Source organism: Sphaerodactylus townsendi, linkage group LG13 (genome assembly GCF_021028975.2).
Source record: "Sphaerodactylus townsendi isolate TG3544 linkage group LG13, MPM_Stown_v2.3, whole genome shotgun sequence".
Classification (NCBI taxonomy): domain Eukaryota; kingdom Metazoa; phylum Chordata; class Lepidosauria; order Squamata; family Sphaerodactylidae; genus Sphaerodactylus; species Sphaerodactylus townsendi.
In genome coordinates, this window is record NC_059437.1 from 9,677,945 (window position 1) to 9,747,361 (window position 69,417).

The window sequence follows — 69,417 nt, forward strand, 5'->3', positions numbered from 1 at the left end:
CTTTTAAAACATGAAACTAAAAACCAGGGGGAGAAAGCATATCAAGAAACCCCAATGTATGAATGTTATTTCAGTTCTGCAGAGATTCATGGAAGTTTGGCCTGGGAAGATTTAAAGTAATCCAGATCCTTCGCACAATAGAGAAACTGTAAACATTTTATAGCTGCCTTTAGGATCGGCGTATTGTGCAAAAGTTATTACGGTGGGTCAGGAATTCGTGATGGCAGACAATGTTTTTTCGAAACTCCACAAGAAGGTGCTGTTTCTATAATGCACACACACAAAAAATATCCCCCCAAAACAAAACAAAAAAAAGCAACCGGGAGACTTCATGATCATGATTCAATGCCGTGGTCCTGTGACAAAACGGGCATGGAGCATGGGGAAGAAGGGATGGATAAGGCTTCTTCCAGCCAAGAAGACGTGGCAATCAGAAGTCTTCAAACACACCCAAAGAAACCCCCACGATGAGAAAAATGGAAAAGCACCACAGAAAAACCGTGAGCAGAGCCCCCTTCCCCACAATTTGCTTAGAAGATCCCCACCCCCCACCCCCGGCAAACTCCCTGCAGTAGAAGGCCACTGGAGTTCGAATGCCTTCGTTCGCTTCCACGGTTCCCCCGCTTCTCAATAATTCCATCCCATCAGATGGCTGACCCTGGCCTTTTCTGTCATCTTCCGTACCCTGCCTGACCTGGAAGTACCAAGGTTCAGGGGATCCTCGGTGTGCACAAAAGTGTCATTGTCCGAATCGTCGTTGTACAAAACGGTCCGCCTGCCCTCGTTCCGGGTTTTGATTCGGGGCGGCCTGCCGAACCGCCCGCCCAGAGTGTTCTCGCTGAAGCGTCCGCTGAAAAGGTTCTCGAACTCGTCGTCAGCGAGGCGCGGCCTCTTGGCTCTGGAGGCTCCTCTGGAGGCTCCTCTCCCTCGTCCTCTTCTTCCGCCCCTGCCCCCTCGCCTTCCTCGGCCGCAGCCTCGCCCGCCCCTTCCGCCTCGGCCCCCTCTGCTCCACCGACCCCACCGGCCCCACCTCCCTCTCCTCCCTGTCCCTCTGCCTCGCCAGTTCCTTTGACCATTGGAGATGCTCCGCCGAAGTTTCCTCCTCAGTTTCACTTGTACGGATTTGCTGTAGTCGTGGTCTCCATCTACGTAGTCCTGATCTGTCCTACAGCTTGATTCGGAGTCCGAGTCGGAGCCGCCCCTGCTTTCAGAAGACGAGCTCGATCCTGAATCCCCGCTTTCCAAGGAGGAGGAACCTGGTTTCTCCTTTTGTTCCCCCTTCTCTTCCTCCCCAGTGTGCTCGTCCTCTTCTGATGCACTTGACAACTTCCTTTTGACAGCTGCCCGTGGTTCTCTCCTGTCACCATTGGTGAGGGGCTTATCAGGAGGCTGATCTACGGAGATTAAATATACATATATAGGTATGGATTTGACACCAGTACTGCAGAACAAGCCTCAGTTTTTAGAGGGGAAACAATACTTGCATGGTGTTGAGTGGTTTCTGGGCATGTTTGTGCTCTGAAGAAGATTTCGATAAGCATTACCTGTGGCTGGCATCTTCAGAGGATCATCAGAGGATGCCAGCCACAGATGCAGGCGAAACGTCAGGAGAGAATGCTGCTAGAACATGGCCGTACAGCCCGGAAACCACACAGCACCCCAGTGATTCCGGCCGTGAAAGCCTTCGACAATACAATGTTTCTTGCTATTTGGAAGAAAGCTGTTATTAGAACTAATATTTCTCTCATACATAAGCTGCTGCTGTCTGCACATCCTCTAAGGCGACCATTCGACAAACCCTCAATGCAAGCAGCAGTGAACTCAAACGAAGAATTAACAGCAGTTTAAGAACAAATATTTACATGCTTTGCTGACTTTCCATGGAGTACTGGATTCTGCATTTGGTTTACAACATTTAGCTCATCTCTTACACTTAAGCTAAGCTTCGGTTATAAGCAATTGAAAATAATAATTGAAATAGTCAAGCAACAAGACAAACCCTGCTAAAAGCGCCAATACATCTAGCAGCAATAAAGCCACTCATAAAGAACGCCTAGTGTAAAAAGAATAGAAACGAAGCACGAGAAAAACCAATAAAACATAAACGAGGATGCTGCGTAACTGGACTGAACCAAAGACTAGAAAAAACAGCATGTGTCCCCTCCCCCCAAATATCCAGAAAGCCCAGCCTTCATAAACAAACAAAACTCCCCCCTAATATTTCTACCTGCTGCTTAAAATTCACCAGGCCCGGTGCCCGATTAATTTTGGGTTGGGGAAGGAGCAGTGGTGGGATCCAAAAATTTTAGTAACAGGTTCCCATGGTGGTGGGATTCAAACCGTGGCTTAGCACCAATGGGCCTGGGCAGGGCAATGCACGGGGTTGGCTGGGCATTCCGGGCGTGGGTATCTCCTGGGTGGGGCTGTGGCAAGGATGCAGCCACTGTGCAGGTCCATGGCTGGAACAAATGCAGGAAGGTGCAAGCTGCCACACGCCGGGTGCACCTCCTGCTAGACTGCTTCAAGTTCTATAGCTACTGCTGAGAGGAGGGGGTGTAATCTAAGGCAAAAAATCACGCGGGTAAAAACACCCATTAGTAACCCCCTCTCGCCACACACAAATAATTAGTAACCTACTCTCGGGAACCTGTGAGAACCTGCTGGATCCCACCTCTGGGAAAGAGGTTTATTGTGTCATCACAAAAGGAAAAAAAGAAGGATTTCTTTTCACGGCTTCGTACCTTGTTTGACTGGAGTGGATTTATTTCGGACTGGCCTGTTTTTCCCCGGCTCAACATTATTCCCACTCCGATTCTGATTGTTTGACCCGGACGAAGACGGCTGGCTTTCCATCCGTTCAGCAGCTGCTGAGCCTGGCGGTTCCTCAGTAGTATCTGAAACTTGACACAGATTAAAAGCTAGATTTGTTAGCTTGGCCGCAGAAACAAAAAAGGAGCAGGCTGAGGAACAGGCTAGCAACTGGTGCAAGCAAGAGAATGGAGGGGTCGATTCTCTGATGGGAGGATGTTTCTAAGGAAACCCCTCGAACAAAATGGACGCTGTTCTTTGTTATCATTTGTGTGTGTTCTAACTTCTGAGGCTTCAGGATAAATATGGGACTCACCGAAATTCCCATCAGCCCCTGCTGGCATGATGGGAATTGTAGTCCATGAACATCTGAAGTGCCAGAGATGGACACTTCTGCAACTTCCTCTAGGGGTCAAGACAAGCTTTTGGTCAGCTGGTGATACTTACAGAATTTGGACAGCTTGAACAAAAAAACTTTGCCATGGAAAGCGACAACTTTTAGGATGCCACTTACCATGAGACGAAACTGAAGAATTAGTCCTGGTTAAAGGTAGTGAGGTATTCGGGTTGGTTTTAGGTTGAATCTTCAGTTGTTTCTTTCTTTTGGGGCTAAAGGAATGAAAAATGATTCTCAATGAAGAGTTATCCAACTTCCCTTAATCACCAGTTTAATCTACAAAGGTGACGTTCAAGGATCCAAATTAACAAACAATTTTGTTTTACAATACTGAAGAGCAAAGGACTAGTTCAGACACCAGGTTTATTTATTTACATATCACATTTGATTCATCACTACCACCTCTATAGCGGGTCTTTCTGGTTTCCTCTCATAAATTCCTTGCCAGTGTTATCCCTGAAGGGTCTGATATATCAAAATTGTATATTAACCTCAAGAATATATCTACTCTATTCCTTCTGTGTCTTCCACAACGGAAGACTATGATTGTTTGTACTGAAGTAAATAAAGCAACCGGTGTTTTCCCTTCCCCTGCTTTCTTTTCTTAAGACCCCTTTTCATTTATTTTCACCAGAGTACAGAAAGTGCTCTAGAAACACATCAGTTGGTGAGGTAGGTGGGATGTGGCTAAATAAACTGATTAATATATAGTCGGAGAGAATTGCAGGAAGGAGGAAATTTACCCACCCCCCAACACACACACTACGAAATTCCCCCCTTCATAATTTCTCAGGGGCATCAGCAGATTGACTTCCCCTTCCTCCACTCTTTTACTGACTCTCAACCACTCTCAGGAACTTATCTGCAAGAGTGACATGGGAGGAGGTCATTGACCCTGTGGCTCACTCCATTAGGGTCACGTGGGAGCGCTTAAAAGCACCCTTACGCTTCCACATGATTTGAAGGAGCAGCCCTGCCAGGAGCTCTGCTGCAGTCTTGCTGGGCTTCCATCAGCTAGAGGGGGACAGCAGGCTTCCAGCCCGGCTGCTCCTCCTCCAGGGAGGTAGGCCAGGGTGGAAGGCTCCCTGCTCAGCTGTTTCTGAAAGAGCAGCCCAGCCAGGAGCCTGCCACGAACGAGCCCACCGGGTGCCCCTCAGGCTCCCGGACTGGCTATTCCTCCTCGGGGCAACAGGCCGGGAGCTTGCCACGGGCCCACTGGGTGCGCTCCTCCAGCCCAAGCCCTGCTGGGTTGCCCAGGGACCATAAGCCATCAGCCCTCTTCTTCTGCTGGCTGGGAGGGTGTGAGTGGGTGCTGGGGGAGGGCAGGGAGTGAGTCAGAGGAACAGTGGTGGCGTGGTGGCGAACCTGAGGTACTCTGATTGTTTACTCCTGACAGCAATTCCCATCAGCCCCTGCCAGCATGGCCAATTGGTCATGCTGGCAGGGGCTGATGGGAATTGTAGTCCATAACATCTGGAGTGCCAAAGGTCCGCCACCACGGGGGTAGGTGCTGCCCAGGGAGCCATTTTCTCTGGGTACGCCTCTGGCCACTCTCAACAATCCATGCTTCCTATAGCATGGGTTCTATATTCTCATCAGGCCATTCATGGATTTTCTCTTAGGTTGTAGAAATGCCCTCCTTTCTAAGGGTGGTCCAATTATGAGCAGGAAACTTGACAGTGGCAGCATGGGAAGAAAATTCCGTATGCTTTCTATCAATATGCTCTCTATACACCAGCTCTATACACTCTGCGTGGTGCAGGGCCAAAGTGAGGGGGAACTGCACCCAGGGTGGCGCGTATGCCGGCCATGCCCCTCAAAGACGCTTCAGCCCAGTGCTACTTCCCACCCCCCCCACCCGCACTCTTGGTGCTATGCCACTGGTGTAGTGTACTGGTTAAGAGCAGATGCACTCTAATCTGGAGAACTGGGTTTGATTCCCCGCTCTGCCCCATGAGCTGTAGAGGCTTATCCAGTGAACCAGATTAGCTTGTGCGCTCCAACGCCCGCCAGCTGGGTGACCTTGGGCTAGTCACAGTTCTCTGGAGCTTTCTCAGCCCCACTCACCTCACAGGGTGTTTGTGGTTGGGGAGGAGGGAGGAGATTGTAAGCCCCTTTGAGTCTCCTCACAGGAGGGAAAGGGGGATATAAATCCAAACTCTTCTTCTTCTGCTCCTTGGCACCATCTCCAGCTTACTCACCATTATCACTACCTCTTCTACCCAGTTTTCATGCATCCAAACCCTAGCAAATTGCATTTTGTGACATGTGCACAAATACTGGTATTAATTTGGAGGGCGGGAGGTTCACCTCCTATTTTTTAACCTGGAGTTTGTATAATCCTCCATTACAATTATAGGTGATCGTATTGGGAAAACTGAATATGTGCACAAGGGCCACATTCTTTACTATTACATTTCGCGGAACTGGCATCCAGGGCTGGTTGTGTTACCTGGGGGCCCTGCTGCTAGACGAAGAGCTGCTGCTGCTTCTGAGTCGTTTTTGGTACCGTAGCCGTGGCCTTCTCCTCTTCTGATGCTGCACTGCTGACTTGTACTCGGAGATGATGGTTTTAATATGGTTTTCAAATAAGGCCGACAAGCGGAGTGTCATGCTGTAGATCTGGGAAGGAGGGGTGAGAAGCAAAGGCTCCCAATCCAAACATCACTCTATATCAGGGCTTGTTCATCCTCTGGTGTTTCAGGATTTTTCATGGACCATACTCCTATCAGCCCCTGCTTCTGCATGGTGGCCATGGCCAGGCAGGGGTTGCATGTGGTGGCCAGAATGATAGCAGGGGAACTGGCATGGTGACGCCAAGACAGCAGGGCTGGAATGGGAACATTTAGTCCATGAACATCTGAAGCACCAGAGTTGGACACCTCTGCTTTATATCCATAGTATTCCATTTAGCAACCTAAAATAAATCTCTGTAAATTTAATGGGCAACTAAAGATCCTGGAGGAGGGAGGCACACCATTCAGCATGCAGTTTGAGACGGAGAAGAGGGCTTGGAGGTAGACTAAGCCAGTAGCTTAGTTGAGGAAGAGGGACAAGAGGTGTATGTTACAAGTCTGAATATACAAATGTATTTTTCCACATTTTATTAGAATAAAGGAATTTACTGAGAAACATAAAAGGCTTTAATATGGCCTAATTTTTACTGAAAGGAAAATTTAATACTGTCATATCCACCTATAATTTCTTTATCTGCCCATGTCAGCTCAGGGGTTCCTAGTCACCATCAAATACTGCATCTTACCCGTGACTTCTTATTAGGAGTGTACGCTTTGGAATTGCAGAATATCAAACGAACATCCTTGTAGAATTCGAGGGGGTTCCTGTAATTTCCTGCTTCCAAAGTTTCTTTCACAGTGCTGAAGTCCATTGGAGTATCTACAATATCTCGGTAATCCTAAAAACATCAATGAATGTACGTTCAGTGAGTAATCCCACAAATGGCATTGGTTAAACAAACATTGCGTGTACCCTAAGTAATAGTTTTCCAAAGTTCATTGCTTACAAAACCATATTCCACTACCAGTGGATAAACTTAATGTTCTACAAACACACAAAGAGAAAGCAACGCAAAAAGGAGGCTGTGGAGAAGGTCACTGATGGAGACACATTGGACATGTTTCTCCACATGTTTGCACGTTGCAAGAAACTACCATTTGACTGTACGTTGACCTTATACTTTGGTGTCTGTGGGAGCTACTGTGGCTAGAGTAATGGAGTAAGGTCAGGAAGACCCAATTTCAAATTCCCACTCTTTCAAAGATCTCCTGTGGATGACTTGATGTTTGGCATAAGCTTTCAGCAGGACAAGATTTCTGGTGAGGAAGTGAACTTCTTGAAGGAAGAGTAAGTCTGCTAGAAATACACTGCATTCAGGGTGCAGGCTAGCACACATTGTGGAAATCACCATGCATCTGGTCCTGTTTTCCACACAATATCGCATGCAAGGACTGAATCATATGCAAAACGAGCCACTTTTTGATGGTGTGGACCAGGGGTCCCCAAACTTTTTAAACAGGGGGCCAGTTCACTCAGACACTTGGAGGGCCGGACTAAAAAAAAATATGAACAAATTCCTATGCACAAATGATTGTAAAATGTTTGATTTCACCTTTCAGCCTTTCTGTCATGGTCTATTTTTAGAACAGTGACCAAAGTATGTCAAGTACAGGGTGGGCTCCAAATATCGTTGGGGAGGCTGTGGAATACCTTACCCTGTAAAAAAAAAAAAGCAGAACTTTCCCAATGAAGCATTCCATCTAACCCAGAATCAGGTATCTTCCTGGGTTCTTTTCCTCCTAGCAGCCAGCGAAGCGATTCGCCAGCCTGGCTGATGCCAATGGGAGTGCAGGGCGGAACAGAAAAGCCTGAGAGAGCAACACATGGAGTAGCTTGCAGAGGGAAGGGGGGCTGAGCAGGCATTGCTGGCTACATGTAATGGTTTCCAAACTCTGGGTCAGAAAGGAAATTCATGTGGAGATTTGGGGGGGATGCCATCATACGCTAATTGCAATCAATAGCCGCTAGGGCCGGGTTCCTCCCTACTCCCTCAAGCCCCCACTGCATATGAATGGAGGTCATTCTCCGGCTTCATGCCTGGATGGGTCGGATACCGCCTCTTGTGGGGGCCACATTTTGACCCCTCGGGTCAGCGTAGGTTTGAGAGGCCCCTGGTGTGGACCATCCCTTGTAGTTAGGGATTTTAAGGAAGCTCACATTTTGGAGGTCATTAATTCATAGGACCGCCATATGTCAGAAGTAATCTGATGGCACACACGCGTGTATGGTTTGATTTTAAGTTGGCAAAGGTGATTTTAGTGCGCCAACTGGCAAGACGGAGATAGCAAACGACACCTTTCAATCCTGTTTCAGACTGAGTCCGGACAGGGCCAAGGTTATTCTGCAACCTCCTCAGACACAGAATGTATAAATTTGGGCAGGATTCAGAACATGAGAATCTTCCCCCTCCCAAGAGTCAGGTGTCTTTACAGCGCAAAAACAGGACTGGACGTAAGTGGGGAAAAAACCTAGCGAAATATCAGATTCCGAGAAATGTGTGGAAAGGGGTGTGTGAATGAGTTGAGGGGGGTAGTTGTGACACAGCCTCTAGCACAGGAGAGTCAAACATGGAGCCTGGGGGTCTGATCTGACCCCTTGAGGGGGCTTATCAGGTCCCCTGCAAACCAGCTGCTGAGGTGACCCCCCCAGCCTCGGCCCCGATCTGGCCACAACAGCGGTGCTCAGGGGGGTTGCCTCAGGGGCTGGCTCGGGGAGCTGACAAGTCTCCCTCAAGGCAGCCACCCCCAATCCTACTGTTGAGTCACAATGACCCAGGCACCCTCCCCCCCCCGTTCCATTCTGAAGCCAGCTGGGGCAACCACCCCCACCCCCACAGGCCCAGCTCTACCAAGTCACGTTTATGTCATATCCGGTGTTCATAACAAATGAGTTCGACACCCCTGCGGCTAGTGCTCAATAGGCAGCCCCATGCCAGCCCCACACCCCGGTTTCAGTTGCATATGCAGCTTTACGACTCCCCCTACTGAACAATAATAATTTTAAAATTCCCTACGGGGATAGGAAAAGAGAGATCCAACAGGTTGCTGTCTAAATGGCTCAGGAGTCTTCACGTTCAGAGATCAGGGCTTAACTGAAGCTGCTTGGTAACGTTCCTTCCAGGCATCGGGCGCACGCTTTGCTGGGTTGCCTTTTTATCTGGCGTCTTACCTGGAGGTTTGAATCGAGAGAAACGTCACAGTTCTAGTTTTTTTTAAACGTCTTCTTCCATATATCAGGCGAGGGATTAACGATCTTGGAATCCCAAAAATGGCATCCGCCCCCCAGCTTAGTTTCAGCACTCTGCCCTGAGCGAGCAATTATGTGATGGCTGCACTCGTGAGGAAGAAGATCAAATCATAAGAGCAACTTTCAAAACACTGCCCATGGTTATGGTGGGTGGAGGAAGAGTTGCATGCCAGAGGGAGGGGCGGGGCAAGCTGTCCCTGCTGGTACTTCTCGATCTTTCTGCCTTTGATTGACAGTCTGTGATACTGTCAACAGTCGTATCTTTCTGGTGTGGTTGTGAGGGTTGAGACTGGGATCCACTGTGATGCAGTGGTTCTCGTCCTACCTCACTGGCAGGCTCCAGGAAGTGGAAATGGGGGGCTGGTGCTCGGGTCCCTCGGAGCTCTCTGGTGGAGTTCCCCAGGGCTCCCATGTTATTTAATATCTATATAAAGCAGCTATGGGAGGTCATCAGATGCAACTTAGAGGAACAGCTGGATGTCATCCGCATATTGGCGACAATATGCGGATGACATCCAGCTGTTCCTCTAAGTTGCATCTGCATCAGGTGAGGGGGCCTGTGTGCTGGATCACAGCCTGGTGGCTGCCATGGATTTGGTGAGGGTCAATAAACTGAAGTTGAATCCTGATAAGCCGGAGGTGCTCTGTGTGTCAAGCTCCTGGGAATTGAGGGACACGCGGTGCTGGAAAGGGTGACTTTACCCCAGGAGGACCAGGTGCAGGATCTGAGGACTCTCCAGGATGGAAGCACAGTTAGCAAAGATGACCATGGGAGGGTGGGGGGGAGGCAGCCCAAAGGGGCTTCTCAACACTGTGGGTGGCCTTCCCACTGGAGGCCTGCCAGGCGCCTACTCTTCAGAGTTTCGGCACCTGGTGAAGACCAGCCTCTTTGTTTGGGCGTTTGGCTGATGCCCCCTACTGGGATCAAGGTGTCCCGAACACTCCACCCACCTTTGGGGGAAGTTAGGGTGAGAGTTTTAGAGCTTGGATTTTGTCAGGTTTGTTATTGTAATCCATCCTGAGAAATAAATCGTAATGATGATGATGATGTCTAGCAGGCTCATTCTCCCCATCTAGCTGAAGGGCCAAATGGCAAATAAGAACGTATCAGTACCACTAGAGGGTGGGAATTTTGGGAACAGGTCTGCCAGCTGCTTACGATCAGGGCTGAGCTTCCATTTCCCTTCCTGTTGCAGGGATTAAAGCCCGGGGATTGCCACAGGACTGAGTCTTCGAAGGACGAGAGCCAAAGGACTCTTGGCTCTTTCCCAGTGGCCTTCAGAGATCCAATCCCAGTGGAGTCAGACCCGGACCAGGACACAGCTTAGTGCATTCATTCATTCATTCATTCTTTGCCCTGTTTTATTTTAACTGTATTTGACTGAAATTATTTAAACTGTGTTCTGGCATTCCTGGAAGTGCTTTGTGTTCCCCCTGGGAAGAAAAGCCCAACTACATTCATTAAAATTAAAACAGAAAAGGAACAGCAAGAAAGCCCCACATATACAAGCAACATAGTCTGCCCAGCTCAGCACAGATCTGGCATGTTGCTTGAGCCCAGTGGTTCCCAACCTAGGGTAAGCACATGCCCAGGGGTACATAATGCTAATATGGGGGTACAATTTTAAGGAAATGGGTTGCCAAGGGGTCCGCGAGTGAAAAAAAGTTGGGAACCACGGCTCTAGCCCTATGGTCAGGTCATCTCCGAGTTCTGAGATAGACTTTCAGTGTTAAGAGAAAGTTAAAGTGGCTGTAGCTTAATTATGCTGTCAGATTTAAAAGCGAACATCAAATAGTGCAATTTAGTTTCGTCACGTGTACAGGACAGGACATCAGTGACAATTACTCTAAAATGAAAGCAATCCACAGGTCCAAAAATAGTCATATCTAACTCAAGGCCTTTCAGGACCAAAATTGTGTAGTTACAGCTTTTATCTAAGATGGCATTGATGAAGATGAAGATGAAAGAGGAGGAAGAGGAGGAGGAGGAGAAGAAGGAGAAGGAGGAGAAGAAGGAGAAGGAGGAGAAGGAGAAGAAGAAGGAGGAGGAGGAGAAGGAGAAGAAGGAGAAGGAAAAGGAGGAGAAGGAGAAGAGGAGGAGGAGGAGGAGGAGGAGGAGGAGGAGGAGGAGGAGGAGGAGCCACTCACCATTCTTTTCCCAGAGGAGGTTCCTGGACCATCTGACTCAGCATAGACTTCTGCCACCTGAAGGAAAGCTTAATTACTATATGCAAAAGAGCTAAATCGTGCATGTTGTTAAGCACAGGAACACCATAGAAAGCAAAAAAAATCTGTAATCACAGGATTGGGTGAGACTTTACCATTATCATTAATTTACAGTATTTGTGCTTTACTGTAAATTTGGTTCTTTTCTTTATAATATAGAAATGGCTGCTTCAACTGCGGAAAAAGGATACAACATAAAACATGCCACTTCCATTTTGATCTTACCTGTACAATGGTCAACACTGAATATGGTTAGACAGACTAATTGCTGGAGTCAGGATAAGGCACAGTTGTAAGAAACTGTTCCAGGTCTCCAGCGGTGCCATTCTAAGCAGTTTTCCTGGGTCCCTGGGCTAAAAAAGCTGCAACGTTGCTTAGGACTACATTGCAACAGACCTTTCTGTAACCAGATATTCTTGTAATAGACATTGTACGGGGAGTTGGTGTTCATGCTAGATGCCAGTGAAGACCATAACATTTGTGGGTGAAACTGTGGGTGCATTTACTTAATCCAATTAACCAAAGGTGCCAGGATCAAAACAAGTTTTCTAAATTGCACCAAACTGCTGGGATGAAGAGAAAGAAGTGGCGACGAGAATCCCCTTTGTGGATATGCGGGACTGGCTCTCCCAAGAGAGCCGCCAAAAAAGGGCTACACTCGACTGTAACTAACCTGCCAGTGATATGTGGCCCAAACTGTATCTGGCTGTTCTTGATCAGAACCAGGGCTTTTTATTTTTTGCCTGGTGGAACTCTTTGTTGAGTGGGACTTGGTTCAACCCCGCGCGGCCTGTCAGATGAAGACGTTCCACCAGGTTTATGGCTGAGGCCAGTGCTGGCTATACATCAATTGGCTGGTTCACGCCCCCTGCTCTTTTGCTGTGTTCCCTGCTGTTCACCCATGCAGGGGTCTGCAACCTGCGGCTCTCCAGATGTTCATGGACGACAATTCCCATCAGCCCCTGCCAGCACGACTGATGGGATTTGTAGTCCATGAACATCTGGAGAGCCGCAGGTTGCAGAGCCCTGACCCATAGGATAAGAGGGATTTTCCATCTCAGCACCATCTGCTAGGATTAGGATTTTAATTGCTAACTGTGTTTTAACTACGCTTGATGGTTATTTAACAAAAACAATCATATCATTTCTGGCTGTTAGCCATCCTGAGCCTGACCTTGGTCGGGAAAGGGCAGGTTCGAAATCAAATCAAATCAAGTATAAATAAATAAAAGGCAGCAACTGATCACATATCAGGACCCCCCAAACCCCTCACTCTTTGTTCTGGACATCAGAGGAGGAAAGGATTCAACAGCTTTGCTGTTTAGAGTAAAGGGTAATCTCGGCACTTCGACAAATTAACTCAAACCTTCCAGTACATTCACTGAGATCTAGACCCTGAGCTGAGCCACAAAAGCTCACATACACAAAACCAGCAAAACAAAACAAAAATATTTCCTCTAATTCAGTTGATAAAAGTGGGAGTTTCTTAAACTAACTGCCTTATCCTACTTACTAATGAAAAAAAATATGATAGTGCCTGCCCGCTATTAACAGCCAAGGCAAACACTTTTTTTTTTTTTTTGGGGGGGGGGGGTGCTATCATCAAAAGGCAACCATTACGCTCTTGCATTAACTCTGGCCTATTCTGCTAAGCTCTGCATTATGCATGATGTGGAGCTGGCTGACGTATCCTAGCCAACCAACAATCAGTTCATTCATCCGACAATCAGCTTTCATTCAGAGAGGAGAAAAGAGGAAGGGACTAGCTGGGAAATAGGCAGGTAGGTAAATGGATACAAAGAGCCATTAACACACAGCTTTTTTGAAAGGCTCGTGCGGTTATCATCCCACAAGGGAAATGGAAGCGAGCTGGGATCCACTGACACACCTTGAAGCAGTGTGCAGCTTTCTGAGATGCACAATGATGCACGCAGTGCATTACAGCCATCTGCGGTCTAACACATTAAGGTGTTGCGTATTTCTGAGGAGTGCCTTTTCAAAAAGCAACACGTAAAGAGGTTTTCAAACCCTCGACATTAAGGCTGAGATTCTTGGCTTCCATCTACTAAGACCTTGGCAATCAAAAGGGTAATTCCAGATGTTGCATAGCTGGTTCTGACGCAGCTATGCATTTCACATGAAAGCCACTGGGCTGCAGTGGTTACAGCGTCAGACAAAGATCTGGGAAAACCCAGGTTTTAATTCCTATTCTACTCTGGAAGCATCTCAGGTGACCTTGACCAGTCACAAAATCTCAGCCTGACCTACCTCACAAGTTTGTTATGATATAAAGGAAGAGAGGAGAATAAAATAAGCCACTTTGGTTCCCACTGGGGAGAAAGGCAAAGTATAAATAAGGGAAATAAATGGACAGAATTTGGCTTTTCCTGCACAGATTTTAAAGCAGAGCCGGTCTACGGTAAAAGTGGCTGATGAATAAAAACTGGTGCAGAAACATCATCATCTTAATTAGTGGGTTTTTTTGCAACAAAAGACATAAACAGCGAGTTGTCCCCCATTGATTTGCTACCTATGTTACAACATGATTTTTACCACGAGCCGCCAAAAATGAAGCCACTCGCAAAGTTATTTGTATAGACACAGCTGTCCCTAATGTACAAGAATATAGTGCACAATACAAAAAAAGTAACAGAATATGGCTTCCTGAGATATGAAACTTTAGAAAAAGCAAGACTCTAGACCTCGCTGATTCTCCCCAAGCCCATTGGAACTATAGACTCAGAAATTAGATGTCAATCTGCCCACTGGTGTCCTGCGTAACCAACAGCCTGATGGTTCCCCAGAGTTCAGTCTTTAGACTCTGACCTCTTCCTCCTCATCTGAGCTGCTCAGATCTTCTGCCTTCACTTTGTTATAGATGTCCAGGATATCTGTGCAACCCTGATCCCTGAAAAACAAAAATGGCAGAAAATATAGTCAGGTCTCCCAAAGGTACCAGTGCTAGAGTCAACAGACAACCAAGTGCCACAGAGATCACAACATCGTCATCATGCTGGCTTCGGTGGCTTACAAAAGAAGAGCACATTCATATCTCACTGGTGTGCCACGGCCTCTGCAGTCTTGTGGCAGGGTGCCAAGCAACTTGACATGTGATCAAAAAGTCGCATCAGAAGAAGGAGAGTTTGGATTTATACCCTGGCAGCTTACAAACTCCTTTTCCCTTCCTCTTTGGGAGGTAGGTGGGGCTGAGAGTTTCAAAGAACTGTGCCTAGCCCAAGATCATGTGGAAGAGCGGGGAAACAAATCTGATTCATCAGAAAAGAGTCCGCCACTCATGCGGAGGAGTGGGGAATCAAACCCGTTTCTACAGAGGTGAGATGGAGGCCACCTGTTGTTAACCACTACACCACGCTGGCACTCAGGTGGCTGGATTAATGGGGATGTTCCCATTACTGCACCCTATCCCTGGATGCACATGGCAATGTTCCCAATGATCCATTTTTGGTCCACTGAATAGGAAGAAGGTGAAAGACAACATGGGGGTAGAGAAAATTACCTAGCAGCATGAAGTATGCATGCACCATGCGTGTTTATACATATAACAAGAAAAGTTTGGATTTATATCCCTCCTTTCTCTCCTTTAAGGAGACTCAAAGGGGCTTACAATCTCCTTTCCCTTCCCTCCTCATAACAAACACCCTGTGAGGTGGGTGGGGCTGAGAGAGCTCCTTAGAACTGTAACTAGTCCAAGGTCACCTAACTGGCATGTGTTGGAGTGCACAGCTAATCTAGTTCCCCAGATAAGCTTCCATAGCTCAAGTGGCAGAGCAGGGAATCAAACCCAGTTCTCCAAATTAGAGTGTACCTGCTCTTAACCACTACACCACTGCTGCTTAAAGTTAGATTCCAGCAAGATCAGGTTTTATAAGGTTTATAGATTTCAGCAAGATTAGGTTTTATAAGGTCACCCAGTTGGCATGTGTTGGAGTCCATAAGATAATCTGGTTCACCGGATAAGCCTCCACAGCTCAAGAGGCAGACCGGGGAATCACACCCAGTTCTCCAGATTAGAGGGCACCTGCTCTTAACCACCACACCACACACAACTGTACCATTTCATGAAAAGCTTCATTGAACAGAGGAGTTTTGAGAAAATTATCTCAAAACTGTGGGAATCTCAGCATGTAAAGAAGCTGCTTACCCAATGTAGCGAAGTAAGACATCGGTAACGATTTTGGCTGCTTTAACTATAGGACTGTCGGGCTCATTGAATGTCCTGGCATTATGTTCAATGTATCGTACCTCCCACATTAACGCCGATATTCTCCTGAGACAGAAAAGAGCATATTCAGAAGAAGGAATTGCTTATATTCTTAACAAATGTATATGTTCAAACCAAGAATGGCCTATATGTAATTCTCACATTTATACTTGACAGTGAACAGAACAGGGACATTTCAAAGCTATGAATGTATACGTTTCTGTGAAAGCAAAATGAAGAGAAGACAAGGGACTCCTGAACTTGTTCTAGAACTGAGAAGCTGGGAGTTGCTGGAATTATACAGTAAATTTTCAACGCATAGATTAAAATGTTAATTTTGAAAAAAATAACTACTACTTCTGACCTATTGGAAGTTGAAGTCCCACTAGAGCAGTGGTTCTCAACCTTCCTAACGCCACGGCCCTTCAATACAGTTCCTCATGTTGTGGTGACCCCCAACCCTAACAGTTATCCTTTTTACAGATGGAGAACACTGATGCAGAGTCTTAGGCGACCCCTGTGAGAGGGTCGTTCGACCCCCAAAAGGGTTGCAACCCCAGGTTGAGAACTGCTGCGCTAGAGTAAGTCTTTTGTTTACTTAACTGTACACAGAATCCTAGGAAACGACAACTTACAGCATGAAGTTTGCTTACCGCTGCTAGGACAATATACACCAGACATTAGAAGAGACAACTCAGAACAGAATAGCTTTGAAAAGTAACTCCTGGTGAAACTGACAGGTGACCAAAAACCCAGGATTGGTTTGCTTTGCTAAGTGAAACATGAAGTTGTAAAGGCAATGATGAGCTCGAGGGCCTCCAGAAAAGAAAAGCCACTCTCACCCGCTGCTGCCAGAGATCCTCTGAAGGGATCACGCCAGGCAATGAAAACTGAGCTCACTCAAATGCGAAAGACGTGCCGTACGACTGAGTCCTTAGCTCTGCCTGTCTTAATTCTATATAAATATGTACATTTTTACTGATATTGCTAAGATACCACAATGTGACACAAAACCTCCCTTGGCCAATCAGATGTTTTAACATCCTGCTTTTAAAACCTCCATAGAGGCCTGTTTACTCCTCTCTTTTGTAGTGAAATGGTGGGGGGGGGGGGAGAGAGAAGGATCATTTGAAACTTGTGGGGAGGCTGAAAGCCTCAAATCGTGGCTTGTTGCAGCCGTTTAATGAGAGGCTATAATGAAGTTATTACAGTTGAATCAAACATGAAATTTCTGCCAATGTCATAACGTGCTTGTTTTTTGCCATCAAGTCACAGCTGACTTACGGCGACCCCTGGTGGGGTTTCCAAGGCAACAGACATTCAGAGGTGGTTTGCCAATGCCTGCCTCTGTGTCCCAACCCTAATATTCTATGGAGGTCTCCCATCTAAATACTCACCAGGGCCAACCCTGCTTAGCTTCTGGGATCCAACAAGATCTGACCAGCCTGGGGCTATTCAGGCCAGGGCCCCAATATCACAGATAGGAGGGATTTAATTCAGCTAGTGCAGAGGTCTTCAAACTATGGCCCTCCAGATGTTCAGGAACTACAATTCCCATCAGCCTCTGCCAGCATGGCCAAGTAGCAGGGCTGATGGGAATTGTAGTTCCTGAACATCTGGAGGGCCATAATTTAAAGACCCCTGCACTAGTGGGAAACAGTTTCTAAAAAGGCAAGCTAGAGGCCTCAAACCTGCAGTGGACAGAACTAATCAATACTCCTTCACTATTTAGTGAATGTATGATGCAGTCCAATTAAACTGGTTAATATTGTGCGGTCCTTCCTGAGTCTCACCAAGAAAGGCAGAAAGAAAAGGACACACGCAACTAAATATCTGACCTGTAAAATCTGTTTTCAAGTCTTCTCCTAATTGTGGTGAGGTCAGTCGGGTAAGCAACGACAGTGCAATACAGAGGATAGGCACTAAGGTCCACCGGGACAGCAAAGGGGTTAGAAATATCTGAAACAGAAGACAATCAAATGAAACAATTATCTTTTTTTGCTGTACTTACTTTGTTCATTGTTGATGAACGATATTTTATTATTTTATATTTGTTTTATGCTAATAAAAGGCACTGACTGACTTTGTACTGGCGTTCTGATAAACAGAGCTTTTACCTAAAATGGAGAAGTGTTGCTATTAGAGTTATACATAATCGTTACTGCTTGATATTTTGCGGTTAGCTCCACCTCCTGCAGTAGCCATTTTCTGGTTGGCTCTACCTGCTGTGGCAGCCGTTTCGTGATTGCACCTTCCACCCCACATAAGAATTCTAAAGGTGCCCACAGACTCAACAGATTGGGGTTTAGATAAATGGTTTAGATGATATGGTAGGATGGAGACAATTACAGATTTAACAAACAAGATCATGGATACTCACTATTTACATAGTTTTGCTTTTTGTATAGCAAATAAGCTTGAAATTCTAGGTAGATCTATTCAGGATCAAACTGAGGCCTGTTCAGTGGGGCTTACTGAAAGTATTCTTCAGATTTTACTATGTATTCAAGAAAGAGACATCATTTTTTAACCTATTTACATTTACTTAACCATCAACAACAGAAGTTTGATAGGGACACTAAACTTATTGGAGTTCATTGGCCACCACCATACCTAGGGACAAGAGCTGATCGATGCCTCGAAGGACCCGCACGCATTCCTCGTCTCGAGAATGGGCCCCCCATTCACCTTCCTGGGGCTTGTACAGCAGAGATGCCAGCTCGTCCGAGGTTACAGGGACTCCAGCTCCAACCTCCTCCGGATAAGCAGCTGCAGACAATGAGGGTGGAGGGGGAAAGAATCCATATTTATAACCAGGCTGCTGCTATTGAACTGAAGTAGAAAATATTGATACACAAAACGGGAGGGGGGGGGGAGAGAGAAAGCATATTTACTTCCTTCTGGAATCGGCTCCATATCCCAGGGGCTCATTTTTTCCCTTTCGTTGTTGTCCCAGCTGTTAATACAAAATGCATTAAAAATATAAATAGATCAGCGGCTCAAAGACACAACTGTTGAACAGTCAAGTCCCGGTTTTGCCTCTACCTATGGCTACAAACTCCAGCTTGGGAAAATCCTAGAGCTCTGGGGATGACACCTAAGAAGGGCAGACTTTTATTTATTCATTAGAACATAGGTGTCAAAATGCGGCCCTCCAGATGTTATGGACCACAGTTCCCATCATCCCCTGCCAGCATGATGCTGGCAGGGGATGGTGGGAACTGTAGTCCATAACATCTGGAGGGCCGCGAGTTTGACACCTGTGCATTAGAACGTCTAGGTCACTCACCCCTGGCAAGTCAGGTTCAGAGTTGCTAACGTCAGTGTTGTAGATATCATTTTTGATACAGTAGTGCTATTATTAGTTCTCTGCTATAATTGTGTTATTATTCCGATTGTAATGCAGTGTGTGTGTGGGGGGGGGGGAGGTTTTTTTTTTACAAAAGATACCCTGTCAATCATTTGATGGAGAGCCCGGATAGAAATACTTCTGCTGAACAGCATCATGCTCCCCCACCCCCCGCCCCCTTGAGCAGGTGGTCCAAATCCAGAGGCAAATCAAGAGTCATGTGGGTTTGCTTAATTCACACATGGAGACGGCTTGCAAAATCCAGCTTATTGTGCAGCAGATATATCTTTTCTTAAAGGCAAAAGTGGTCACGCGGCCTTGCTTATATTAACCCTTACTGAACGCTGTAGCACTGGAAAGAACTATCAGGATATTCCTGCTGGAATGGCTGCTGGCTCTCCACCGTTCCAAACCACCATGCATCATCTATTATGCTGCGAAATCTATCATCTGTAATGGAGAAAATGAAGCAAGTCAAGGGGTGTGTGCAGATGAAAGCATCAAGAAAAGAAAAGCAGATTGCGCCCACTTCTTTTCTGCACAAATCTTTAAATGGTGGTGCACTAACACGAATTGGGAGATACTCAACAGCAAATCATCACTTACCAATCTGCCAGTTCCTTTCTTTGGCTTCATTGTAAAATTGATGCAACACAAGGAAATCAATAACATCGGGCATATCGTGGTACCTGTGCAACACACATGAAGTAACTTCAGAAGGAGGTGGTACAAACCCAGATGCACGTCTCCAGGAAAGATGGAGAAATTATCATCAATAGTAGTGGTGCAGTGGTTAAGAGCAGGTGGATTCTAATCTGGAGAACCGGGTTTGATTCCCCACTTCTCCACCTGAGTGGCAGAGGCTTAGCTGGTGAACCAGATGTGTTTCCGCATGCCTACATTCTTGCTGGGTGACCTTGGGCTAGTCACAGTTCTCTCTGAACTCTCTCAACCCCACCTACCTCACAAAGTGTCTGTTGTGGGGAGTGGAAGGGAAAGGCTACCTTGAGTCTCCTTAAAGGAGAGAAAGGTGGGATATAAATCCAAACTCTTCTTCTTCTTCTAATGAATTTGGAACACTAACCTAGGATCTAATCTCAGAGGCTGCAAATTAGCACTGTTAAGTTCATTATAGGAACGTTACACGCAGCATTGAAAAAGGAGCTATTAAGACCTTTCAATTAGGAGATAGGATTTAGGCCTTAACTTAAAACTAGACACAATCTGGTAAACCTGCCAAAGGCCCATATTCCCCCTGCCTTTGGTCTCAACCATAACAACATTTAGGAAAAGATCATGTGACAAGAGGTCATAACGTTCAGAATTTCTCTGCCAATTAACCGGCTGCCCCGGGAACGCGGGCTGTTGGGCCATCACATCACACACATCTTGATCTGAATGTCACAGAGGAGAAGCAAATCGGCTGTAATAATGTGCCCCCCCGCCCCCCCGTACAGTTTAATTAGAGAGTTCCTGGAGTCACTTACTTAATGGAAAATGATTCACCAGTCATTTTGCCTGAGATCGGATCAAGAAAGGCAAGTTTCAAGCAGCAAAGGGTTGGTGGTCCAACTTCATACTTAATTCCCACAATTTTCACAAATTCTTGTTCCTTTCCAACAAACAGCAGGAGGCATCGTGTAGCAGTTTTTTAAATTGCAAAAAGGAAAAGGAGGGGAAAATGATAAATATGATTCTCCTTTCATGCATAAATACAAATATATAAAAATAACCTCTAAACAAATAGAACAGGACTGCTTCACCAGAGTGAAGTCAGAATATGAAGTAAAACAGAATGGATAGAAGAAGCATTCATTTTGTCTGTCTGCAGCAAGGATTTCAGAATTCCCTCCCACACCCTAATTTGGCCCAGCTGCACTAAGCAACTGGGAATTCTCGAATAACCCTAATGCAGTGATGGCGAACCTTTTTGAGACCGAGTGCCCAAATTGCAACCCAAACCCCACTTATTTATCACAAAGTGCCAACCCGGCAATTTAACCTGAATGATGAGGTTTTTGTTTAGAAAAAAACTGGTTGGCTCCCTCTTCCTCCGCCCCACCCGCTCGAGCAGGGGCCAGCCTGCTCTAGCCTCCAGCAAGTCCCGCGTGCACCACTCTGTGCCTCTCTAGCATCTCTGCCTCCTCTGCATGCCCCCCCCCCCCCCGGGACAGCAGCCACCTGGAGCACAGGCACCAGGCCCACCAGCCGAGACCTCCCTGCTCACCGCGGTGTGCACACATCGTGTTCAGTGACCCAGGCCAGCCTAGATGTGTGTGTGTGTGGGGTGTGTGTGATTTTCCGCCCCCCACATGACGAACTCTGTGTGCGCGTGCCCACAGAGAGGGCTCCGAGTGCCACCTCTGGCACCCGTGCCATAGGTTCGCCATCACTGCCCTAATGCCACTTGCTGAAAATGGCAAGTAAACACTGTCTGCTTCCAAGGTCACCTACCAGTCTCTGCCACCACCTGCTCTGAACACAGTTCAAAGGAGTCTCTATGCTGAGGACAGAGACGTCCAACAAGGGCTTTGGCTTACTAATGAAGGCTGGGTCATAGCATGCCACCACAACAGCTACATGAACGTTATGGTCTGTAGCATAGCTAACACTTTGACTGGCGAAATCAGCCATCAAATCCTGGCTGGCTGGAGGGGGACGGGGAACCCCGGCCAGTCACTCTCCCTCTCAGCCCAACCTGCTTCACAGACTTGTTAGGAGCATGGAGGGGACAAGCTTTGGGCTTCTTAGAGGAACAGCAGGATAAAAACATAATCAAGTTACCAGTTTAAAAAAGAACATGAATGTACTTTTATTTGCTTCCTTCAACTCACGACTTTACTCACTGGCCCATTTTCAAAACTGTGCAGAGCACAGCTTACATCTACCTCCGTGCCCTTCCACCCTTATACTTTCCACGAAAGAGCAAGCCAAGTGAGTGAGGTTATGAACAACAGAGTAGGGACACGGTCTCGTTTCGGGCAAAGGTGCCACTTGAAACAACACCCACCCACCAAATCCCCCGCTCTTTGCTTTACCTACAGAGCTTAGGAAAGGGCGCTTTGGACCAGTTTACCCTTCGCTTGTGGAAGAACATAAACGTGCAACCAAATAGGAAGGCTGCACCAAAACCCAAAATAAATTTTAGAGGCAGTGCCAACCCGTAAGGAAAGGAAGTCCCCTGGTGCTTTTCACAAACCAAGAAATAGGACAGGCAAAGCCCAGGAGGAACAATCATTATATACGTTTCAATGTTACAACCAGTGACTGAATACAAAACACAATTCTGGAAAGATAGCTTACCCTGAGTTCCATTTTATTCCACGGCTGCTTTTGCAAGTTAATAGCATAATTTTTTGCCTTCCGTACTGCACGCACGTAAGCTTCATGCCCTTGTCTAAAATAGATGATCTTAAACAAAGGAAATTAATTACGTTGTTATTTGTACAGTAACGGCAGCACACACCTTTGAAAAATTTTAAATGTTTAAAATGTCAAATTCTGAAAATAAAACACACACACCCCTTTTAAATTAGTGTGGCAGCTCCAGAAAGTGCATGAAAATTGTGCATTTGGGGGAGGGGGGGTCAACCTGACATACCCGGCACAGTGGAGGTGTATTTCAGGAAATGAATAGGAGAATGTTTGCACCCAACCATTCACCCCAATTCCATTTATTTACTTAGGAGACTCTACATCACAGGTGTCAAACTCACGGCCCTCCAGATGTTATGGGCTACAGTTCCCATCATCCCCTGCCAGCATGATGCTGGCAGGGGATGATGGGAACTGTAGTCCATAACATCTGGAGGGTTGCAAGTTTGACACCTATGCTCTACATTGAAGCAAAGCTTCCTGTTCTTGATCTATCATTACACATATTGGCCATGCTATCACCAACTTAAATTCTTAAAAACATCAGGGCCAGATTGTATGAGTTCAAACCTCCTTGCCCAGGCCAGTAAATTTTGCTCCCCTCTTTTCCTTGGTATCCCATATGGCTCCTTGGGCATGGCTGAATATCTGCTTGTCCTTTCTGATCGCAAACTTCGCGGGGCCTTTTCTTTATTCAGATGTAACACCTTCCTTTATCCAGATGTAACACCTTGGAGCACCTTCCTTATGAGGAGAGGCTGCAGCGTTTGGGACTCTTTAGTTTGGAGAGGAGACGGCTGAGGGGGGATATGATTGAAGTCTATAAAATTATGCATGGGGTAGAAAATGTTGACAGAGAGAAATTTTTCTCTCTTTCTCACAATACTAGAACCAGGGGGCATTCATTGAAAATGCTGGGGGGAAGAATAAAAGGAAATGCTGGGGAGACTAATAAAAGGAAACACTTCTTCACGCAACGTGTGATTGGTGTTTGGAATATGCTGCCACAGGAGGTGGTGATGGCCACTAACCTGGATAGCTTTAAAAGGGGCTTGGACAGATTTATGGAGGAGAAGTCCATCTATGGGTACCAATCTTGATCCTCTTTGATCTCAGATTGCAAATACCTTAACAGACCAGGTGCTCGGGAGCAACAGCCGCAGGCCATTGCTTTCACATCCTGCACGTGATCTCCCAAAGGCACCTGGTGGGCCACTGTGAGTAGCAGAGTGCTGGACTAGATGGACTCTGGTCTGATCCAGCAGGCTAGTTCTTATGTTCTTATGTAACATCCTGCCCTCCTCTTTAAGACAGGGAAGAGGCCAAAAAATACCACATCACAAAAAGATTGTGCACTGTGAAGAATCTGTGGACCATCTTTTGCATCCCTGTCCCCTTTAGACAGAGGCAAGAATGTCATGACTACTGCCCTACCTAATTGGCACAGACAATTGGACTGACCAGCAAAAGTCTGTGTACTTACGAAACAACAATTTCAGAGCAATCCTAGAACAGACTGCAAGGTTTCTCAAATTGGTTGTCAACAAGCAATCTTAACTTATTCATGTAATATACAGTTTACGTTTTTAACCTATTTATTTTCTTTTTATGTATTAATAATATGCCATTAAAGGTTTATTGTGCTTAGGAGACAGATGGGCCCCCTTTCTAGAGGCAGCTAACAAATGAAAAGCAGATAGTGATTTTTAGAACCTATGAATTAAAAGTCAGCTACAAAATCGTTGATGGAGCCCACATCAACAGCACAACTGGAAGTTAAAAGCAGTGGCAATAAAACAGCAATAGTCATAAAAACTGCAGTATGCAGGCTACAAAACAATTTTATTTATTTATTTGTTTATTTATTTATTTAGTATTTATTTATTTATGTATTTATGTATTTATTTATTTATTTATTTCGATTTAATATACCACCCCATCCTGTGAGGGGGAAGGGCAAGGAGACTGTAAGCCCCTTTGAATCTCCTACAGGAGAGAAAGGGGGGGATATAAATCCAAACTCTTCTCTCTTCCTCTAAGTCCATGGTGGCGAACCTTTGGCACTCCAGATGTCATGGACTACAATTCCCATCAGCCCCTGCCAGTACGGCCAATTGGCCATGCTGGCAGGGGCTGATGGGAATTGTAGTCCATAAATCTGGAGTGCCAAAGGTTCGCCACCACTGTTCTAAGTGATTCCCCAGAAAACTTTTTGAGGTGATGCAGAATGACACACAACACCTGATTGACAACCCCATCCAAGACATTGGAGCCGCTTCCACACAGACTTCCCAGCGGCACAGGGAGGATAAAAATGCCCCAAAGTCTCCCCGCCGCCAGGAAGCCTCCGCTGAAATTAATACTTATACTGCCTTTTTGGCCGCATAAATCTGCAGCCCCAACCTGCAACAGGGCGAATGACCAAAACAAAGCCGACTAAAGCCGGCCACACAAGCGACGGCAATAGCTACCTCATCTCCCATTTGTGGGACAAAGGGGGAACGTCGTGGGATGGTATCCAAGATCCAGTGGGGAGCAAACCATTCCTCTGTTGGCTCTCCATCCATTGACAGCAGCCCGCCGGGTTTCTTAAAACGAAAAATATGTTATGTGTATTGACACGCTTCTAAAAATTATTGTAGATAAGCTTTATTTTTTTAAAAAAATTGAATGCTGAAATGTTTCGGTGTTTGCTGCCTTGGGGGCTCTATTTGGGTGGAAAGGTGACATTAGAAATGATTTTTCAAAAAGTAAATAAATGCGTCTGAGTTTAGGTACAAGAGCAGTTGATTTACACATGTGTTCATCCAAGAAAAATGGCCCTGTTTGATCGAATCAGGAAAGACAGGGACGGAGAAAGAGGAGGAGACTAACCTTTTTCCGCGCCTGTTTGGATTTCTTGCGTTTTTCTTCTTGCCCTTTCGCATCTTTTGCATTCTCGTCTTCAGAGCTGCTACAGATTTTGCGAGCAGCTTGCCGGGTTTGTCTCTTTGGAGGCTGGAGGTTAATACCGGCATCGGCAGTCCAGTCGGAGTATTCGCTAGATGAATCACTGAAGACGACACATTAAAAGTCATTGAGGAACATCGTGAAATGGGGGGAAGGGTCCTAACCTTGCTGGCACAAAAAGCTTACTTTGAGGAGCTGATTTAGCAAGAAAGGTACCCAAATGAAATCCACGTAAACTGCAGAGGGACCACTGTGCTGCTCTTACTGCAGCAGAAGCAGAAAGGACTCTTCTGGCACCTTAAGAGGAACAGATTCATTTTTCAGCACGAACTGATGCAAAACAGAATCCATTCTGCACCTGATGAAATGGTCCTTTCTGCCACAATAAACCAGTTTTAAGATGTGTCACGATCCCTTTTTAGTAAGTTTAAAAACCCAAAGCACTGTTTCAGCTGCCAAACTACACGTAATGGCCAACTTTACTTCTACTAGGATTTCACAACACTGACTGTACTCAGACAGGAAATCTAACGAGGCTCTCTGTGGCGTTCTGTGTTCTCTATGTGCTGGCAGTTCTCTCCACCATTGGGTTTGCATTCACATAGGCCAGGGGTCTGCAACCTGTGGCTCTCCAGATGTTCATGGACTACAAATCCCATCAGCCCCTGGAGAATCGCAGGTTGCAGAACCCTGACACAGGCAATCTAGGGTATAAGCCACATGACACCAGATTTGACCTACAGCAATCCCCATAACTGCAGTAGTCGGCTCGGAGGGAGGGAAGAAGCCGGCCTGCAGGGAACCCGGGAGGTGGGCGGGGCGCCGTGGCATGCGGCTCAGGTGCATGCCTTTTTTGTCATGGTCATCCCCCTTTTAAAATTGCATTTGTGATTTGAGAGAGAGGTTCCTGAGACCCCTGATGCCCCCGTCAGCCAGAGCAGACAAGACTGACCTCGGCAGACCTGACTCTGCTTAAGGCAGCACGGTGTGTGTGAACACAATGTAGCCCTTCTTCATATCAGAAAAAGGAAGCCGCCTTGAACGTATGTTCAAGTTGTCCGCGCTGCTGTAAAGACAGTGAGACTACCTGGAACTGCTTTCACTTTGCCACGCAGCCACGTTGTCGTCCACAGAGGCATCGCTTGTGCCGCCGGTATCGTCTTCCTGAGTGAAAGAGGAGGGAAAAGAGTAAGCCTGGCCCATTTTGCTGCTGCCGCTTTTAATCCCAGCACAAAAATAGTTCTCTTGCCAGCGCTAAATATTTCCTGCTGAAAAGTATCACAGCTCATTTCCAAAATTGTACAGGTCAAAAAGACAATGTCAACAACTAGCCGGCTACTTCTTGTTAAAAAGGTAAAGGTAGTCTGCTGTGCAAGGTCTGGATCATTAAAATGTCATCACATCATGATGTACAGGGGTCAGTGCTATCAGTCACAGACCTGGAAAGGGATTTGGGCGTCTTAGTTGATAGTTCCATGGGAATGTCAACTCAATGCATGGCAGCTGTGAAAAAGGCAAACTCTATGCTGGGGATCATTAGGGAAGGAGTTGATAATAAAACTGCAAGGATTGTCATGCCCTTATATAAAGCAGTGGTGCGACCGCACTTGGAGTACTGTGTTCAGTTCTGGTCGCCACATCTCAAAAAGGATATTGAAGAGATAGAAAAAGGGAAGAGAAGGGCAAAGAGGGTGATTGAGAGACTGAAGCACCTTACTTATGAGGAGAGGCTGCAGCGTTTGGGACTCTTTAGTTTGAAGAGAAGACGTCTGAGGGGGGATATGATTGAAGTCCACAAAATTATGCATGGGGTAGAAAATGTTGACAGAGAGAAATTTTTCTCTCTTTCTCACAATACTAGAACCAGGGGGCATACATTGAAAATGCTGGGGGGAAGAATTAGGACTAAGAAAAGGAAACACTTCTTCACACAACGCGTGACTGGTGTTTGGAATATGCTGCCACAGGAGGTGGTGATGGCCACTAACCTGGATAGTTTTAAAAGGAGCTTGGACAGATTTATGCAGAAGTCGATCTATGGCTACCAATCTTGATCCTCCTTGATCTCAGATTGCAAATGACTTAGCAGACCAGGTGCTCAGGAGCAGCAGCAGCAGCAGCAGCAGAAGAAGGCCACTGCTTTCACATCCTGTATGTGAGCTCCCAAAGGTATCTGGTGGGCCACTGCGAGTAGCAGAGTGCTGGACTAGATGGACTCTGGTCTGATCCAGCAGGCTCTTTCTTATGTTCTTATTTTTACTGGGCAGACTATGTTTTTACAGGGTGGTTTGCCATTCCCTTCCCCAGTCGGTACTTTACCTCCAGCCAACTGGGTACTCATTTTACAAACCACAGAAAGATGCAAGGCTGAGTCAACCTTGAGTTGGCTACCAGACTTCTGTTGGGATAGACCTCAGGTCGTGAGCAGAACTTTGGCTGTAGTCCTGCAGCTTACCACTCCATGCCATGGAGCACAAGCAAACCACCTATAAAAGACTCTCATCTTGAAAACCCTACAAGGCCACCGTAAGTCAGCTGTGACTTAACAGTGTTTTCCATCACAGACTCAGCATAAAGCACAGATGGGACTTCCTGCTCGAACAGTCAAGCGTTCATTAAACGTCTTAGAGCACTCAGGGTCCGGCAGCACACATTCCAATCCACGAAGACAGAAGCCTTTATTGGCATTATAAATTACCATATTACAATGTTAAAAACAAAAAGGTAACATTTATCTATTAACTGAACTCATTAAAATACATTAAAATATGCATTAAATATCTACGTACAGACCCTGTATACCAGGGGTGGGCAATTATTTTTTCCATGGGGCCGTATAAGAAACAGAAAATATTGTGGAGGGCCGGGCCAAAAGGCAGGGGGGCGAGGCTTTTGAAAGCCCCACAGAAGCAGGCAGCCAAGGCAACCGGCTTCTGCGGGGCTTTCAAAGGCACCTCGCTCCCCAGAAAGGCAGGGGGGCCAGTCACGGTCATCCGGCGGGCCGGATGTGGCCCCCAGGCCGTATAATGCCCAGGTCTGCTGTATACAGAATACAAAGAGAGCTAAATTAACCATGACTATTTTGTGGAGAATAATTGCGCTTAGCCAGGTAATGCTTCAGAAAGCTTGCAACGTTTTCACAGATAAGATCGCAAGAACCATTGAGTAGGACGTTCATAACAGATGATGACATGTCAATATTTAACCTCTCTATCAAGGGATGAATATACATGGAGCGTGGAAAATTCCAATCCTAGTCTTCACATGTACCCCCAATACCCACCCCCTCAGATCTTCACATATGGGCACAAACTCCATGATACGAAATTGCTACCCCCTAAATGTTTCTATATTGATGTACAGCATTGAAAGCATATCATCTGTATTGTGTTGTGGTAATTTTTGCAATACAGCCCTGTTGTCAATGGTTATGTTTCTTTATTGTTAATGTAAGGACCGAGGCTTGTCACACAATTTGAATTTTCCACCAAGGACACCGGGTAGCTCAACCACTAAATACAAGTTCTCATCTTCCATCTCCCGTTCTGATCTAGCAACGGTGATCCATGCAACGGTCACCTCCAGGTTAGACAACTGCAACTCGCTCTATGCGGGCTTGCCTTTGGCCATGATCCGGAAATTAAAACTCATTCAGAATGCAGCAGCCAGGCTGCTTACTGGCAGTTCGAGCAGGGATCGAGTTACACCGATCCTATACCATCTGCATTGGCTGCCGATTGAGTTCCGGATTATGTTTAAAGTGTTGGTTTTGACCTTCAAAGCCGTTCACGGTCTCGGACCTGCATACCTGAGGGACCACCTCTCCCCATATTGCCCCGGTAGGCCCCTCCGCTCCTCGGAGGAGGACCTACTCGTGATCCCTGGCCCAAAAATGATCCAGGGGTTGGCTCCTGGGCCGAGGGCAGGGGCCTTTTCAGCCCTGGCCCCTACCTGGTGGAACAGGCTCCCTAGGGAGATCAGGGCCCTGCGGGACTTATAGAGTTCCCGCAGGGCCTGCAAGACAGACCTGTTCCGCCAGGCGTTTGGCCAGCCTGGTTAAAAAAAAAATCTACCATGTCATCTGGCCTCCCGTGGGCACAAAGGGGGGAGGGGAGTAGTCAGACGCCATCCACATTTTTAATGGGTTCTGTTTTTATATAATTTATATTAAATTATGTTTTAATGTTTGTTTTAACCTGTTGTGAAACACCCTGAGCCCTCAGGGGGAGGGCGGTATATAAAACTAATAATAAATAAATAAATTTGTGTCTGCAAGTTGGAAGACTTCAGCTACTGTCACCATCTTCACATTCTGTTGGGGTATACTTGATAATGGCTTGGCAATTGAATAATTGTTGATAACTTAAAACCACATATGAAACCAGAAAAAAAGGATTCTGATATTTAAACAATTTGGCAAGCCAATCAATAAAAATACCCCACCGTAGTCTTGAGCAGAGACGGTATCGGAAATAAAACTATCCAACGACTAACCTCAGAGGAGCTTTCAGAATCTTCCTGGGTGTGTGAATTTCTCTTTGCGCCTTGGGAAGGGGGTTCTATGGTGGAGCGTGTTTGGTAAGCGTGCTGGCGCTTGCGTTGGTTCCTCCGCAAAGATCGTCCACTGCCAGGTTGGTAATCGCTCTTTCGTGGCATTCAGGGAAAAAGACAGAGAAAAGGAAATACTGATGGGGTCACACACCCTGTATTTGAGAGACAATCAAAGCTTGTGTGGAGTCTAATGGGGCCAAAGCTTGTGTGGAGTCTAATGGGGCCTCTGTAGGAGGGTCCATCACTACAGGGCCAGCATATGAGAGCTTTCTGGATGGAAGAGTGCCCCCACCGTGCCTCTTCATGGGTCCAGTCTGTATGTGAGTGTTGAATCCAGTGGTGTTTTTAAAAGGCTGGGCTGAATGCTACCCTCACTGCATACCTTATCAGTGAGTGAACCATCTCCCTGAATCTCCTCGAGTCAATCTGGGTGTCGGAACACCCAGGCGATGGGGATCATCGGTGACACCTGCCCCAAACGAAGTGAAGGTGCCGAGCCAAACTTAAACTCCCTGCTGCCTTCACAAGTTTCTTTGTAGCTGCTCTGCCCCGGGTACCCTTCAAGGGCTCCATGACCACTGTTGTCTCCCCTTACTTCTGGCATGGGGCAACGATGCCATTTCCTGAGCGCTCATGTTTCTATTCAGGCAATCTGGGTGTGCTGCAGGGGTTCTCTATTGAGGACTCTCGCTGTGGTACATGACAACTCTCTTAAAATCACTTAACCAGCCAGTTGAGAGGGATCCATTCATTGAGAGGGATCCATTTGTTGAGAGGGATCTATTCATTCCCCCAATGGTTCTGCATTAATTAATCATCTGCAGTTCTTCCCTTATCTCATCTCAAAGAATGGGATAAATTAGGAAAGCTGCGGTAGTACAGTTACATTTTTAAAACATTCACAATAAATGTTTACATAATGCAGGGCAATTGTCTAAAAAATTATTTACAGGAGGCGGATTTTTACATTCACTTTTATCATAAAGCCCTCCAGATCTTCTCATACAGCACTAGCGTATAAGCTTTTGCATGTGATGTTCCCTTTCTTTAAAAAATTGTGAGTATACATGTCCCTATGATTCTCTTCTTTCTTTAAACAGCTGTTTCTGAATCCTCATTGCTAAATTTAATCCTGAAACCAAACCTCTAGGGATAAGCGCCACGTGATAGATACTTCCCACTGCATAACTTCTTTAAGTCAGGAGATGGATTAAAACTGCCTAGCAGGCACTGCTGTTGGATTGAACATGAATATATTTTATACACTGCCTTATAACTAGTCAGACCCATGGTCCATCTAGGTCCGTGGTCTACTATGATGGGCAGTGGTTCTCCCTGGCCTTTTAACAGGAGATTTCAAAGACTGAGCCAGGGGCCTTCCACTGCCCTTCAGGTGGAACGCTGTTCATACAGATTGACTGTCTCCCAAAAGGGTTCACAGGACCTATGAAATTTAGATCTTTCCTCCTGATACGACTATCTCATTCACAGAGAATTCATCCTCCCCACCACCACGACCACCACCACCACCACCACCGGTTCTACATGAATTAGTCATCTGCAATGCTTCCCCCATCACCCCAATGAACAACATAAGCCATAACTATGCCAATCTAGCGGGTTCTGCACATGACATTCATGGATTTCCTAAAAACAGGTAGCTTTTCTCACCCTTTGTAACGTGTGGGAAGGCTTTCTCTTTTTTTCAGATGTGTACAGATGGACTTCTAAATCACCTTTGGCGCCTCGGATTTCTTCTTGGACTCTAAAGAGTGAGAACAAACCAAGTCTATAGACTGAATCTCATAAAATACACTCACAGTGCTGTGTTGTGATTGTTGCTGAATCTTTTTTTGGCCAAGACTTTTTATCTATTTGTGTGGACTAACGTACCTCCGTCTATTACAGTGATGGCGAACCTTTTCGAGGCCGAGTGCCCAAATTGCAACCCAAAACCCACTTATTTATCACAAAGTGCCAACACGGCAATTTAACCTGAATACTGAGGTTTCAGTTCAGAAAAAACGGTTGGCTCCAAGGCGTGTATTACTTGGGAGTAAGCTTGGTGGTAGTCGGTGGCTTTGTTTTGAAGCAACCGTGCAACTCTTTCAACGGGTGAATCACGACCCTAGGAGGGTTTACTCAGAAGCAAGCCCTATTGCTGAGCTTACTCCCAGGTAAAGGATCGCGCTTCAGTTCCTCGCATGAAAATCAGTGGGGTTTAACAGTGCTTAACAGGGTTACCTACACTGCTTCCCCAAACTTAGGTATTAGGTTTAATGCTAATAATCGAGCCCAGCGGCCCAGGCCAGCCTAGATGTGTGGGGGGGGACGGGACTCTGTGTGTATCACAGAGAGGGCTCTGAATGCCACTTCTGGCACCCGTTCTGCACAGTGGCGTATCTGCAACGGGGACAGGCGGGGTCAAATGACACTGCGCGCAATGTTGGCGGGGAATCACCCCCCTCCCCCATGCCAACCTGGCTCGGAAGAACTGGGTCAGCACAGGGGAGGCGCCTAAAGACAGAGCCAGCGTTTAATCAATTGTTTTGCATATGAAAAGCTTAATAAAGGAAGTACAAAATAGTTTATCAGGTCTTGGTTTAGAGAGACCAGAGCGAAACAATGTGAAACTGTCCCTTGGGCATAACAGTCCATCAAGATTTTCTTTGCCAACTGACAAAGACACAAAAAGTGTTCACTAGACAAGCAGCCTCTTGGGAAGAGCAGCTTTTCCAGGCAAAGATCTGAGTGGGCCGTAAACATGTTGCGACTGTAGGCCTTTTTTTTTTGCCTGTCACCAGATTAGATGTTTTGCTGGATCAGTTTCAGATCTGGTTTCCAAGTTTTAAAGTACTTCTGCGCCGCTTTTGACAATCTCAAGTAATCCACCCAAATCCATAAAACATCCAATAAATCAATCAGGAAGCGAGAAACAAAAACACCAGCAGCTTAAAAACTGAAGCCAAAGAAACCACATCCCAACTGAAAAAAAATGTTAAGAGTTGTAGATTTCTGATGGTCTTTACAGAGATGATTCATGGGAAAAAATTGGTTAGGAAAATGACAGCTAAGCTCCCAGAGCAATGCCTCTTCCGCAGTTCCGTCCAGGCAATACCACAAACCAAGTGTGCCAGTTGTGATATTCTCTTACCTGCTAACCCCGGGATGCAGCTCATTTACCACCACTCTCCGGCTCCAGGCCATGAGATCTCTCTCAGTGGCAATCTGACTCCTCGGGGCATTGTGGTGCATCTGCCTGACACCTTCGATCTGGCCGCTCCGTCTCAGCCCGACATTTGGGGGAGAAGCAAGATCCAAACTTGGACTTCTCAAAACTAATGGGGGGAAAGGCCCAAATAGCAAGTCAGATCAGCTTTTCACCAAATTTGCTACAAGTCCAAATCTCATAGAATCATATAATCATAGAGTTGGAAGAGACCACAAGGGCCATCAAGTCCAACCCCCCTGCCATGTAGGAACACAAAATCAAAGCACTCCTGACAGATGGCCATCCAGCCTCTGTTTAAAAACCTCCAAAGAAGGAGACTCCACAACTCTCTGAGGCAGTGAATTCCACTGTTGAACAGTCCTTACTGCCAGGAAGTTCTTCCTAATGTTTAGGTGGAATCTCTTTTCCTGCCCCTTGAATCCATTATTCCGTGTCCTAGTGTCTGAGGCAGCAGAAAACAAGCTTGCTCCCTCTTCAACATGACATCCTTTCAAATATTAAAACATAGCTATCATGTCCCCCCTTAACCTTTGCTTCTCCAGACTAAACATCCCCAGCTCCCTTAGTCATAGGCCATTGTTTCCAGACCTTTTATCATTTTGGTTGCCCTCCTCTGGACACATTCCAGCTTGTCAATATCCTTCTTAAATTGCAGTGCCCAGAACTGAACACAGTACTCTAGGTGAGGTCTAACCAATGTAGAGTAAAGTGGTACAATTACTTCCCTTGATCTAGACACTATGCTCTTATTGATGCATCCCAGAATTGCATTGGCTTTCTTGGCCGCCACACCACATTGCTGACTCATGTTCAGTTGGTGGTCTACTATTTCTGTGACTTGCTATTTCTCTCTAAGAAAGTGAGGAGACCGGTCTTACCGCTGACCGGCTGAGATCTGTTTTGCAGAGGATTTGAAGGAACTTCACTGTTGGGGCGCCTTCTCATATCTTGTTCTCGTTGCAACTCTCTGATCATTCCGTCGAGGATGCTCTCTTCGTGGTCGTTGGTTTGCTGCCCAATCACTTGCTCCACCACCTCCCCGTCACCTTTGCAAGAGCAGAAGGGCCGTGTGAACAACTTGAGCTGTGCCAACAAACCAAATCCTCTCAAAGCAACCCTAAACGGATAAGCCGCGAACTGGAAAACCAGAACTGCAGCAACCCTTCCCCCCCTTTTTAATCGGTAATCGGTAAGCTCAAACCTAATTAGCTAGGAACCATAATGATCAACCTTTCCTCGCAGGATTGTTGTGAGGAGGAAAATGGGACCAGTGCATCCCAGTATGTCGCCCTTGGAGATCAGGCCCGATAAAAATATGAAGAATGAACATTGTATTAGGACTGTTTTATGAGGAAAATATAAACCTTTTCCTGCAATAACAATAATCACTGGTGAATTATCCCCATCCCCACTCCCGTTCCGTTGGCAAAAGACGTACCGTTCGCAACATATCCCAGCTGAGGAATGAGCTGCTCGTCTTTACAATTCTCCCGCCCTGGGACAAGCCTTTGGTATCTTGTGGGGTGGGGATTTCCATCCACATCTACCAGGAAGGGGGGAGGCATGAGATGTGGGGCCTGCTGAGTTTGTTCGTCCAGCACATAGTTATTAGCATCACGGATCAGGGGGCGGTAATCTGTATGGAAGAACATCTGATCTGGAAGCTGGATGAGAGAGAAAGAAATCAGCAATGCCGGAACATGGCTCAGTTCTGCTGATATAATTTCATAGAATCACAGAGTTGGAATAGACCACAAGTCCAACCCCTGCCATGCAGGAACACACTCTCAAAGCACCCCCTCCCCTTCCCTCCCTTGCATGCCACCCCTCCCTCCCTCTCCTCCCTTGCATGCCACCCCTCCCTCCCTCTCCTCCCTTACATGCCACCCCTCCCTCCCTCTCCTCCCTTGCATGCCACCCCTCCCTCCCTCTCCTCCCTTGCATGCCACCCCCTCCCTCCCTCTCCTCCCTTGCATGCCACCCCTCCCTCCCTCTCCTCCCTTGCATGCCACCCCTCCCTCCCTCTCCTCCCTTGCATGCCACCCCTCCCTCCCTCTCCTCCCTTGCATGCCACCCCTCCCTCCCTCTCCTCCCTTGCATGCCACCCCTCCCTCCCTCTCCTCCCTTGCATGCCGCCCCTCCCTCCCTCTCCTCCCTTGCATGCCACCCCTCCCTCCCTCTCCTCCCTTGCATGCCACCCCTCCCTCCCTCTCCTCCCTTGCATGCCACCCCTCCCTCCCTCTCCTCCCTTACATGCCACCCCTCCCTCCCTCTCCTCCCTTGCATGCCACCCCTCCCTCCCTCTCCTCCCTTGCATGCCACCCCTCCCTCCCTCTCCTCCCTTGCATGCCACCCCTCCCTCCCTCTCCTCCCTTACATGCCACCCCTCCCTCCCTCTCCTCCCTTACATGCCACCCCTCCCTCCCTCTCCTCCCTTGCATGCCACCCCTCCCTCCCTCTCCTCCCTTGCATGCCACCCCTCCCTCCCTCTCCTCCCTTACATGCCACCCCTCCCTCCCTCTCCTCCCTTGCATGCCACCCCTCCCTCCCTCTCCTCCCTTGCATGCCACCCCTCCCTCCCTCTCCTCCCTTGCATGCCACCCCTCCCTCCCTCTCCTCCCTTGCATGCCACCCCTCCCTCCCTCTCCTCCCTTACATGCCACCCCTCCCTTTCCTTCCCCTCCCTCCGCTAGGGTGGGTGGGCCATGTCCAGATGCCGGGCCCCCTTCCCCTTCCGTCCCCTCCCTTGCATGCCACCCCTCTCTCCCTCCTCTCCCTCACTCCCCTTCCAGGGCACCATCCAGCCTCTGTTTAAAAACCCCCAAAGAAGGAGACTACTACAGAAGTTAGCCCCTGGCCCCCCCAAAGGCAGTTTTTTTTCTCCCAAATGGAAAAAGTTTCACAGTTCCCTCAACTACACTCTCTTGAAAGGATACCAAATTCTGTGCCCATGTAGAGCAGACACACAGAATAAGTGCAGGCTGGATTTGCTTATAGTGCCCCCACTTGGTAGAGCCGTGCAGTCAAAACTGAAGAAAGCCTGCATTTATTCTAGGTGACTGAACTGCAAGGGCACAGAATTCAGCATTTCAAAAATAAAGCGAGCATTCTTCGAGTCTTTAACAGAGAAGTCAGCCAACATTTCAGAAGCTGCAGAAATGAGCCAAAAGTCCTCAGCAAGGCAAACGTCTGGTTCCCTGTACTGTCAAAGGTTTTCGTGGTCGGACTCAAATGGTTGTTGTGGGCTTTTGGGGCTGTGTGGCCGTGGTCTGGTCTACCAACGAAAACATCTATTACTGCACAGCCTCAGAAACTCTGAACATGCTGCCCAGGAATATGCGTTTCATCCAAACTTGCTTTCTTTCGGGTATTGATTAGGTACAGTATATCCATAATACTAATTTTCATGGTGATATTGTTACAATGACTGTCTGAGGCATGAATTTTCAACCTTTTTGATACAGTGACTCACAAGCCCAGATTTGCTTGGCATGATGACCCACTGTAAAAAAATTTGGAAATGAACAAATCAGCAAAAGCGCCAAAGCCGAGTGCCCAGGTTCACAGGACTTCATGACCCACTTTTGGGTTTGGGCCCACCGGTTGAGGAAAGTCGGTCTAAGCCAGTGATGGCGAACCTATGGCACGGGTGCCAGAGGTGGCACTCGGAGCCCTCTCTGTGGGCACGCGCACACAGAGCTCGTCATGTGGGGTGCAGAAAATCACCCCCCCACACACACACACATCTAGGCCGGCCTGGCCTACTGAGCACGACATGCGCGCACTGCAGTGAGGGGGGTAGCAGAGGAGGCAGAGATGCTAGAGAGGCACAGAGCGGTGTGCACAGGACTTGCTGGAGGCTAGAGCAGGCTGGCCCCTGCTCGAGCCGGTGGGGCGGAGGAAGAGGGAGCCAACCATTTTTTCCTAAACAAAAACCTCAGCATTCAGGTTAAATTGCTGTGTTGGCACTTTGTGATAAATAAGTGGGGTTTGGGTTGCAATTTGGGCACTCGGTCTAAGCTCAGAACCACCTTTTTAGTGTATTGTGTATGACCTGAAAGAACAAACTGCCATGGTGGCCATGCACATAAGCCTGGGATGTGTGAGCCTGGGATGCGGCATGCATGCAGAAGTGGGGGGGCCATGGCTCCATGGCAGAGCGTCTGCTTTGCATGCAGAAGGTCTCAGGTTCAATCCCTGGCATCTCCAAGGGATCTGGTGGTAAGTGATGTAAAATACCTGAAACTGAAACAACCCCCCTTTAAAAATTTCATATACACACTAAGGATTGCAATTGGATGTGTTATGTGGAACGTTTTTAAGTTGTCACAGTAGCAAAGCAGGTTGAAAGCAGGGGGGAAGGATTAGCACTAATAAAAGGAAACACTTCTTCACGCAACGTGTGATTGGTGTTTGGAATATGCTGCCACAGGAGGTGGTGATGGCCACTAACCTGGATCGCTTTAAAAGGGGCTTGGACAGATTTATGGAGGAGAAGTCGATGTATGGCTACCAATCTTAATCCTCTTTGATCTCAGATTGCAAATGCCTTAGCAGACCAGGTGCTCAGGAGCAGCAGCAGCAGCAGCAGGCCATTGCTTTCACATCCTGCATGTGAGCTCCCAATGGCACCTGGTGGGCCACTGCGAGTAGCAGAGAGCTGGACTAGATGGACTCTGGTCTGATCCAGCTGGCTTGTTCTTATGTTCTTATGAAATCAGATAAGGAAGAAGAAGAGTTTGGATTTATATCCCCCCTTTCTCTCCTGCAGGAGACTCAAAAGGGCTTACAATCTCCTTGCCCTTCCCCCCTCACAACAAACACCCTGTGAGGTAGGTGGGGCTGAGAGAGCTCCGAGAAGCTGTGACTAGCCCAAGGTCACCCAGCTGGCATGTGTGGGAGTTTACAGGCTAATCTGAATTCCCCAGATAAGCCTTCACAGCTCAGGTGGCAGAGCTGGGAATCAAACCCGGTTCCTCCAGATTAGATACACGAGCTCTTAACCTCCAACGCCACTGCTGCTCCAGTTAATGAATAGATTTCAGTCCCCCCAATAGCCTGCTGCCAGTCTGAGTAGACATCACGGTCTTTGATGGACCAGAGGTCTGTTTCAGGATAAGGCAGCATCATGCGGTTGTTGTGGGCTTTCCGGGCTATGTGGCCGTGGTCTGGTAGTTCTAGTCCAGCCGTGAAAACCTTCAACAATGCAGCATCATGTATTTATGTACATACTTACTTAAACTTCACCCCATCTTGTGCTTCTTTTAACAAACGGATATGATGGCCTCCACCCTAGTTTGCTCTACAAATTATTTTATTTATTATTTTATTTATCGAGGATTTAGGTCCCCCACTATTATTCGTCCTAAAGGTTCACTGAGCAAGGATTCTTTGAAATAAGCTATTTGAAGATCACAGCCCAAGTGCCAGTTAGACTGTCTGCTTCTAAAATTTAGAAGAAGAAGAAGAGTTTGGATTTATATCCCCCCTTTCTCTCCTGCAGGAGACTCAAAGGGTCTTACAATCTCCTTGCCCTTCCCCCCCTCACAACAAACTCCCTGTGAGGTAGGTGGGGCTGAGAGAACTCCAAGAAGCTGTGACTAGCCCAAGGTCACCCAGCTGGCGTGTGTGGGAGTGCACAGGCTAATCTGAATTCCCCAGATAAGCCTCCACAGCTCAGGCGGCAGAGCGGGGAATCAAACCCGGTTCCTCCAGATTAGATACACGAGCTCTTAACCTCCTACACCACTGTAACCCATACTGTGCAAATTTATTTCTGGGGTAAGTTTGACACATGAACGAACAACCGACAAGTCTGCCAAGCCCACCTTTTCGAAAAATTTATTGCATCCAAAACCAAATAGCAGCAGGTGCCCATGCGAGTCTGTGCAGGCGAAGTGTTGTCCGTCAGGGGAGAATTTGCAATCGAATACTGCACCGTGACCTTGGCCTTCAATCTGAAACAAACAGAACACAACGCCGGAACTCATTTCTCTGGATAAGCCTTGCCGTTCCAGGAGCACACCTGGTCTCCTAACTTGCTGTTTTCATTTAGTTACATTATAATATTGTGTGCTTATATTCAAACAATGTCAGTGGCAGCAGATTCCTGTGAAAGCAAGGTCCCTTTGCAAACCCACAGGCAGGCTGACTTTCAGTTAGAGCCCCAAATTCAGCATCGGCATGTACGCGCCACCATAATCACAAAAATTGAACCTTTTCATGCTGAGGGACAGAAGTTTCTATCTTGAGCAGTTTCATAATCTTGTAAGGAAACATTTGGGAATAACAATAACAGTGACTGTAAGCCAGACAATATCTTTGGTTTATCAACTTCTGCCCTTATAGAATTCTATTTATACAACTACTAGCGGGCCCGGCCACACGTTGCTGTGGCTCAGTCTGATGAAGTGGAAAAGAAAAGGGGAAGTAAACGGTTCGAACATGTGTCATTGCACAATGCTTGTAAGGGAGGGGAGGGGCGCTGTAACAACATGCAGCCCACTGCCAGTCTGAAGGCTTGACATCGACTGCAGTTGGCTCTGGATACGCCGCTGAGCAGAAGACAGCTTCTCTGCTCAATGAACAATAAGATTTAACAGACTCCTTACAGCCCCAAAGCCTGCTTGGCCACAAAAATATGGCATGAATTTACCATGTTGAAGTAATTGCGAATTTTTGTTCCTTTTTCAAGGTCCCAAATGAAAATGTTCCCATCGTGGCCGGCAGAGAGCATGATCCTTTGGTCGAACGGGTGAGCTTCCAAAACAAACACTTCGTCGTCGTGGCCCTGTGATAAAAGCAGAAGGAGGTAAGGTTTCCCACGTCTGTTGCGGCCACAGGTGAAGCAGTTCTCCAGACTGCCATGCAGAAATAAATCTTTCCTGATACCTGGCACCTGAGATGCTTTACCTGCAGGCATTCTGGAAATCCTGTCCTCTACCCCTGAGCCACAACTACTTTCCTATAAGCTCTGAGATCTCTGGCAAAAGCCCTTCCTGGCTGTTATGAGCCGTGCTTGAATCGTGAAACAAACTGTAGGAAAATATCAAGCTGCGCTATGGGGGGAAAAACACTGGTCTATCCAGCTCGGTCATGTCAAATGATATCAGCTCTCCAAGGTCTCCGTTAGGCTGCATTAAATCTTTTACTTAAGAGGGGCCAGGAGGAGTGTGATGGTGGTTATGCTGCTTTTATGGCAAACTGCTGTTACTCTTTGGTGTCCCTGGGCAATACATGAGTTCGGTGCTGTGAGCGACCTCTCTGCCAGCCACCCCTCCAGGGTAGGCCACCTTGGCTTCCTCGGAGCTCAGTTACCCTTCTAGCACCAACAGGGCATGACTCAGGCTTCTATTAATAAGCCCTTTACTTCTGTCAAGTAGTTAACAGCACTCCTGAAAACTTGAGCACCACCCCAATCTCCTCCCTCTTGCTCTGCCTCCCTTTTATACCTCTTGGGGGGTTTCCTCCCTCCTGGGAGCTCCCTGCTTCAGCTTAGTGGCTGTTAAGCTGTCTGTCTTGCCCTGCCAGCCTAAGACTGGCTCTTCAGACTTCCTGGCCCTCCTCCTTGAATTGCAGTCCGGCTGTGGCTGCTGAGGAGTGCTGACTGCAACTCCACTCCCTAAGGCTGCTGAGGCCTGCTGACTGCAACTTGACCCCACTCCCTAAGACTGCTGAGGCCTGCTGACTGCAACTTGGCCAGGGCTGTGCTGCCTCCCCCCTATTCCCTGGAACTGCTTTGGCTTGCTCTTGTTGCTCCAGCTTTCCTGCCATGTCTCTGCTGTTTCTTCTTGATGCTGGCTTCCCTGCTCCTTCTGGTAAGTGCAGGAGCAGGGCTGTTACGGGGTGCTCCAGGGTCCCTGGGAAGGCATTTGTGACAAGGAGAGGGGTGGAACAGGCAGCCTGGTGGCAACCCTGTCCCTGGACAAGTGCTTCCTAGAGCTATCATGGGTACTGTCTCCAAGCCTCCAGGGACTGATCCTAGGATCCTCTGCAAGTATGGGCTAGGATCCTATGCTTTCCTTTTGCTTGTAGGGGCAGGAAACACCTAGTGCTGAGGAATATACTCTGCTACAGAGAACCATGCTGTGCAAGCATAAGGAAAAAGCACAGGGTCTAAGCCAGTGATGGCAAACCTATGGCACGGGTGCCAGAGGTGGCACTCGGAGACCCCCCCCCCCCCCCACACACACATCTAGGCTGACGTGGGTCATTGAGCACTATGTGTGCACACCGCGGTGAACAAGGAGGTCTCGGCTGGTGGGCCTGGTGCCTGTGCTCCAGGTGGCTGCTGCCCGAGGTGGGGGGGGCGCAGAGGAGGCAGAGATGCTAGAGAGGCACAGAGTGGTGTGTGCGGGACTTGCTGGAGGCTAGAGCAGGCTGGCCCCTGCTCGAGCGGGTGGGGCGGAGGAAGAGGGAGCCAACCAGTTTTTTCTAAACAAAAACTTCAGCATTCAAGTTAAATTGCCGGGTTGGCACTTTGTGATAAATAAGTGGGGTTTGGGTTGCAATTTGGGCACTCGGTCTCAAAAAGGTTTGCCATCACTGGTCTAAGCCTTGTACTTCACCACTGATCCACCGCAACTCCCCCCTCCCCCCCCTCCCCGCCATGCCCCATTCCTCTTGCAAGGATGAACCTTCCCTAGTAAGAAACCACCACTGCAGCAGATAGTTGACTGACTGAAACGTGGAGAAATCCAAATCCATTTTCTCTACATAGCTACATTCGGAAAGAGTAACATAATGGAAAGACACCTCTGGCCACAACCACAGACAAAATACTAACACTAATGAATCAAACCTTTCATCTGTATGCATTTTTCAGACTTCAGACACACAGGATGTTTTTAATACACACAAAGACCTGATGTCTATAAAATAGTATCAAAGTTAAAGTGACTGGCATGCGTTCTGGTTTCCACAGGCAAGAGAATTAGCTTAAAGAACTTTGGGACAATTCAGGACTGATAGTAAAAGTTTTTCCTTCTGCTTGCTTAAAAGAAGGTCTCTCTCCATTTTTACTTTTTTTATTTCTTAGGATTGGGCCAAGAAGGAGGAGGGTTGGAATTTATACCCTGCCTTTCTCTCCTGTAAGGAGTCTCAAAGCGGCTGACAAAATCCTTCCCTTCCTCTCCCCACAACAGACACCTTGTGAGGTCGGTGAGGTTGAGAGAGTTCTGAGAACTGTGACTAGCCCAAGGTCACCAATCAGGCTTCATGCACAGGAGCTGGGAGACAAGTCTAATTCACCAGATAAGAATCCGCCACTCCTGCAGAGGAGTGGGGAACCACCTGGTTCTTTAGATTAGAGAACCACTCGACTATGTTAACCACTTGACTATGTTCCTCTGTCTTCATTTGGGTTCCTAGATGCAGATGGCCAAAGCACTCTGAATTTCTTCTTTCAAAAGTTCAGGAGAACCAAGGCCCAGAAGGAACAGAAGTCCAGGGAGATGAAATTGGATGCCCCAAACTGCGCCTATTTCACCTTTCTTCTTCTCCATCTCAGTTTCTCGCTTGGAGTTAATTTGGTACCAGCTACATATCTCCAAGATGTATACCACAAGCATGATCATCATGTTCTTTTACGTTTCTAATTCGTAATGACACCAACTGAGAAGGACAAATCTCTACAGTGAACAATGCAAGATAAACTCAAGGTCAGAAACCAGATTCACAGGTGGGCAAGACACAGAGCTCTAAGCAGAGACTTATACTTCTTAGGATTCCTCTTCCAAGCCATCAACTCAAGCGCTACTTACAGATAAGGTGTGAAGAAGCTGCCCTGTAGAAGAATTCCACACTTTCAAGAGGAAGTTATTGACTGCCGTGATAACAGTGGTATCATATCGATCCCAAGCTACCATGGTCACCTTCAGCTTTGAAACTTTGTCCTCGCCAGATACAACACTATTCCTAAACAATTTGGCAGATAAAAAAAAATGTAGACATTAAACTCCTAAGTACAAACTTAATTTTAGATGAGTTGGACTTACTTTTCACAGAAATCCCGTTTTTGGGAGGGGGAAAATTCTGTGTTGGAATTGTCTCTAAGTTACATAAGACACAGTAAATATAATTGCTGAACTGTATTCTGTTAAACTTGGGAAGTACACTGTAATTTGAATGTAGCAGATTGGCTGGCACACTTCTACAGCTGTAGAGCTATCGAGTAAATACAATTTATACAAGCAACAATAAGAAACACATTTTCTGCTTTTGAACAAAGAACAGAACATGCAATAACATTATTCTTCCCTAATCTTAATTATAACATTATTCTTCCCTAGACAAGTGGAAGTTGAAAAAATAATAATAATAATCGGAGCACGATGAAGAAGGAATGCTCCCAAATAAAAGACTCCTCCAAATGGAATTAGGCCTTGAAACAAAAAACTTCATGGAAGCCACTTATAAAACAATTCAAGATGACTTGGAAAGACTTGTTGGCTAAAGTTTCAGTTTCTCATGTAGCAGGACAAGAAGATTCCCTTCGGGGAATTTTTCCTAGCTTACGATGTCACAAGAGCTCCCTCTAGAGCAATTCAGTTTGCAAGTGCAACTCAAGCATAGATGAGTTGGGGAACTGAAGGACTTATGTTTCCTGAGAGGAATCCCAACTGTGGATCTGCACTCACTTCCTTTTTAAATTGACATAGCAAATCAAACTCAGGGGCACCCCTGAGAAAGCCAAGCACATGGTGCAGTAATTATGAAGATGCCCCTTTATCATGATGGCGCCGTTGGGGGGAATGTTACTTTCGCTTTTACAGGTGCAGCGTTATCACTTCTTGCTGCGGCCTTGGAGTTCTGCGACTGAGATGAGACTCCAGGTTGGACAATGTGAACTGTTTGCTTCTCATGTGGAGGAGGGGATCTTGCACTCATATTATCGAGAGAGTGGTGCGTTTTCCGCCAGAACTCTCTTTTTATGTTCCTGACACATCTTCAATAAAAGTCTTGAACCTATCAGATGAATTATAGTCTGAATGGGGAATCTGACAACACTTTGCCCTGACTACACCAGTGTTGAATAAGTTTTAAACAAAAATAGTAGATTGGCATTTTTAAGTAGATAACTAAACAAGCAACCTTATTTTTTTTTCTAATTAAAGCCTGCCCAAAGCATGGGTATGGGTGGGGAGAGAAAGCTCAGCCCAATGCAGCAAGATCTGCGCTGACTCCTTGGGGGGGGGGGGGGGGAGGTCTGTCCAGATGCAATCTTCATTTCAGCAGTTAAGACCAGAATCTCCCTATACAGGAGCGTAGGTGCCAAACAGTATTTGCTAGCCGTAACTCCTCTGTATGCAATATTATGATGTAAGCCAATCAGAAGTGTGTAGTTCTGGTGGATTTTCCGGGCTTTGTGGCCATGGTCTGGTGGATCTTGTTCCTAACGTTTCACCTGCATCTGTGGCTGGCATCTTCAGAGGTGTATCACAAAGGGAAGTCTGTTACACAATGTGTCCAGAGAAAAGGGAATGTTTTAGGTATACATTGTCCATGTCCCAGGGTGGGGAACCAATCAGTAAATGTTTGGGTAGAACTTATTATGCAAAGATGTAGTTGATAGTATTGCATAACAGGTTCTACCCAAACACTTACTGATTGGTTCCTCACCCTGGGACATGGACAATATATACCCCAAACATTCCCTTTTCTCTGGACACAGTGTGTAATAGACTTCCCTCTGTGATACATCTCTGAAGATGCCGGCCACAGAGGCAGGTGAAACGTTAGGAACAAGATCCATCAGACCACGACCACACAGTCCAGAAAACCCACCAGAACCAGTTGAATCCGGCCGTGAAAGCCTTCGACAATAGAAGTGTGTAGCTCTGAGTCAAAGAGCATGGTCCTACCAAATCCTTCCATGGGATGCATGGAAGAGAGTTTCTTTTCGGAGACCTTGGGAGTTTTCTAAAAACCACAAAGCTTGAGCAGTTTGAGGTATGGGAGGAAAGAATTGCCGGGACTGATACAAAAAAAACGTTGGGTTCACATTTTTGGACGGTGAACCAGAAAAGCTGCTTCCATGTCTTTGTTTATAAGGTGCTCAAATGGCAAAGGTTTTGGTGCCTTTTACCCAGTCATCTTGGTAGCCATATCCAGCACTATGTTCTTCCATTCTTGCTGCTGGTATTGCCATATTCTTGCTGTGCCGTCTCTGCTGCCGCTGACAAACCGCAGCCTGTAGCAAAAAAATAAAAGGAGGCAAGGAAGTCTCATCTATGCGGCACTCGACCCCTTTGGTTGTTTTCCTGCATTCTGCCTGCCAGGTGGGTCTTAGGAAGGGGTTTTCGGGCCGCAGCCAGGCACACAACGCTCCTACATAACAACATCCTTAACTTTGCATAACAAAGAGGAATGATCCCACCATCGCCTCCCAGTCCAAACATGAAAACCATAAGACAAGCAAGCAGGACTGTATGGAACAATTAGCTTCTCCACATATGCACACTCATCTAACATTGGAAAGGGCTATCTAACACCACAACCTTCCACATGAATCCAGCTGCAGTGTTCTTCAAGGGAGGATGTTCACACATTCCCCAGGCAGTAATCGGGTATAAAGAAATCCCATGAGGTACACGTCTGCAAGAATCACCCCTAGTTGTCTGACAGTCTGCATTATTTGAACATGAGGACTTTTATAGGTGTTGATAGTATTGTCTGCGGGTGGTGTTTGAAGATGAAAAATAATCACACAAAGACCGAGTGCGTGACACACTGTTGTTTGAATTTCATGGGTGCAATTCAGATCACATCGCGTATGCCTAAGGCACACTGGAATGGAGGGGATAAGGTTTGCAGTGCTGGGCAGGACCACAGCTTCTTTGCGGTGCTTGCACACTCCCCTCATCCCTCCTTTGCGGTGCTTGCACACTCCCCTCATCCCTCCTTTGCGGTGCTTGCACACTTCCCTCATCCCTCCTTTGCGGTGCTTGCACGCTCCCCTCATCCCTCCTTTGTGGTGCTTGCACGCTCCCCTCATCCCTTCTTTGTGGTGCTTGCAGGCAAGGGCCTTTGTGGTGCTTGCACGCTCCCCTCATCCCTCCTTTGCGGTGCTTGCACACTCCCCTCATTCCTCCTTTGCGGTGCTTGCACACTTCCCTCATCCCTCCTTTGCGGTACTTGCACGCTCCCCTCATCCCTCCTTTGTGGTGCTTGCACGCTCCCCTCATCCCTTCTTTGTGGTGCTTGCAGGCAAGGACCCACCCCCCAACAAATGAAGCATGATGAAAAGCCTCCCAGTATGGTCAAGTTCCAATTCACCATGCTGTCTGAACATCGCCACTTGGGTGAAGTGGAGTTTAAACCAAGATTAAAACCATAATTTAGGATCCTGGCTGGTAGGTAGTAAACACACTCCAAGTTGCTCTGGCAGCTGCAACATTGGTGTCCTGGAGCTCTATCAGACTTGAACATTTTGAATCCTACTCTGTGCATGAAGTGGAGAGAGGGTGGAAAGGACTAAAAGGAACACAGGAACAAAACAAGCCAGCTGGGCTACTGCCTGAAACTAACAAATTTCTGTTTAATATCAGCTGCTCTTGGCATCGTCATACAGCCGTAGTCAAATAATCAACTTTCAACCACTGATTTTGGTGGGTTTTTAGTATCCATGACCTATATGATCACTTCAAGCTCCTATAATGCTTCTTTCATCCTGTATTCTTTACAAGAAGAAGCCATGCGATTTTAAGCGTAATCCACTGGGGAAACAAATAACTGAAATGGAAAACATATCATCATATAAGGTCAGAATCATACTTAGAGAGAGAAAACTAAATCTTTTCCAGGATTTTCAGCAGCGCTTTTTGGAGTCTCCGTGGCCAGAACAACGTGAGTTTACGATATTAATGGTCAGATGCAGTACAATATAAATAAGCTGCAGCATTCATTACATCTGGTTAACAGCTATCAGATGGTCATGGCGTGAATTCAGTATTGTGCTCCAGACAAGCAGCTTTTAAAAAAAATTACATCAGCATCTCTCTTGAGAAACATATAATAGAAACAAGAGGGGGAAAAAAGGAAAAATAAATAGCTGGGTTCTGCTCTCTCTCCCTCTATAATCCTGCCTATTGAATTGGGGACACGGCAGCGATTCCTCGGCATTTCTTTAGGCAAGGGCCTGCAAAGATGGTGGTTTTGACCCTGTTCACAGGAGGTCTTTTTCCTATTGTCCAAGCCAAGCCCTCAGTGTGGTTATTGGAGCAGCTGCCGCAATCGTGCTGTTCCTGTACTGTGCACGTTGCGCAAACCCTGCAAAAGATTTTATTTTCTTAAAAGAGAAAACATGCAAATCCCACCCATGAAAGCCGAGGGAGAGCCCAGTCCCCCCAACATATGCCCATGCGTACGGACACAATGAAAAAAGGGAAACGGTCGTGTGGTTTGCCTCCTTTTTCAGGGATAGAATTGCAGCTATGCAAACTGCTATCTCTACTGGCTACCTCACCCTTTTCATTCCATTTCGTCCCCTCCGTTCTTTTCTCCCTCATTTGACAAGAAGATGTCTGGTTCGTCTTAATGAAACCTGCTTCTGTCCCCTTTCATATCCTGGTTCATCTCACCTTGACCACATACCATGCACCCCCCTCTTCCGCATTATCACCTGTCCCTCTCTTCTGATTATTTTCCAACTGTAACTCAGCAGTCTCTACTTCTCCCCTTCTCAAAAACCCCATTACTTGACCTACCCCTTCGATTTCTCTTCTACCCCTTGTACTAAAATCCCTCCAGTGTGCTGCTTATATAGTCCCACTTACTCCATGCCAAATCCACTCTTGATCATACATACATAAGCCTCTATTGGCACAGTCAGCAAGAAATACATAAATCAGGAGCAAATGCATGAATACATAGTAAATAAAAGGCCCCACGGGGAGCACAACAAGTACGTTCTACTGAGAACTCTCCGCAATGAAACTGGCGATCTCTTCACAAAGACCAGGGTCCGAGTTGTTTAACAATAGAGATAGCCTAGTCAAATCAGGCAGCCCAGAATGGAAGAAAAAAAGTAAGTTGGTGTATTTAGATCTGATGTTATTAAATCTGGTGCAGTGCAAGAGTTGGTGAGTCAGGGTTTCAACCACATTAAGTTTGCAACTGCATAACCTTGCAGATTTGTCTAAGTTGCTGAACCTACCCTTTAGTAGGGCAGAGGGCATAACGTTAAATCGCGCAATGGTAAGGGCTCTCCTTGCGCGTGGGTTCGTTAAAGTATGGAGGTAATAGGCCATACGTCTCTGCTCAAATGGAATTAGGAGTTGTGTTGGAGAGCAGGTTCGTTTGGCTGCTAGATGTAAATTTGCAAATTCTAGATCTAAAAGCCGATCTCTGAGCCTATTGTACGCTTCTGAATAGGACATTAGGTAGAGTGATTCAATAGGCAGGCCGATGGAAATAATCTTTCTCTCAATTAGAGAAAACCAGGGGTTAGCCTGCGTGTCCTGTAGTGTCAATGAGACAAGGGAGCGTTCGGATGGCCACTAAGAGGCTTTCACCCCTCCACAATACATTACAATTGTCCATGCCAAATCCAAACATGTCCTCATCCCCACTGATCTCTCTGCTGTCTCTGATACTGCCAATCACCCTTGCCCTGCTTACCCCAGTCACGTGCTAGGCATCCATGCCTCTGCCCTGACCTGCTTCTCTTCCTACCTGTGTTAAAGGCTGTTCAATGTTCCTATAGAGGAGAAACTTTTCTTCTAGAATCTGTTCTTCACTTCTCTGCCTGCTGCCCCTGGCTAACAGCATCAAACTACATGGCTTTCAGTTGCATCCTTACATGAGAAGAAAAGTCTGGATTTATACCCCACCTTTCTCTCCTGTAAGGAGACTCAAGGCGGTTTACAAGCTCCTTTCCCTTCCTCTCCCCACAGCAGACACCTTGTGAGGTAGGTGGGGCTGAGAGAACTCTGAAGAACTGTGACGAGCCCAGGGTCACCCAGCAGGAATGCAGGAGTGTGGAAACACTCCTGGTTCACCAGATAAGCCTCTGTCACTCAGGTGGAGGAGTGGGGAATCAAACCCGATTCTCCAGATTAGAATCCATCTGTTCTTAACCACGACATCACGTTGGCCCAGCTCTGTCTTGCTATCCCTGACAATTCTGCAATCCTCTCTGCCTAGTCTGATCACGCTACTTGGATGTCTCATCTCAAACTCATTATATCCACGAACATCCTTCTTGACGGGGACAGCCGTGGCTGAATTTCTCATTTTTCCTTCCAAGTCTTCCTTCCTTTGCATTTGCTTTGTTTGCTGACATTTTCCCGACAGACCAAGAACAAAGACTTGACTCGCTCTTTAAGCCATGTCCATATTCATCAAATCATGTCACTTCTCCCTTTACAGCAATGCAAACAGACAGCCTTTCCTCCCCATCAATGAAAACCCTCAGTCATTTCCTACCTTCGCTGTTGCATTGTTTTTTTTTTCTGTTGCCTGCCATTACCAGATGACAACAAAAATACAAAATATAGAAAATATTTTTTCTGTGCGCACCAATTTGCAACCACTGAAGAAGGCCTGTGTGGCCAAAATGCATCTGGTCTTTTGTGGTTTATTGAGATGCGTATGGTTCACCAGCTCTGTATATTATGGCTTCTTTTTATCTCAGCCAGACTTAGGCCTGCAGTTATTTTAATGAAGTCTATTTTCAGCCCCGTTGTTTTTAACTAATAATTGGGGCGCACAGAATTAATACTTTCTATATTTGTTGTTTTTAGCTAAACCTCCTAGCCTTTTCAGTTGATTTTCGGTAGCGTTTGGCCCCTTTTTCTTTCGTGGCCTGTCATTATCACATACTAAACGTCTCCTTTCTAGCCAGAATTCTACTGCTGAGCCAATGGTACTCTTTATCATACAGGGCAATGAGGAAGGGAATGGTCAACAAAAGGCAACTGCATTGTAACAAACATATAAAAAGGGTCTGCTACACAAACTAGTCCATTACTCCTGAAGAACAGACCCTCTTAAATCTAGAAAAGGCAGAGAAAACTCTCCAAGGTGGGCCAAATTGGTAGGAGGGGTGTGCTTCTTTTCTCAAGCAATAAAGTCAATGAGAAGAGAATGAAGTTACTCAGAGCTGCAGCCGTAAAACCAAAGACAGTGTAAACGCCATGGCATTCAAGGAAAAGTCGTTCGTAGCCTTATAGTTGTTCATAGCCTTATAGCCTCATACGCTCGCGACAGGCTGGGCGTTATCTACAGGAGCTTGTGGGGAATAAAACTGAGCAAGTCATCCGGAGCACTGTTAACTGAACTAACACACAAGAGGAAATCTAACTTGAATGAAAGGCAGCTTCATCCATGGACAGAGAAACAGCCGGACACCGAAAAGCAGGTGCAGACTCAATGCTCTCTAGTGATGCAGCAAATGTGATCATTGCTCCTCTGTAATATGAAGCTTTTATTCAAGAGCCCACGACTGGGCAAACGCTTTTCCTACAAAAGTAGCAAGTAGGGGTGTTTTTCCTATTGTGGATTCCTGATACCGCTGGGAGCTCAATGTGGAAATTGCAGCTGATTTCAATGGGACAGAGCCCTTCTCCTCTTAACTGCAGAATGGGCAGTTCTGCTGCTGGAGACTTTTATTGCTTTAGACCAGGGGTCTACAATCTGTGGCTCTCCAGATGTTCATGAACTACAATTCCCATCAGCCCCGGTCAGCATGGCCAATTGGCCATGCTGGCAGGGGTTGATGGGAATTGTAGTTCATGAACATCTTGAGAGCTGCAGGTTGCAGACCCCTGCTTTAGACAATATCCCCTTCCGACGGCTAGGACGACGGCTAGAATTCTACAAGGCTGTCTTTACAGTTGCTTTCTAAAGTACTATGGAAACATCATCTTGCTGTTAAAGGTGCCCAGAACGCAGACTTACCTGTCTCCATTGTTGCAGAACTGAACAGCGACTACTTTGTCCTTTAAATTAAAAAAAAAAGATTTTTAGTCAATACTTTCCTTTTTCATTTCACTGAATTGCAACTTTCACCCCATCCCTTGTTAGTCCTAACTATTCCAAACCTCTTAGGATCAGTAGAAAGATCACCAAAGGGCCAGCAGTGGATACTGGACAAATGGCTAAGCTTCTAAATAACTAATGTTGAAATCTCGGAAGCTGTTGCTATATTTTTACTCTGTGTACTGCAAGTTGTGCAACAATGACCTTCTTATTGTATTTGGAATTCTTGACACACACCGGTTTTATGCCTAATAAAGGTTTTGGAATGGATACTGGACAGTATGGAACTACCCAGCCAGGTGAGCGTTAAGTGAATAGGCAGAAGAACATCCCCAATCAACATTACTAGGGATGGCCTAGCAACAGAGCAAAACAAGTATCACAGAAGAATATCCCTACCCTGACTAGACTCCCATTAGCTTCACCTGTCTTTTGTGCTCGTTTTCCCTGTGGCAATTTGCATAACCAGACTCATCACCAATCCTTGATCTTGTCAAACCAGAGGGAGAACAGGCTGGAGGGCTATTGGAGGAACTGAAATATATTCAATAACTTGCACTGTCGAAGGCTTTCACGGCCGAATTCAACTAGTTGTGGTGGGTCTTCTGGGTTGTGTGGCCGTGGTCTGGTAGATCTTGTTCCTAACGTTTCGCCTGCATCTGTGGCTGGCATCTTCAGAGGTGTATCACTGAGTGAAGTTCCCTCAGTAATACACCTCTAAAGATGCCAGCCACAGATGAAGGCGAAACGTTAGGAACAAGAGCTATCAGACCATGGCCACGCACCCCGGAAAACCCACAACAACCATGTTCAATAACTGTTTCCTTATCAGATTTCAACCTGCTTTACTACTGCGACAACATAAAGACATTCCACAAAACACAGCACACTGCAATCCTTAATGTGTATATGAAATTTTTAAAGAGGGGTTGTCTTGCTTGAGCTACAATTCCCAATGCACCCAGTGTTAATAATAGAACAGCAAGGGCCTCCCTAAGGTATCTATCTAGGGCAGGGGTAGGGAACCTGCGGCTCTCCAGATGTTCAGGAACTACAATTCCCATCAGCCTCTGTCAGCATGGCCAATTGGCCATGCTGGTAGGGGCTGATGGGAATTGTAGTTCCTGAATGGTGGGGGGGGGGGGGGGTGGGGGGGGGGGGGGGTGGGGGGGGGGGGGGGTGGGGGGGGGGGGGGGTGGGGGGGGGGGGGGGTGGGGGGGGGGGGGGGTGGGGGGGGGGGGGGGTGGGGGGGGGGGGGGGTGGGGGGGGGGGGGGGTGGGGGGGGGGGGGGGTGGGGGGGGGGGGGGGTGGGGGGGGGGGGGGGTGGGGGGGGGGGGGGGTGGGGGGGGGGGGGGGTGGGGGGGGGGGGGGGTGGGGGGGGGGGGGGGTGGGGGGGGGGGGGGGTGGGGGGGGGGGGGGGTGGGGGGGGGGGGGGGTGGGGGGGGGGGGGGGTGGGGGGGGGGGGGGGTGGGGGGGGGGGGGGGTGGGGGGGGGGGGGGGTGGGGGGGGGGGGGGGTGGGGGGGGGGGGGGGTGGGGGGGGGGGGGGGTGGGGGGGGGGGGGGGTGGGGGGGGGGGGGGGTGGGGGGGGGGGGGGGTGGGGGGGGGGGGGGGTGGGGGGGGGGGGGGGTGGGGGGGGGGGGGGGTGGGGGGGGGGGGGGGTGGGGGGGGGGGGGGGTGGGGGGGGGGGGGGGTGGGGGGGGGGGGGGGTGGGGGGGGGGGGGGGTGGGGGGGGGGGGGGGTGGGGGGGGGGGGGGGTGGGGGGGGGGGGGGGTGGGGGGGGGGGGGGGTGGGGGGGGGGGGGGGTGGGGGGGGGGGGGGGTGGGGGGGGGGGGGGGTGGGGGGGGGGGGGGGTGGGGGGGGGGGGGGGTGGGGGGGGGGGGGGGTGGGGGGGGGGGGGGGTGGGGGGGGGGGGGGGTGGGGGGGGGGGGGGGTGGGGGGGGGGGGGGGTGGGGGGGGGGGGGGGTGGGGGGGGGGGGGGGTGGGGGGGGGGGGGGGTGGGGGGGGGGGGGGGTGGGGGGGGGGGGGGGTGGGGGGGGGGGGGGGTGGGGGGGGGGGGGGGTGGGGGGGGGGGGGGGTGGGGGGGGGGGGGGGTGGGGGGGGGGGGGGGTGGGGGGGGGGGGGGGTGGGGGGGGGGGGGGGTGGGGGGGGGGGGGGGTGGGGGGGGGGGGGGGTGGGGGGGGGGGGGGGTGGGGGGGGGGGGGGGTGGGGGGGGGGGGGGGTGGGGGGGGGGGGGGGTGGGGGGGGGGGGGGGTGGGGGGGGGGGGGGGTGGGGGGGGGGGGGGGTGGGGGGGGGGGGGGGTGGGGGGGGGGGGGGGTGGGGGGGGGGGGGGGTGGGGGGGGGGGGGGGTGGGGGGGGGGGGGGGTGGGGGGGGGGGGGGGTGGGGGGGGGGGGGGGTGGGGGGGGGGGGGGGTGGGGGGGGGGGGGGGTGGGGGGGGGGGGGGGTGGGGGGGGGGGGGGGTGGGGGGGGGGGGGGGTGGGGGGGGGGGGGGGTGGGGGGGGGGGGGGGTGGGGGGGGGGGGGGGTGGGGGGGGGGGGGGGTGGGGGGGGGGGGGGGTGGGGGGGGGGGGGGGTGGGGGGGGGGGGGGGTGGGGGGGGGGGGGGGTGGGGGGGGGGGGGGGTGGGGGGGGGGGGGGGTGGGGGGGGGGGGGGGTGGGGGGGGGGGGGGGTGGGGGGGGGGGGGGGTGGGGGGGGGGGGGGGTGGGGGGGGGGGGGGGTGGGGGGGGGGGGGGGTGGGGGGGGGGGGGGGTGGGGGGGGGGGGGGGTGGGGGGGGGGGGGGGTGGGGGGGGGGGGGGGTGGGGGGGGGGGGGGGTGGGGGGGGGGGGGGGTGGGGGGGGGGGGGGGTGGGGGGGGGGGGGGGTGGGGGGGGGGGGGGGTGGGGGGGGGGGGGGGTGGGGGGGGGGGGGGGTGGGGGGGGGGGGGGGTGGGGGGGGGGGGGGGTGGGGGGGGGGGGGGGTGGGGGGGGGGGGGGGTGGGGGGGGGGGGGGGTGGGGGGGGGGGGGGGTGGGGGGGGGGGGGGGTGGGGGGGGGGGGGGGTGGGGGGGGGGGGGGGTGGGGGGGGGGGGGGGTGGGGGGGGGGGGGGGTGGGGGGGGGGGGGGGTGGGGGGGGGGGGGGGTGGGGGGGGGGGGGGGTGGGGGGGGGGGGGGGTGGGGGGGGGGGGGGGTGGGGGGGGGGGGGGGTGGGGGGGGGGGGGGGTGGGGGGGGGGGGGGGTGGGGGGGGGGGGGGGTGGGGGGGGGGGGGGGTGGGGGGGGGGGGGGGTGGGGGGGGGGGGGGGTGGGGGGGGGGGGGGGTGGGGGGGGGGGGGGGTGGGGGGGGGGGGGGGTGGGGGGGGGGGGGGGTGGGGGGGGGGGGGGGTGGGGGGGGGGGGGGGTGGGGGGGGGGGGGGGTGGGGGGGGGGGGGGGTGGGGGGGGGGGGGGGTGGGGGGGGGGGGGGGTGGGGGGGGGGGGGGGTGGGGGGGGGGGGGGGTGGGGGGGGGGGGGGGTGGGGGGGGGGGGGGGTGGGGGGGGGGGGGGGTGGGGGGGGGGGGGGGTGGGGGGGGGGGGGGGTGGGGGGGGGGGGGGGTGGGGGGGGGGGGGGGTGGGGGGGGGGGGGGGTGGGGGGGGGGGGGGGTGGGGGGGGGGGGGGGTGGGGGGGGGGGGGGGTGGGGGGGGGGGGGGGTGGGGGGGGGGGGGGGTGGGGGGGGGGGGGGGTGGGGGGGGGGGGGGGTGGGGGGGGGGGGGGGTGGGGGGGGGGGGGGGTGGGGGGGGGGGGGGGTGGGGGGGGGGGGGGGTGGGGGGGGGGGGGGGTGGGGGGGGGGGGGGGTGGGGGGGGGGGGGGGTGGGGGGGGGGGGGGGTGGGGGGGGGGGGGGGTGGGGGGGGGGGGGGGTGGGGGGGGGGGGGGGTGGGGGGGGGGGGGGGTGGGGGGGGGGGGGGGTGGGGGGGGGGGGGGGTGGGGGGGGGGGGGGGTGGGGGGGGGGGGGGGTGGGGGGGGGGGGGGGTGGGGGGGGGGGGGGGTGGGGGGGGGGGGGGGTGGGGGGGGGGGGGGGTGGGGGGGGGGGGGGGTGGGGGGGGGGGGGGGTGGGGGGGGGGGGGGGTGGGGGGGGGGGGGGGTGGGGGGGGGGGGGGGTGGGGGGGGGGGGGGGTGGGGGGGGGGGGGGGTGGGGGGGGGGGGGGGTGGGGGGGGGGGGGGGTGGGGGGGGGGGGGGGTGGGGGGGGGGGGGGGTGGGGGGGGGGGGGGGTGGGGGGGGGGGGGGGTGGGGGGGGGGGGGGGTGGGGGGGGGGGGGGGTGGGGGGGGGGGGGGGTGGGGGGGGGGGGGGGTGGGGGGGGGGGGGGGTGGGGGGGGGGGGGGGTGGGGGGGGGGGGGGGTGGGGGGGGGGGGGGGTGGGGGGGGGGGGGGGTGGGGGGGGGGGGGGGTGGGGGGGGGGGGGGGTGGGGGGGGGGGGGGGTGGGGGGGGGGGGGGGTGGGGGGGGGGGGGGGTGGGGGGGGGGGGGGGTGGGGGGGGGGGGGGGTGGGGGGGGGGGGGGGTGGGGGGGGGGGGGGGTGGGGGGGGGGGGGGGTGGGGGGGGGGGGGGGTGGGGGGGGGGGGGGGTGGGGGGGGGGGGGGGTGGGGGGGGGGGGGGGTGGGGGGGGGGGGGGGTGGGGGGGGGGGGGGGTGGGGGGGGGGGGGGGTGGGGGGGGGGGGGGGTGGGGGGGGGGGGGGGTGGGGGGGGGGGGGGGTGGGGGGGGGGGGGGGTGGGGGGGGGGGGGGGTGGGGGGGGGGGGGGGTGGGGGGGGGGGGGGGTGGGGGGGGGGGGGGGTGGGGGGGGGGGGGGGTGGGGGGGGGGGGGGGTGGGGGGGGGGGGGGGTGGGGGGGGGGGGGGGTGGGGGGGGGGGGGGGTGGGGGGGGGGGGGGGTGGGGGGGGGGGGGGGTGGGGGGGGGGGGGGGTGGGGGGGGGGGGGGGTGGGGGGGGGGGGGGGTGGGGGGGGGGGGGGGTGGGGGGGGGGGGGGGTGGGGGGGGGGGGGGGTGGGGGGGGGGGGGGGTGGGGGGGGGGGGGGGTGGGGGGGGGGGGGGGTGGGGGGGGGGGGGGGTGGGGGGGGGGGGGGGTGGGGGGGGGGGGGGGTGGGGGGGGGGGGGGGTGGGGGGGGGGGGGGGTGGGGGGGGGGGGGGGTGGGGGGGGGGGGGGGTGGGGGGGGGGGGGGGTGGGGGGGGGGGGGGGTGGGGGGGGGGGGGGGTGGGGGGGGGGGGGGGTGGGGGGGGGGGGGGGTGGGGGGGGGGGGGGGTGGGGGGGGGGGGGGGTGGGGGGGGGGGGGGGTGGGGGGGGGGGGGGGTGGGGGGGGGGGGGGGTGGGGGGGGGGGGGGGTGGGGGGGGGGGGGGGTGGGGGGGGGGGGGGGTGGGGGGGGGGGGGGGTGGGGGGGGGGGGGGGTGGGGGGGGGGGGGGGTGGGGGGGGGGGGGGGTGGGGGGGGGGGGGGGTGGGGGGGGGGGGGGGTGGGGGGGGGGGGGGGTGGGGGGGGGGGGGGGTGGGGGGGGGGGGGGGTGGGGGGGGGGGGGGGTGGGGGGGGGGGGGGGTGGGGGGGGGGGGGGGTGGGGGGGGGGGGGGGTGGGGGGGGGGGGGGGTGGGGGGGGGGGGGGGTGGGGGGGGGGGGGGGTGGGGGGGGGGGGGGGTGGGGGGGGGGGGGGGTGGGGGGGGGGGGGGGTGGGGGGGGGGGGGGGTGGGGGGGGGGGGGGGTGGGGGGGGGGGGGGGTGGGGGGGGGGGGGGGTGGGGGGGGGGGGGGGTGGGGGGGGGGGGGGGTGGGGGGGGGGGGGGGTGGGGGGGGGGGGGGGTGGGGGGGGGGGGGGGTGGGGGGGGGGGGGGGTGGGGGGGGGGGGGGGTGGGGGGGGGGGGGGGTGGGGGGGGGGGGGGGTGGGGGGGGGGGGGGGTGGGGGGGGGGGGGGGTGGGGGGGGGGGGGGGTGGGGGGGGGGGGGGGTGGGGGGGGGGGGGGGTGGGGGGGGGGGGGGGTGGGGGGGGGGGGGGGTGGGGGGGGGGGGGGGTGGGGGGGGGGGGGGGTGGGGGGGGGGGGGGGTGGGGGGGGGGGGGGGTGGGGGGGGGGGGGGGTGGGGGGGGGGGGGGGTGGGGGGGGGGGGGGGTGGGGGGGGGGGGGGGTGGGGGGGGGGGGGGGTGGGGGGGGGGGGGGGTGGGGGGGGGGGGGGGTGGGGGGGGGGGGGGGTGGGGGGGGGGGGGGGTGGGGGGGGGGGGGGGTGGGGGGGGGGGGGGGTGGGGGGGGGGGGGGGTGGGGGGGGGGGGGGGTGGGGGGGGGGGGGGGTGGGGGGGGGGGGGGGTGGGGGGGGGGGGGGGTGGGGGGGGGGGGGGGTGGGGGGGGGGGGGGGTGGGGGGGGGGGGGGGTGGGGGGGGGGGGGGGTGGGGGGGGGGGGGGGTGGGGGGGGGGGGGGGTGGGGGGGGGGGGGGGTGGGGGGGGGGGGGGGTGGGGGGGGGGGGGGGTGGGGGGGGGGGGGGGTGGGGGGGGGGGGGGGTGGGGGGGGGGGGGGGTGGGGGGGGGGGGGGGTGGGGGGGGGGGGGGGTGGGGGGGGGGGGGGGTGGGGGGGGGGGGGGGTGGGGGGGGGGGGGGGTGGGGGGGGGGGGGGGTGGGGGGGGGGGGGGGTGGGGGGGGGGGGGGGTGGGGGGGGGGGGGGGTGGGGGGGGGGGGGGGTGGGGGGGGGGGGGGGTGGGGGGGGGGGGGGGTGGGGGGGGGGGGGGGTGGGGGGGGGGGGGGGTGGGGGGGGGGGGGGGTGGGGGGGGGGGGGGGTGGGGGGGGGGGGGGGTGGGGGGGGGGGGGGGTGGGGGGGGGGGGGGGTGGGGGGGGGGGGGGGTGGGGGGGGGGGGGGGTGGGGGGGGGGGGGGGTGGGGGGGGGGGGGGGTGGGGGGGGGGGGGGGTGGGGGGGGGGGGGGGTGGGGGGGGGGGGGGGTGGGGGGGGGGGGGGGTGGGGGGGGGGGGGGGTGGGGGGGGGGGGGGGTGGGGGGGGGGGGGGGTGGGGGGGGGGGGGGGTGGGGGGGGGGGGGGGTGGGGGGGGGGGGGGGTGGGGGGGGGGGGGGGTGGGGGGGGGGGGGGGTGGGGGGGGGGGGGGGTGGGGGGGGGGGGGGGTGGGGGGGGGGGGGGGTGGGGGGGGGGGGGGGTGGGGGGGGGGGGGGGTGGGGGGGGGGGGGGGTGGGGGGGGGGGGGGGTGGGGGGGGGGGGGGGTGGGGGGGGGGGGGGGTGGGGGGGGGGGGGGGTGGGGGGGGGGGGGGGTGGGGGGGGGGGGGGGTGGGGGGGGGGGGGGGTGGGGGGGGGGGGGGGTGGGGGGGGGGGGGGGTGGGGGGGGGGGGGGGTGGGGGGGGGGGGGGGTGGGGGGGGGGGGGGGTGGGGGGGGGGGGGGGTGGGGGGGGGGGGGGGTGGGGGGGGGGGGGGGTGGGGGGGGGGGGGGGTGGGGGGGGGGGGGGGTGGGGGGGGGGGGGGGTGGGGGGGGGGGGGGGTGGGGGGGGGGGGGGGTGGGGGGGGGGGGGGGTGGGGGGGGGGGGGGGTGGGGGGGGGGGGGGGTGGGGGGGGGGGGGGGTGGGGGGGGGGGGGGGTGGGGGGGGGGGGGGGTGGGGGGGGGGGGGGGTGGGGGGGGGGGGGGGTGGGGGGGGGGGGGGGTGGGGGGGGGGGGGGGTGGGGGGGGGGGGGGGTGGGGGGGGGGGGGGGTGGGGGGGGGGGGGGGTGGGGGGGGGGGGGGGTGGGGGGGGGGGGGGGTGGGGGGGGGGGGGGGTGGGGGGGGGGGGGGGTGGGGGGGGGGGGGGGTGGGGGGGGGGGGGGGTGGGGGGGGGGGGGGGTGGGGGGGGGGGGGGGTGGGGGGGGGGGGGGGTGGGGGGGGGGGGGGGTGGGGGGGGGGGGGGGTGGGGGGGGGGGGGGGTGGGGGGGGGGGGGGGTGGGGGGGGGGGGGGGTGGGGGGGGGGGGGGGTGGGGGGGGGGGGGGGTGGGGGGGGGGGGGGGTGGGGGGGGGGGGGGGTGGGGGGGGGGGGGGGTGGGGGGGGGGGGGGGTGGGGGGGGGGGGGGGTGGGGGGGGGGGGGGGTGGGGGGGGGGGGGGGTGGGGGGGGGGGGGGGTGGGGGGGGGGGGGGGTGGGGGGGGGGGGGGGTGGGGGGGGGGGGGGGTGGGGGGGGGGGGGGGTGGGGGGGGGGGGGGGTGGGGGGGGGGGGGGGTGGGGGGGGGGGGGGGTGGGGGGGGGGGGGGGTGGGGGGGGGGGGGGGTGGGGGGGGGGGGGGGTGGGGGGGGGGGGGGGTGGGGGGGGGGGGGGGTGGGGGGGGGGGGGGGTGGGGGGGGGGGGGGGTGGGGGGGGGGGGGGGTGGGGGGGGGGGGGGGTGGGGGGGGGGGGGGGTGGGGGGGGGGGGGGGTGGGGGGGGGGGGGGGTGGGGGGGGGGGGGGGTGGGGGGGGGGGGGGGTGGGGGGGGGGGGGGGTGGGGGGGGGGGGGGGTGGGGGGGGGGGGGGGTGGGGGGGGGGGGGGGTGGGGGGGGGGGGGGGTGGGGGGGGGGGGGGGTGGGGGGGGGGGGGGGTGGGGGGGGGGGGGGGTGGGGGGGGGGGGGGGTGGGGGGGGGGGGGGGTGGGGGGGGGGGGGGGTGGGGGGGGGGGGGGGTGGGGGGGGGGGGGGGTGGGGGGGGGGGGGGGTGGGGGGGGGGGGGGGTGGGGGGGGGGGGGGGTGGGGGGGGGGGGGGGTGGGGGGGGGGGGGGGTGGGGGGGGGGGGGGGTGGGGGGGGGGGGGGGTGGGGGGGGGGGGGGGTGGGGGGGGGGGGGGGTGGGGGGGGGGGGGGGTGGGGGGGGGGGGGGGTGGGGGGGGGGGGGGGTGGGGGGGGGGGGGGGTGGGGGGGGGGGGGGGTGGGGGGGGGGGGGGGTGGGGGGGGGGGGGGGTGGGGGGGGGGGGGGGTGGGGGGGGGGGGGGGTGGGGGGGGGGGGGGGTGGGGGGGGGGGGGGGTGGGGGGGGGGGGGGGTGGGGGGGGGGGGGGGTGGGGGGGGGGGGGGGTGGGGGGGGGGGGGGGTGGGGGGGGGGGGGGGTGGGGGGGGGGGGGGGTGGGGGGGGGGGGGGGTGGGGGGGGGGGGGGGTGGGGGGGGGGGGGGGTGGGGGGGGGGGGGGGTGGGGGGGGGGGGGGGTGGGGGGGGGGGGGGGTGGGGGGGGGGGGGGGTGGGGGGGGGGGGGGGTGGGGGGGGGGGGGGGTGGGGGGGGGGGGGGGTGGGGGGGGGGGGGGGTGGGGGGGGGGGGGGGTGGGGGGGGGGGGGGGTGGGGGGGGGGGGGGGTGGGGGGGGGGGGGGGTGGGGGGGGGGGGGGGTGGGGGGGGGGGGGGGTGGGGGGGGGGGGGGGTGGGGGGGGGGGGGGGTGGGGGGGGGGGGGGGTGGGGGGGGGGGGGGGTGGGGGGGGGGGGGGGTGGGGGGGGGGGGGGGTGGGGGGGGGGGGGGGTGGGGGGGGGGGGGGGTGGGGGGGGGGGGGGGTGGGGGGGGGGGGGGGTGGGGGGGGGGGGGGGTGGGGGGGGGGGGGGGTGGGGGGGGGGGGGGGTGGGGGGGGGGGGGGGTGGGGGGGGGGGGGGGTGGGGGGGGGGGGGGGTGGGGGGGGGGGGGGGTGGGGGGGGGGGGGGGTGGGGGGGGGGGGGGGTGGGGGGGGGGGGGGGTGGGGGGGGGGGGGGGTGGGGGGGGGGGGGGGTGGGGGGGGGGGGGGGTGGGGGGGGGGGGGGGTGGGGGGGGGGGGGGGTGGGGGGGGGGGGGGGTGGGGGGGGGGGGGGGTGGGGGGGGGGGGGGGTGGGGGGGGGGGGGGGTGGGGGGGGGGGGGGGTGGGGGGGGGGGGGGGTGGGGGGGGGGGGGGGTGGGGGGGGGGGGGGGTGGGGGGGGGGGGGGGTGGGGGGGGGGGGGGGTGGGGGGGGGGGGGGGTGGGGGGGGGGGGGGGTGGGGGGGGGGGGGGGTGGGGGGGGGGGGGGGTGGGGGGGGGGGGGGGTGGGGGGGGGGGGGGGTGGGGGGGGGGGGGGGTGGGGGGGGGGGGGGGTGGGGGGGGGGGGGGGTGGGGGGGGGGGGGGGTGGGGGGGGGGGGGGGTGGGGGGGGGGGGGGGTGGGGGGGGGGGGGGGTGGGGGGGGGGGGGGGTGGGGGGGGGGGGGGGTGGGGGGGGGGGGGGGTGGGGGGGGGGGGGGGTGGGGGGGGGGGGGGGTGGGGGGGGGGGGGGGTGGGGGGGGGGGGGGGTGGGGGGGGGGGGGGGTGGGGGGGGGGGGGGGTGGGGGGGGGGGGGGGTGGGGGGGGGGGGGGGTGGGGGGGGGGGGGGGTGGGGGGGGGGGGGGGTGGGGGGGGGGGGGGGTGGGGGGGGGGGGGGGTGGGGGGGGGGGGGGGTGGGGGGGGGGGGGGGTGGGGGGGGGGGGGGGTGGGGGGGGGGGGGGGTGGGGGGGGGGGGGGGTGGGGGGGGGGGGGGGTGGGGGGGGGGGGGGGTGGGGGGGGGGGGGGGTGGGGGGGGGGGGGGGTGGGGGGGGGGGGGGGTGGGGGGGGGGGGGGGTGGGGGGGGGGGGGGGTGGGGGGGGGGGGGGGTGGGGGGGGGGGGGGGTGGGGGGGGGGGGGGGTGGGGGGGGGGGGGGGTGGGGGGGGGGGGGGGTGGGGGGGGGGGGGGGTGGGGGGGGGGGGGGGTGGGGGGGGGGGGGGGTGGGGGGGGGGGGGGGTGGGGGGGGGGGGGGGTGGGGGGGGGGGGGGGTGGGGGGGGGGGGGGGTGGGGGGGGGGGGGGGTGGGGGGGGGGGGGGGTGGGGGGGGGGGGGGGTGGGGGGGGGGGGGGGTGGGGGGGGGGGGGGGTGGGGGGGGGGGGGGGTGGGGGGGGGGGGGGGTGGGGGGGGGGGGGGGTGGGGGGGGGGGGGGGTGGGGGGGGGGGGGGGTGGGGGGGGGGGGGGGTGGGGGGGGGGGGGGGTGGGGGGGGGGGGGGGTGGGGGGGGGGGGGGGTGGGGGGGGGGGGGGGTGGGGGGGGGGGGGGGTGGGGGGGGGGGGGGGTGGGGGGGGGGGGGGGTGGGGGGGGGGGGGGGTGGGGGGGGGGGGGGGTGGGGGGGGGGGGGGGTGGGGGGGGGGGGGGGTGGGGGGGGGGGGGGGTGGGGGGGGGGGGGGGTGGGGGGGGGGGGGGGTGGGGGGGGGGGGGGGTGGGGGGGGGGGGGGGTGGGGGGGGGGGGGGGTGGGGGGGGGGGGGGGTGGGGGGGGGGGGGGGTGGGGGGGGGGGGGGGTGGGGGGGGGGGGGGGTGGGGGGGGGGGGGGGTGGGGGGGGGGGGGGGTGGGGGGGGGGGGGGGTGGGGGGGGGGGGGGGTGGGGGGGGGGGGGGGTGGGGGGGGGGGGGGGTGGGGGGGGGGGGGGGTGGGGGGGGGGGGGGGTGGGGGGGGGGGGGGGTGGGGGGGGGGGGGGGTGGGGGGGGGGGGGGGTGGGGGGGGGGGGGGGTGGGGGGGGGGGGGGGTGGGGGGGGGGGGGGGTGGGGGGGGGGGGGGGTGGGGGGGGGGGGGGGTGGGGGGGGGGGGGGGTGGGGGGGGGGGGGGGTGGGGGGGGGGGGGGGTGGGGGGGGGGGGGGGTGGGGGGGGGGGGGGGTGGGGGGGGGGGGGGGTGGGGGGGGGGGGGGGTGGGGGGGGGGGGGGGTGGGGGGGGGGGGGGGTGGGGGGGGGGGGGGGTGGGGGGGGGGGGGGGTGGGGGGGGGGGGGGGTGGGGGGGGGGGGGGGTGGGGGGGGGGGGGGGTGGGGGGGGGGGGGGGTGGGGGGGGGGGGGGGTGGGGGGGGGGGGGGGTGGGGGGGGGGGGGGGTGGGGGGGGGGGGGGGTGGGGGGGGGGGGGGGTGGGGGGGGGGGGGGGTGGGGGGGGGGGGGGGTGGGGGGGGGGGGGGGTGGGGGGGGGGGGGGGTGGGGGGGGGGGGGGGTGGGGGGGGGGGGGGGTGGGGGGGGGGGGGGGTGGGGGGGGGGGGGGGTGGGGGGGGGGGGGGGTGGGGGGGGGGGGGGGTGGGGGGGGGGGGGGGTGGGGGGGGGGGGGGGTGGGGGGGGGGGGGGGTGGGGGGGGGGGGGGGTGGGGGGGGGGGGGGGTGGGGGGGGGGGGGGGTGGGGGGGGGGGGGGGTGGGGGGGGGGGGGGGTGGGGGGGGGGGGGGGTGGGGGGGGGGGGGGGTGGGGGGGGGGGGGGGTGGGGGGGGGGGGGGGTGGGGGGGGGGGGGGGTGGGGGGGGGGGGGGGTGGGGGGGGGGGGGGGTGGGGGGGGGGGGGGGTGGGGGGGGGGGGGGGTGGGGGGGGGGGGGGGTGGGGGGGGGGGGGGGTGGGGGGGGGGGGGGGTGGGGGGGGGGGGGGGTGGGGGGGGGGGGGGGTGGGGGGGGGGGGGGGTGGGGGGGGGGGGGGGTGGGGGGGGGGGGGGGTGGGGGGGGGGGGGGGTGGGGGGGGGGGGGGGTGGGGGGGGGGGGGGGTGGGGGGGGGGGGGGGTGGGGGGGGGGGGGGGTGGGGGGGGGGGGGGGTGGGGGGGGGGGGGGGTGGGGGGGGGGGGGGGTGGGGGGGGGGGGGGGTGGGGGGGGGGGGGGGTGGGGGGGGGGGGGGGTGGGGGGGGGGGGGGGTGGGGGGGGGGGGGGGTGGGGGGGGGGGGGGGTGGGGGGGGGGGGGGGTGGGGGGGGGGGGGGGTGGGGGGGGGGGGGGGTGGGGGGGGGGGGGGGTGGGGGGGGGGGGGGGTGGGGGGGGGGGGGGGTGGGGGGGGGGGGGGGTGGGGGGGGGGGGGGGTGGGGGGGGGGGGGGGTGGGGGGGGGGGGGGGTGGGGGGGGGGGGGGGTGGGGGGGGGGGGGGGTGGGGGGGGGGGGGGGTGGGGGGGGGGGGGGGTGGGGGGGGGGGGGGGTGGGGGGGGGGGGGGGTGGGGGGGGGGGGGGGTGGGGGGGGGGGGGGGTGGGGGGGGGGGGGGGTGGGGGGGGGGGGGGGTGGGGGGGGGGGGGGGTGGGGGGGGGGGGGGGTGGGGGGGGGGGGGGGTGGGGGGGGGGGGGGGTGGGGGGGGGGGGGGGTGGGGGGGGGGGGGGGTGGGGGGGGGGGGGGGTGGGGGGGGGGGGGGGTGGGGGGGGGGGGGGGTGGGGGGGGGGGGGGGTGGGGGGGGGGGGGGGTGGGGGGGGGGGGGGGTGGGGGGGGGGGGGGGTGGGGGGGGGGGGGGGTGGGGGGGGGGGGGGGTGGGGGGGGGGGGGGGTGGGGGGGGGGGGGGGTGGGGGGGGGGGGGGGTGGGGGGGGGGGGGGGTGGGGGGGGGGGGGGGTGGGGGGGGGGGGGGGTGGGGGGGGGGGGGGGTGGGGGGGGGGGGGGGTGGGGGGGGGGGGGGGTGGGGGGGGGGGGGGGTGGGGGGGGGGGGGGGTGGGGGGGGGGGGGGGTGGGGGGGGGGGGGGGTGGGGGGGGGGGGGGGTGGGGGGGGGGGGGGGTGGGGGGGGGGGGGGGTGGGGGGGGGGGGGGGTGGGGGGGGGGGGGGGTGGGGGGGGGGGGGGGTGGGGGGGGGGGGGGGTGGGGGGGGGGGGGGGTGGGGGGGGGGGGGGGTGGGGGGGGGGGGGGGTGGGGGGGGGGGGGGGTGGGGGGGGGGGGGGGTGGGGGGGGGGGGGGGTGGGGGGGGGGGGGGGTGGGGGGGGGGGGGGGTGGGGGGGGGGGGGGGTGGGGGGGGGGGGGGGTGGGGGGGGGGGGGGGTGGGGGGGGGGGGGGGTGGGGGGGGGGGGGGGTGGGGGGGGGGGGGGGTGGGGGGGGGGGGGGGTGGGGGGGGGGGGGGGTGGGGGGGGGGGGGGGTGGGGGGGGGGGGGGGTGGGGGGGGGGGGGGGTGGGGGGGGGGGGGGGTGGGGGGGGGGGGGGGTGGGGGGGGGGGGGGGTGGGGGGGGGGGGGGGTGGGGGGGGGGGGGGGTGGGGGGGGGGGGGGGTGGGGGGGGGGGGGGGTGGGGGGGGGGGGGGGTGGGGGGGGGGGGGGGTGGGGGGGGGGGGGGGTGGGGGGGGGGGGGGGTGGGGGGGGGGGGGGGTGGGGGGGGGGGGGGGTGGGGGGGGGGGGGGGTGGGGGGGGGGGGGGGTGGGGGGGGGGGGGGGTGGGGGGGGGGGGGGGTGGGGGGGGGGGGGGGTGGGGGGGGGGGGGGGTGGGGGGGGGGGGGGGTGGGGGGGGGGGGGGGTGGGGGGGGGGGGGGGTGGGGGGGGGGGGGGGTGGGGGGGGGGGGGGGTGGGGGGGGGGGGGGGTGGGGGGGGGGGGGGGTGGGGGGGGGGGGGGGTGGGGGGGGGGGGGGGTGGGGGGGGGGGGGGGTGGGGGGGGGGGGGGGTGGGGGGGGGGGGGGGTGGGGGGGGGGGGGGGTGGGGGGGGGGGGGGGTGGGGGGGGGGGGGGGTGGGGGGGGGGGGGGGTGGGGGGGGGGGGGGGTGGGGGGGGGGGGGGGTGGGGGGGGGGGGGGGTGGGGGGGGGGGGGGGTGGGGGGGGGGGGGGGTGGGGGGGGGGGGGGGTGGGGGGGGGGGGGGGTGGGGGGGGGGGGGGGTGGGGGGGGGGGGGGGTGGGGGGGGGGGGGGGTGGGGGGGGGGGGGGGTGGGGGGGGGGGGGGGTGGGGGGGGGGGGGGGTGGGGGGGGGGGGGGGTGGGGGGGGGGGGGGGTGGGGGGGGGGGGGGGTGGGGGGGGGGGGGGGTGGGGGGGGGGGGGGGTGGGGGGGGGGGGGGGTGGGGGGGGGGGGGGGTGGGGGGGGGGGGGGGTGGGGGGGGGGGGGGGTGGGGGGGGGGGGGGGTGGGGGGGGGGGGGGGTGGGGGGGGGGGGGGGTGGGGGGGGGGGGGGGTGGGGGGGGGGGGGGGTGGGGGGGGGGGGGGGTGGGGGGGGGGGGGGGTGGGGGGGGGGGGGGGTGGGGGGGGGGGGGGGTGGGGGGGGGGGGGGGTGGGGGGGGGGGGGGGTGGGGGGGGGGGGGGGTGGGGGGGGGGGGGGGTGGGGGGGGGGGGGGGTGGGGGGGGGGGGGGGTGGGGGGGGGGGGGGGTGGGGGGGGGGGGGGGTGGGGGGGGGGGGGGGTGGGGGGGGGGGGGGGTGGGGGGGGGGGGGGGTGGGGGGGGGGGGGGGTGGGGGGGGGGGGGGGTGGGGGGGGGGGGGGGTGGGGGGGGGGGGGGGTGGGGGGGGGGGGGGGTGGGGGGGGGGGGGGGTGGGGGGGGGGGGGGGTGGGGGGGGGGGGGGGTGGGGGGGGGGGGGGGTGGGGGGGGGGGGGGGTGGGGGGGGGGGGGGGTGGGGGGGGGGGGGGGTGGGGGGGGGGGGGGGTGGGGGGGGGGGGGGGTGGGGGGGGGGGGGGGTGGGGGGGGGGGGGGGTGGGGGGGGGGGGGGGTGGGGGGGGGGGGGGGTGGGGGGGGGGGGGGGTGGGGGGGGGGGGGGGTGGGGGGGGGGGGGGGTGGGGGGGGGGGGGGGTGGGGGGGGGGGGGGGTGGGGGGGGGGGGGGGTGGGGGGGGGGGGGGGTGGGGGGGGGGGGGGGTGGGGGGGGGGGGGGGTGGGGGGGGGGGGGGGTGGGGGGGGGGGGGGGTGGGGGGGGGGGGGGGTGGGGGGGGGGGGGGGTGGGGGGGGGGGGGGGTGGGGGGGGGGGGGGGTGGGGGGGGGGGGGGGTGGGGGGGGGGGGGGGTGGGGGGGGGGGGGGGTGGGGGGGGGGGGGGGTGGGGGGGGGGGGGGGTGGGGGGGGGGGGGGGTGGGGGGGGGGGGGGGTGGGGGGGGGGGGGGGTGGGGGGGGGGGGGGGTGGGGGGGGGGGGGGGTGGGGGGGGGGGGGGGTGGGGGGGGGGGGGGGTGGGGGGGGGGGGGGGTGGGGGGGGGGGGGGGTGGGGGGGGGGGGGGGTGGGGGGGGGGGGGGGTGGGGGGGGGGGGGGGTGGGGGGGGGGGGGGGTGGGGGGGGGGGGGGGTGGGGGGGGGGGGGGGTGGGGGGGGGGGGGGGTGGGGGGGGGGGGGGGTGGGGGGGGGGGGGGGTGGGGGGGGGGGGGGGTGGGGGGGGGGGGGGGTGGGGGGGGGGGGGGGTGGGGGGGGGGGGGGGTGGGGGGGGGGGGGGGTGGGGGGGGGGGGGGGTGGGGGGGGGGGGGGGTGGGGGGGGGGGGGGGTGGGGGGGGGGGGGGGTGGGGGGGGGGGGGGGTGGGGGGGGGGGGGGGTGGGGGGGGGGGGGGGTGGGGGGGGGGGGGGGTGGGGGGGGGGGGGGGTGGGGGGGGGGGGGGGTGGGGGGGGGGGGGGGTGGGGGGGGGGGGGGGTGGGGGGGGGGGGGGGTGGGGGGGGGGGGGGGTGGGGGGGGGGGGGGGTGGGGGGGGGGGGGGGTGGGGGGGGGGGGGGGTGGGGGGGGGGGGGGGTGGGGGGGGGGGGGGGTGGGGGGGGGGGGGGGTGGGGGGGGGGGGGGGTGGGGGGGGGGGGGGGTGGGGGGGGGGGGGGGTGGGGGGGGGGGGGGGTGGGGGGGGGGGGGGGTGGGGGGGGGGGGGGGTGGGGGGGGGGGGGGGTGGGGGGGGGGGGGGGTGGGGGGGGGGGGGGGTGGGGGGGGGGGGGGGTGGGGGGGGGGGGGGGTGGGGGGGGGGGGGGGTGGGGGGGGGGGGGGGTGGGGGGGGGGGGGGGTGGGGGGGGGGGGGGGTGGGGGGGGGGGGGGGTGGGGGGGGGGGGGGGTGGGGGGGGGGGGGGGTGGGGGGGGGGGGGGGTGGGGGGGGGGGGGGGTGGGGGGGGGGGGGGGTGGGGGGGGGGGGGGGTGGGGGGGGGGGGGGGTGGGGGGGGGGGGGGGTGGGGGGGGGGGGGGGTGGGGGGGGGGGGGGGTGGGGGGGGGGGGGGGTGGGGGGGGGGGGGGGTGGGGGGGGGGGGGGGTGGGGGGGGGGGGGGGTGGGGGGGGGGGGGGGTGGGGGGGGGGGGGGGTGGGGGGGGGGGGGGGTGGGGGGGGGGGGGGGTGGGGGGGGGGGGGGGTGGGGGGGGGGGGGGGTGGGGGGGGGGGGGGGTGGGGGGGGGGGGGGGTGGGGGGGGGGGGGGGTGGGGGGGGGGGGGGGTGGGGGGGGGGGGGGGTGGGGGGGGGGGGGGGTGGGGGGGGGGGGGGGTGGGGGGGGGGGGGGGTGGGGGGGGGGGGGGGTGGGGGGGGGGGGGGGTGGGGGGGGGGGGGGGTGGGGGGGGGGGGGGGTGGGGGGGGGGGGGGGTGGGGGGGGGGGGGGGTGGGGGGGGGGGGGGGTGGGGGGGGGGGGGGGTGGGGGGGGGGGGGGGTGGGGGGGGGGGGGGGTGGGGGGGGGGGGGGGTGGGGGGGGGGGGGGGTGGGGGGGGGGGGGGGTGGGGGGGGGGGGGGGTGGGGGGGGGGGGGGGTGGGGGGGGGGGGGGGTGGGGGGGGGGGGGGGTGGGGGGGGGGGGGGGTGGGGGGGGGGGGGGGTGGGGGGGGGGGGGGGTGGGGGGGGGGGGGGGTGGGGGGGGGGGGGGGTGGGGGGGGGGGGGGGTGGGGGGGGGGGGGGGTGGGGGGGGGGGGGGGTGGGGGGGGGGGGGGGTGGGGGGGGGGGGGGGTGGGGGGGGGGGGGGGTGGGGGGGGGGGGGGGTGGGGGGGGGGGGGGGTGGGGGGGGGGGGGGGTGGGGGGGGGGGGGGGTGGGGGGGGGGGGGGGTGGGGGGGGGGGGGGGTGGGGGGGGGGGGGGGTGGGGGGGGGGGGGGGTGGGGGGGGGGGGGGGTGGGGGGGGGGGGGGGTGGGGGGGGGGGGGGGTGGGGGGGGGGGGGGGTGGGGGGGGGGGGGGGTGGGGGGGGGGGGGGGTGGGGGGGGGGGGGGGTGGGGGGGGGGGGGGGTGGGGGGGGGGGGGGGTGGGGGGGGGGGGGGGTGGGGGGGGGGGGGGGTGGGGGGGGGGGGGGGTGGGGGGGGGGGGGGGTGGGGGGGGGGGGGGGTGGGGGGGGGGGGGGGTGGGGGGGGGGGGGGGTGGGGGGGGGGGGGGGTGGGGGGGGGGGGGGGTGGGGGGGGGGGGGGGTGGGGGGGGGGGGGGGTGGGGGGGGGGGGGGGTGGGGGGGGGGGGGGGTGGGGGGGGGGGGGGGTGGGGGGGGGGGGGGGTGGGGGGGGGGGGGGGTGGGGGGGGGGGGGGGTGGGGGGGGGGGGGGGTGGGGGGGGGGGGGGGTGGGGGGGGGGGGGGGTGGGGGGGGGGGGGGGTGGGGGGGGGGGGGGGTGGGGGGGGGGGGGGGTGGGGGGGGGGGGGGGTGGGGGGGGGGGGGGGTGGGGGGGGGGGGGGGTGGGGGGGGGGGGGGGTGGGGGGGGGGGGGGGTGGGGGGGGGGGGGGGTGGGGGGGGGGGGGGGTGGGGGGGGGGGGGGGTGGGGGGGGGGGGGGGTGGGGGGGGGGGGGGGTGGGGGGGGGGGGGGGTGGGGGGGGGGGGGGGTGGGGGGGGGGGGGGGTGGGGGGGGGGGGGGGTGGGGGGGGGGGGGGGTGGGGGGGGGGGGGGGTGGGGGGGGGGGGGGGTGGGGGGGGGGGGGGGTGGGGGGGGGGGGGGGTGGGGGGGGGGGGGGGTGGGGGGGGGGGGGGGTGGGGGGGGGGGGGGGTGGGGGGGGGGGGGGGTGGGGGGGGGGGGGGGTGGGGGGGGGGGGGGGTGGGGGGGGGGGGGGGTGGGGGGGGGGGGGGGTGGGGGGGGGGGGG

At 58.5% G+C, this 69,417-nt stretch overlaps 1 protein-coding gene across 1 annotated transcript; it reads right to left on the reverse strand.

The window, feature by feature from the left end:
- Window positions 1-6,503: 6,503 nt before the first annotated feature.
- BRWD3 (bromodomain and WD repeat domain containing 3) lies at window positions 6,504-50,866 on the reverse strand. The gene is made up of 25 exons (XM_048514129.1): window positions 50,831-50,866; window positions 45,018-45,122; window positions 42,694-42,847; window positions 39,588-39,722; window positions 38,761-38,889; window positions 34,371-34,596; window positions 33,811-33,978; window positions 32,855-33,038; window positions 31,372-31,465; window positions 29,644-29,793; window positions 26,237-26,313; window positions 25,075-25,252; window positions 24,672-24,788; window positions 22,129-22,236; window positions 20,313-20,437; window positions 19,432-19,514; window positions 19,164-19,275; window positions 18,371-18,432; window positions 18,090-18,245; window positions 17,315-17,435; window positions 15,417-15,542; window positions 14,081-14,162; window positions 11,177-11,233; window positions 8,797-8,950; window positions 6,504-6,620 (listed from the first exon to the last, which is right to left on the reverse strand). The coding sequence occupies exons 2-24, from the start codon at window positions 45,035-45,037 to the stop codon at window positions 8,870-8,872; spliced, it is 2,745 nt and encodes a 914-aa protein (XP_048370086.1). The 5' UTR covers window positions 45,038-45,122; window positions 50,831-50,866; the 3' UTR covers window positions 6,504-6,620; window positions 8,797-8,869.
- Window positions 50,867-69,417: the final 18,551 nt, after the last annotated feature.

Bases quoted from the DNA above. Each gene is read 5' to 3' on its own strand.
- BRWD3 (XM_048514129.1), bottom strand. From the start codon at position 45,037: ATGGCTACCAAGATGACTGG. The intron at 34,597-38,760 runs GTGGGCTTGGCA...TCTCTCATCCAG, and splicing joins GCAATAAATTTTTCGAAAAG to CTTCCAGATCAGATGTTCTT. The intron at 19,276-19,431 runs GTAAGTGATGAT...TCTCCATTACAG, and splicing joins AGAAAGGAACTGGCAGATTG to ATGATAGATTTCGCAGCATA.